The sequence below is a fragment of the Plasmodium cynomolgi genome, chromosome 13, assembly GCF_000321355.1.
Source record: "Plasmodium cynomolgi strain B DNA, chromosome 13, whole genome shotgun sequence".
Taxonomy (NCBI): domain Eukaryota; phylum Apicomplexa; class Aconoidasida; order Haemosporida; family Plasmodiidae; genus Plasmodium; species Plasmodium cynomolgi.
This window is the reverse complement of record NC_020406.1, coordinates 696236-765824: the sequence shown is the minus strand read 5'-3', so window position 1 is coordinate 765824 and position 69589 is coordinate 696236. Positions and strand designations below refer to the sequence as shown.

Here is a 69589-nt window from a genome sequence, read left to right as displayed (position 1 = left end):
GTCGGAGGACCTCTTTTTCCTTCTCTTTTTGATGTACGTTTGAATGAAATTTTCCACTTGCGGGAAAATTTCATCTTCTGGGAAGAAGGGCATTTTGGAGGGGTCTTCTCCTCCTTCCTTCAAAGTGTGCATTCCGCAAGGGGGGGCCAATGAATCGGTGCTTCTAAAAGAGTGGCTACCGTGGAAGCTGTCACCTAAATGGTTGTTACTTCCCCCACCGCTTGCGTTTTCGCGAAATGTTGAATACCCATCAGTGCTTATGGCCGTGGTGCCGTCCATACCCTCCAGTGTCCATCCTATATCATACTCTGTGGTAAATTGGTCATAACCCTGCAGTGGGAAAAGAAAAAGGTCCCAAAAGACCTGCTTCTTCGCACCGCCATTCAGCATTTCAAGGAGCTTATTGTAATAATTTTTTTTCCTCGGCTTAATATTTTTAACAATGGAGTGCACCAAAATGGAGAGTTTTTTTCTATAATTTTTTTTTTATATTTTTTTCGTAATGTATACATATAATGAGTGCGCTTTTTTTCTTTCCTATTTTTTTCTTCTTCTAATTCGTCTTCATTTATTTTCTTCTTACTCCTAATTGCCTCATCCACCGATGTTTTTTTCAAACTGTACTGTTTGTTCCCTCCGTCCGTTGATAGACTCCTTTTAAGGGGTGGCACTCTTTTTGCAATTCTGTTTGGAATTCCTTTTTTTGGAATTTCCCCGTCACTTCTGCAGGTGCATTCGTGTGCGTCCTTTTTGCGCTGTGGGTAAATCTGTTGGTAGGCCCGTCTATGTAGCGGTTTGCCGCCTCCCCCTGGAGCAGGTGCGTCTTCGTAGGGCTTCGCCGAGGTAGGCGAGGAGGCCTGCCCAACCGCGCCATCCGCAGCCACCGCAGCCACCGCAGCCACCGCAGTCACCGCAGTCACCGTGTCCACCGTGTCCACCGCATCCACCGCGTCCGTCGCTTCCCCCTCCATGTCGGTGGACAACTCGTCCGAAATGAAAACTTCCTCTTGCAGCCCATCCATCTTTATGTTGATTCCCCAGAGGAGAATCAGCAGGTGGAGAAGCAGGTTTCTTTTTACGCATCCCTCGGGGTGCAACTCTCGTGGTTTATTCTCACTGTGTGGGGGTCCCAACTGCTCGTCTTCGTTGGGGGCCAACGAGGGAAGTGTTTTCTTGGATGCGTCCTTCTCAGGGAGGACATCCCCCCCGTGTGTTACTTGGGTGCCGCTATCGCGCTGCATGGAGGGGGGCGCACAAATTGAGCGGAACGTCCCCATGGGGGAAAACTCCCCAGTGGAGGACCCCTCGGAGGAGGAGAAGAAGGGCGAAAGGGAGTTCATATGGAGGTAAAAATTGCGCGATAGGGAAATTCCCCCAACAGTTTCGCCCCCACTTCGGCTTCCACTCCCGCTTCCGCCCCCACTCCCGCTTCCACCCCCACTCCCGCTTCCATTCCTGACGAGAGCCCCGACGGGGTGGTGACTTAACTCCCGCTTGACAAAACGGGAAAGGAATAAAAACATGTCTATCAAAAGAAAGAGAAGGAAGTTCCTCACAAAAGTAATGGTGAACTGAAAATTTCGGACCATTTTTTTTTTCTGTAAAATTTCTCCAGTCCAATTAAAATATCCTCCTTATACAAATGGAAATTTAGAGGTAAATTAGAAACGAGAAAATTCCAGACTTCTTCAAACGTGATGCTATTCGTATCGGAACAATAAAAAGAAGAATGCAAATAAAATATGTAATGGAAACTGTTAAAATTGTATTGATGTACAAGGGTATAATTTAAGAATAATTTTTTGTCTATGAAGAATAGCAACGGAATGATATCCTTATCTGTGATGGTGTAATTTTTCTTCTTGAATTCATCGAATATGATTCTTATTTTATCCTTTTGCTTGATTATGAGTCTGCGTCCATCTTCTTCTCGCACCCATTTGTCTAACACAAAGTGGATCCTCTTTTCGAAGTAGGAGCTTTCTCTTCGTTCCAGTTGTTTGATTAGCTCATCCAGATTTTCGTTTACTCCATTTGGGTGGTCATCGCAAGGGGGATCCACGTTGGGGTGCCCCTGCTGCTTAACCTGGAGTTCTTCTCCACCCCCATTTGCATCGCCACTTCCCCCCCCACGCGACTCCTCCAAATCGAGTGTTATGTTAAACGCATTAGGAGCCACAGCGACATTTCCAAACGAGTTGGTCGCAGCCAAGTTCAGGCTAAGTGATGAATCGCGCCTACCAGCTAACACCTTCTTACCCCTCACTTTTATACGCTCCTCATAGTACGAATTATATAAGGCTATCTCATCGGCTGACAAAACGTTTTTCTTGCTATAAATAGATTTCAAAATATCCCTTCTTTTTTGCGTCCTTTTCAGTTTATTTTCTTCCTGGACTAGGTCATAGTTGTTGTAAAAATCGTTAATTTCTTTTTCAGCTTGTGTCAGTTCTGCGTCTTTTTTTTTCCCATCAGTAGTACGACCCAGGTCAGTTCCACTGGTCGACATCTCACCATTGATAACGAAGCATTCGTTTTGGATAAGTCTGTCCAATTCAAGAGTCCCCTTCTTATGGAAATCTCCCCCTGGAGAGAAACATCCACTGAGTTCTTCTTCAAACAAGCTGTTCTCCTGATCACTTTGGGAAAAGTCTTCATCCGTCAAGCGTATAATATATTGAGAGAACAATAAAATTGGGTCGAAATTTTTTATCACCTGTTTGTAACTTTCATCATTTTTATGTTCATTTAATTTGGCTACATAAACAACAAACGCGTCAAAAGTTTTCTTTAACATCGGGAAGACGTTACAATACATGTATGTGTCTATGTTGTCCCTTTCTGTATGTTCGAAGGAATTATTTAAAACGATGTCGTAAAGATTGTCATACTTTTCCAGCTCTTTTTGTTCTGACTTGTTCATGTAATTTCTGTAAAAAGATATAACTTGTTTGGATTTTTCTACATACTTTTTCTTCAAATTGTTTTTTTCCTTTTTTTTCTTCTCTGTGTCATTATATACGTTGCGCTGGTCACCTCGCGGGTCGCACTGCAGTGGATTATTATCTCCTTCTGCTACTTCTCCCTCCTCCACATCATCGTCCTCTTTCCTTTCTTTCTCCGAGTCCCCCAGTAGGGTGTGCAGCATGCTCCGAATGATATCCAACTTTTTATTTTCGTTCATCCTGTTGGGTTGGGCAAATCCGCGGAAGGGGAAATTTCCCTGGGGTGTGTAGCTGTGTGCGTTTGAGACGATTCGTCGCGGCCACGCTGGGTCTTCCCAGGGAGGGCTCGATTAGCAGTCCGTCGGCAGTCCGTCGGCAATCCGTCAGCAGTCCGCCAGCAATCCGCCAGCAATCCGTCGGCAATCCGCCAGCACTACGTTAGGACTCCTTCACTATTAGCGCAGAGGCCCATTCGTTTCCCTATCCATCTTTGCCTCTACGCACGTGGACTCCTTTGGATGAGCGACATATTTTTCTCCCTACTTATCCGTTGCCTCGCTCCTTGGCTTGTTCATTTTTTTTTTTTTTTCTCGCTTTAACGTCACTACGCACCTCTGATCGAGGTGTGCACATGTGGAGGGGCACGGAAAGGAGAGAGAGGAGATGCTCGCTCCTAGACAGTGGCTCATCGTGTATCCCTGCGTTTAGGAGTACCCCACGGGGATTCATTCGCATCGGCGATGTTGTTTTTTGTTAAGCGAATTTTGAAGATAGGGTGAATGGGGATTTTTTTCCTTTTTTTTTTTTTTCGCTGGGAGAGGAAAAAAATACTTTGCGAGACCTACGCGTGCAGCGGTCTCCACGTTTGTCACTTCCTGCATAGTGAACTTGGGTAGAGACGAGTAGCTATTTATTTTTTTAAAATGCATAACATAGCTTTTGTGCTTTTGTGCTTTTCTGCTTTTCTGCGCAGTTTTTTTTTTGTTCTTGTGTGACCCTCTTTTGTGCATCATCCGCACACTCAAACGCATCGTGAAGGGACTCCCCTCTAGATTAACGGATCGGAGGGCGACGGGGAAAGGTCAAAATGGGCAAGCAGGTGAATGGCGACTCGCAGTGATAGGGCAGTGGAGGGCTTATTGGGCAATTTCCCAACCCACAAAGAACGCTGCACACATCTCCCCAAGGTACTTCACCCATTCCCGGGGAACCATTAACATAACATAAGATAACAGAACGGTGCCCCACGGCGGGATAACTCAACCCCATTTTGCGTGCGCCGACGCCCCAACCGTCGTCACTTTCAACAAACGGGTTGGAAATGGTTCCTCCCCGAAGTGTTCCACTTGGAGGGAGATATTAAATGATGAGTGGGTCATTTTAATCGCTTTTTTCTTTTTCTTTTGTTTTTGTTATTATTTTTTTTTGTTTTTTTTAATTGTTCCTCCCGTGGGGTAAAATGGATAGCAGGCATGGGAATGACCACCTTGCAGAATTTGCTTCCTTGCTTCTTTCTATTTTTATTGTTTTTTTTATTTTATTTTTTTTTTTGGAGTGCTAACACGTGGAAGATAAAAATGTGGAGATGCGAAACAGCCAAATGGGGAGCTTTCAAGTGGCAGTTTCTTCGGTGAGGTTCCCTCGACCCATAACCGAAGTTACGCATTTGTTCTTCCAACGTGTGATCGATCGACAAGCTTAACCGAGCTGCTTTAGAATTGCTTCTCAAAGAGCAGAGAGTTCCCAGCTGCGTATGACTAACGACATATGCCTCGGTACCCTTGTGCCGGTTGGAAATCCCGTGGCGGAGAGGAGTTGCACGCCGTATGCAAAGGTGGGTTCCCTGCACACACCCCTACTGAGTAAGCTCCGTCGAACGAAGCGAAGCGTGGCTGAAGTTTCGCCAACTCGCCAGCTTTGCCAACTCGCCAACTGTGCCAACTCCGCCTGGGTGCGCACGCGCAATGGGAGTGCTGGCCGAGTTCGTCGCGCCCCCCTCTCGAAGGTGTGGCGAGCATACTCCTCATCAGCACACCCTTCGCGAGGCATACAAAATGGGTAGCTGACTCTTTTCCGTCACTTGGAGTGGTGGGGGACACCCAATGATTGTTTCACGTGCAAGGAGAAGCAGCAAGGGTGAAAGGCTTTCTCCTCTGCGAGGAGATTACCCACCGTGCGAACATTATCATCCATTAAAGGGTAACTCGAAGGGCTAAACACTGCACGGGTAAACGTCCCAGCCCCTAAACCTTAAGAAGGCGGTCGCCCCCGAAGGCTAAACACTGAACAACAAACCCAAAAGGCAAACACATTTTTCTCGCTTCCATTTTTTTTTTCTTCTGTGCAATTCCTCAAAATGCAAATTATTTGCACAAAGAAAAAACACACATGAAAATGACTAGATGGAGGAGGCATAATACATGCCATTATGTGCGTGTAAAAATGGGCACGGAAAAATTATGCCACTAACACAAACATTGTTCGCGTGCTGGTAACCCTTGTTTGCATTTCTCCCTGCGAAGGGAGAAAATAATATAAAATAAATGCGAAAAGGGGAAAAAAAAAAAAAAAAACAGATTAAGAGAGCGGAAAAAATACCGCGAGGAATGTACATATAAAAAATCTTCGTCATTCGTTTTCGTTCCTTTGCTTCTTTGTGCAAAAGATAAAATTTTTTGTTCTTCCTTCGTTCCTTCGCTCCTTCGTTCCTTCGCTCCTTCGTTCCTTTTTTTTTTTTTTTTTTTTCCAAGGGTGATAAGAGCAAAGAAAAAATTTGAAGTGAAGGGAGTAGTGTTTCAGGAAATGGAGAGTTCCCTTTTGCTAATTTTACACGCGTGCCTCAGTTACGTCGCAGGTGCATCGCTGCTGCATCATGGCTACATCGCAGTTACGCCACACTTGCGTAGCAGTTTAGCTTTTGTTATTCTCCTGCTTACTCCCTCTGCGTATTCCCATTGTTTAGTTTAGTTTAGCTTATCCTAGCTTAATTTAGTTTATCTTAGCTTATTTTTTTTTTTTCGATTTTCGCCTTTCATGCGTGATATAATGTGAACCTCTAGCCAATCGTATCCTTGTGGGAAATTCGTTGAGGCGTCAGTTCGTCCGATCGTCCGATCGTCCGTTAGTCCGTTTGTCCGTTTGTCCGTTCTTGTAGGCAAGTGTGCACGTCTAACAAATTATGTAAATGTAACAGTCTGCCTGCGCACACACTTTCCCACACTCTTATACTTTCCGACACTCTTTTACTTCCCCACGCTTACGCACTTCCCTACACTCACACACTTCCCCACGCTAACGCACTTCCCTACACTCACACACTTCCCCACGCTAACGCACATGTTCAAACCAGAACGTAAAAAAAATGAAAAAGCAGGGTACTCACCTGAACGCCCTAAATGACATTAACCACCAAAATGAGGAGACAAAGCACAACTACGTGAATTCCAGCGTGGACAATCACAAGTATTGGCAGTACAACACCCTCCTTCTTTACAATGTGATTATGATTTACACGTGTGAATGGCCCTCGCTCTTTATCGAGTGGGTGCCCAATGTGTGCAGGTAGGTCAGGGGTAGCGCTATGTTATGATCGGAGGTCGCGTCGCGAGCAGATATCGCGCATCCCATCGATGTGTGGGCCTAACGAAGTGTGGTCCTAACGATGTGCGATCCTGTGGTTGTGCGATTCTATCGATGTGCATTTCTTTCTTTCCTTTTTCTTTTTTCTTTTTTCTTTCCTTTTTGCCCCTCGTCCATCGCGCCGCTTCTCCCCCCCTTGTCAACGTGTTAGGAGTGATGATGATGTTTACAACCAGGACCTCATCCTGGGTACCTACACCACGGAGAAAAACAACTACATATTGATTCTGGAGGTAAGCAGGGGAGAAAAAAAAAAAGGGGAAACACATCAACGGGACGAAGATAAAGCGTCGCAATTTTGGGAAATTGGGACATATGACCCCCCCATGATTTTCCCTCCTTTTACGATGCTCCCCCGTCCATGTCGCTCCCCCTTCCATGCCGCTTCCCCGTCCACGCTGCTCTGCTCCCCCTCCCCCCCGCAGGTGAGCCTGCCGAGTGAAGAGTTGTCGCACTCGAACTTCTACTACGAAAAGATAAACAATTACCGACACAACTCCTGTAACGATACGAGCAAAAATTTCAAAATGAAAAACAAAATATATCACGAATGTGAAATCAACAAAATTACATGTAGTCCAAAAAACAAAGATGTGATTGCCTGCTTCTCCGCCGATGGAAATATAAACATATTAAACTTAAGTAACTACAGATATGAAGAGAATGAGACGAAAAATAATTCCGTTGTTTCTTTTGATTACACACTGAAGGGTCACCTCTACCAGGGTTGGGGTATTCAATGGGGTGTGGATAATAATTTAATTTCTTCCTGTGCTGATGATTCGTATTTATGTATATGGGACATAAATGCAAGTGCTTCCTGCGCGACGAGCACCGCGAATGTGGCTGCTCCGTCGGTTAGTGGGAGCGTCAGCGGTGGCGTCACTGGTGGCGTCACTGGTGGTATCGCTGGTGGTATCGCTGGTGGTATCGCTGGTGGTATCGCTGGTGGTATCGCTGGTGGTATCGCTGGTGGTATCGCTGGTGGTATCGCTGGTGCCATCACTAGTGGTGTCAGTACCCTCGGAGGGGGCCTCTCCGGTACAGCTGCAGGGATCGCCACAGCGGGGATCACCACAGCAGGAGTCACCACAGCGGGGATCACCTCAACAGGGATCACCACAACAGGAGTCACCACAGCAGGCGGAGGAGGAATTTCCACCACGAGTGGTGCAGGCGGTGGTGATTTTACCTGCACCAGCTCGAACAACACAAGCGCAAACTGCAAAGGAGTGGTACACCCATTGATCAAATTTTTTAATGACAATGTCCCTCTGCAAGATTGCTGCTGGAAAGACAATAATGTACTGACCGTATCGGATAATGGACATATACATATTTACGACATTAGAAATAAAAGTGTAGTGAATTCGATCAAAGCTACCAACTGCACTTTAAACTCCATCGATGTGAATCCACATAATAAAAATATATTCGCGACAGGGGGTACGAATAAAGAAATTGATTTATGGGACATTCGATTCACTAATAAATCGCTTCATAGAATCATATCACACAAGGAAACGATTATAAAGCTACAGTGGGATAAATATCAACCCGGTATTTTATCTTCCTCCTCTAGTGATAAATACATTTATTTTTTTGATACGAACAAAATTGGCATTGAGCAGACATATGAGGACTCGCAGGACGGCCCCCCTGAACTTATTTTCATTCACGGTGGCCACGCCTCTAACATCTTGGACTTCTCCCTCAACTCGTCCTACTCCATGGTGCGTTCTCACAGTTAGCAGCGTTTGCAGTGTTAGCGGCGTTTGAAGGGTTGTCACTCTTAGCAACGTTGGCAGCGCGAGGAGCGGTAGCTTGCCTGGCCTGCTGTCGCGCCATCCATTTGGCCCAACCGCGGGAAATGCGCCCTTACTATGACTCCTTCATCACACCCACATCGTTTACCCTCTCTTTTGCCTCGCCCCTCCCCTCCCGCAGATGATCTCCTCCATCAGCGAAGACAACACGTTGCATATATGGCAGCCCTCTAGACAGGCCTACGAGGATGCCTCGGACACATACGACGATACCGAAGTGGAATAGCCAAGGGGTGCTGGCATCATATCCCCCCTATATACAAACACCAAGGCGCATGCGAGATGCACCCCCTACAGGGCATCACACACTCATACGAGCACAACGTCAACGCCGTTCATTTGTTTTTTTTAATTTTTTTTTTAGTTAATGATCAGCGTTTCACAAGGGTGAAATTATCTTTTTTTTTTTTTTTTTATTTTTATTATTTTTTTTTTATTTTTTTTTATTTTATTTTTTTTTTATCATCTCCCCAACCTATTTTTACATTATTGTTTTGTTCACCCCGTTTCTATGACTGTCGCCCTCGACATTTCTCCAGTGCCTCACGGTGCTTGCACAACATCTGCGCAGTCCACTTTGTGCGCCTCGTCTACCGCGTCCACTTCTCTCCTTTTAAAGGCCCATATTGTTAATCAATTTTTTTAATCCATTTTTTTTTTTAACGTGGTGTGTAGCCAGTTGCCACATGTACGTACACATGCATCGCATTGCATTGCACTGCATTATTTTTTAATATTACGTAATTTTATGTAGTAATACGCTATTTTATGTTATTTATCTTTTTTTTTTTGTTAAAATTTATGTCGGGAAAATCCAAGTTGAATTACCTCACCTTCGCGGTTATTCGCCCGGGTGTTAAAAATGAGATAAAAAAACGTCACGATTAAAATGAACACGTGGCATGAAGAGCGAACGGCGCAAACATAAAAAGGGAGTGCGGAGACGTGGTGCATCCCATATGTATGCACACAAAAGGGTGTGATGAGGGGCGCTTCACAACTGGGTTCTATTGGCGAACCGTTAGCAGACTCGCACTTGCACTTTGTTACACTCGCGTGAGCGACGTCTTCGTCTCCTCCCCTGTGCGCACGCAGGGAACTAATCAGTAAAGTGGCATACCCGTGCGCACATGTAAATAACCCCCTTTTGTGGGGAGCCACGTCAGCTATGGTGTTTCCCTCCTGACTTGGGAGAGGTTCGGCCTTTCCCCACTTCTTCCACGTGGCTAAGTGTCCTCGGCTTCGTCCTCCGGCACGTAATCCTCGTCCATATCACTGCCCACTTTGTCCACTACGTCTTCCCACAGATCTTGCATTTCCTCCGCCATGGACTCATTCCTCTGCGCGCCTCAGGTCTGTTTCACCCCTCTCCCCATTTGGTACTTCTGCAGACTCACTTCGCACACTTTATGGTGATCGTCATGGGTATCTCCTTCTGATCAGCGACGCCCTTCATTTGGAGTTGTTCCTCCATGGTTGGTGTGTCTTCTTTCCCCGCGTGCGGGTGCTAGGGTGTGGGGGGTTTCTCGTCTCCTCTCTTAGTGTTCTTGCTTCGACGGCTTGGACCGCTTGTACTACTACTGCCTCCGCCGCTTCTTTCCCCCCCCACGACTGTTACTGCCACGCCGGCCAACGTTATTGTCACTGCTGTAGGGGGCACTGCCATTCATCATCCCGAAGGCATCACTGGGCTGGCTGCTTCGACGATCGCCCCCAGTACCACCATCATCAAACTGGTTGCTGTGCATTCGAAGGGAAGTCGCGTCTCCCTCTCACTCTCCCTGTCTCTGTCTCTCTCCATCGCACCCTCCCTGTCTCTCTCCCTCTGCCTCGCACTCCCCTCCTTCCGCCTGCTTCTCACATAACGAATTCCTTTTCAACACGCTCTTCCTCACCCCCTTGACGCTTCCACTCTGCATGCTGGACTCTTCTTCCTCATCGGAGAGGTAATCATCATCCGAATCCTCACCATCCTCGGAATTGGAATCGGACATGGATAGTACAGAAGCGGAATTGTCCACGTCGTCTCCACCTTCGGGGCTGTCTCCACCTTCCGGGTTGTCTCCACCTTCCGGATCGTCTTCATCTCCGGGATTATCCACCTCCTCCTGCTCCTCCACTTCTTCTTCTTCCACCTCCTGATGCTGCCGCTCCTCCTGCTGCTGCTCCTCCTCCACTTCTTCCTCCCCGTGCTCATCCCGCGTTATGTCCCTCTTGTGCTTTTCCTTTATCCAGGCATTTTTTATGTCCTCCCTTTTCTTCATTTGTCCTACAATTATCCGTGCCAGTTCTAAAAAGGATCTCAGTTTGGAAAATAATTTCATAGATGGCTTGACCTTCCTTCTCATCCTGGAATGTACCTCACAAAAAATTATGGTCCCCACAGAACAGTTAGATAACTTAGACATCTCCATATTCGTCACATTTGGATAAAATTTAAAAAAAGTGTAATCAAATTCAAAATAAAGTTTATGTATTTTAGCACAGGATATATGAAAATATTGATTGCAATTATTTTCTATACATTTTTGTGTATAGCCATATGTGAGGTTACAAATATAGCATACATTTTTATTTAAATGTTTTTTAATTTATCTTTAATAATAATTTTGTAATTATTTTTTTTTCTGTTGAAGTTGTAATAGTACAGATTGGTTGTTTTTTTATTTGAATATCCTACGTGTGTGGATGATGTTACTATTAGCCTCTTGTTGGTATCTCCCATCATGCTACTCGATTTACTGTAGGATAAAATTTCTTTTCCTTTTTTAAGTCTCCTTCCATATTTGTCTATTTTGTTTAGAATTATATTACTGTTTGTGGTAGCGTTGGGGCAGTGGAGAGTGTCCCCACATTGTGCGACGCCCATCAGGTTGCACGCCTCCGTTGGGTGTTCCTCCCGCTCCTGCTTAACCAAGTGGGCGCCACAGTGTTCTGCGTTTTGGAGCCCGTTTTGGAGCCCGTTTTGTAGCCCATTTTGTAGCCCATTTTGTAGCCCACTTTGCAACCCACTTTGCAGCCCACTTTGCAGCCCACTCTGCGATAGCGTCCTCACTCCATCCGTTCCCTTCTTCGCCACGTCAAAACTCAGCTGCTTTTTCACCTTCGCGTCGCCTTCTCCCCCACCGGGGTTGCCAATCCCGTTAGACTGCCTCACACTGCAGCTAAGGGGTGGCACAACCTCCCGTACCAAACAACTTGCTGCGTTCGTTTCCTCCTTCATTTGGATGGTTCCCCCGGCAGGCGCGCCCACTTCTACAGCTATTCCCTGTGGGGAGGTAAGCGGCGCGGAGTCGGGGGCGCTTGCGGATGCCCTAAGTGGGGCGACACTCCTCGGAACGGCAACAGCTGCGCTGGTCGCTACACTTGCCGCCGCATTGGTCGCCGCATTGGTCGCCACATTGGCCGCCGCGGCCACCGCACTCGCCGCCGCACTCGCCGCACCCGTCGCTGCGCACGCAGAACTAGCGATGTTCTTCCTAGCGGGGACCCTGCGGCCGTTCCTACCCTTGTTCACAGCGGGCCCGGCTGCATGGCGGTAAAGAAACTCTCCCAACAAACTCTGCTTCTCATCATAATCACACTCGTTATTCAAAACACAAATTTCGGTGTCTGATTTGAAGTCCTTCTCTTTCATCTCGGACACCTCGTCATAGTCGTGCATGGAAAAATTATCATAATTAAAAATCTGGTAGTATTCCTCCCCAATGTCTTGTATAATAATTTGAGGAGCATACAAAGCACACTGCATGTGCACAAATACAAAATCTTTTTCTGATTTCAAGAAGGCGTTTTTTTATTTTTATTTTTCTCTCCCTTATTGTAATCATTAACTCTGATTAATTTGATCGCACCTCCCCTTCGACTGCACAGTATGCAGTTCACATTTTCATAACTATAATTATTGGCACACAAATCACATACAAATAATTTCCTTTCTTCTATATCGTCCAAATCGGTTAGGCACTTCTCCTCCTCGCATCGGTACTTCCCATCTTCACTTAGTTGCAGAAACCTTTGGTTCTTTTTAAACTCCTTGAGTTTGTTCATAATTTCTGCGCTTTGAAAATATTCAGGGGTGTATAAACAATTCAGTACTTCATTTTTCATTAACTCCTTGAATACTGTGGACTTTTCTATTTCTTTGTCCCTGCTATTTTTTTTTTCAAACTGTGCATGTTCTTCCTTCGAGTGCTCCGCTGGCCCCTCACCTGGGGGGGCTTCGTCCCTTTGTGCTACACAATTTGGTGCGCCTCCTTCAGGCATGATGATACGATTGCTCACAGGGGGGAGGAGGTCCTGATTTACATTTTTGGAATTTTCTCCAGGGGGGTTAAGATGCCCTTCCAGAAGTTGCTCCTCCACGTGCTCACATTTTACTCCGCTGGGGTGATCCCTCCCTGTTTCTGTTAGTGCAGGAAGATCTGTCATCTCGTGGTGGGGGGCAATCATCCCATGGTGGGGAGCAACCATCCCATGGTGGGAGGCAATCATCCCATGGTGGGGGGCAATCACCCCATCGGTTAGGTCCTCCTTTTTCACAACTGAGGTAGCTACTCCTCCCAGCGACACATCACCATACGCGTAGTGTCCATTCTCCTCGTGAAGTATGTTCAACAGAGCCTCCTTCTTCTCCTTTACTTTCCCCAGCAAATTCTTCACCTTCTGCTGCTTTGTGTGCATTAAAAAGGTATGCGTCCTTTTATTCTTTCGATAAAAGTGATACTCCAAGAAGGTCGAGTCGACAAGGTAGCAGCTCTTATGCACACACATGTTGCAATACTTACAATACAGCAGCTTCTTCTTCTTATAGGATGTAAAGCAAACCAAGCAAATATCATTCTTTATATAATCAATCGATGGAAGGAGGAAAAAATTATACTGATAAGAATCTAAATAGTTAAAATTAAAAGCTAATACATCATACACATCTCCAGTCCCTCCTACAGCCCCTCCTCCTGCTGCAACCGCTGCAATCGCTGCAATCGCTGCTGGTCCACTGCCTACTCCTCCTGGGACACTACCCCCTTTTTTAATATTACTACAGTTATTTCTAATTTTGTACTTGACAGAATTCTTTTGCTTCCTCTCCTTTTTATTGCTTTCGTATATACTTGGATATAAATCCCGATTAAGGTACTTGGTCCTTCGCTTTATCATCTCATCGTAGATTCTAATGGCACCACATTTTCTTATGGAGTGGAAGATGCACTTTATGAAAAAGAATATGCGAGGGAAACAATAATCAACTTTGTTTTGAAATTTTAAAAATTTTTTATTTGAATTTTTGCATTTGATGTATAATCCACACATGTATGCACACAGCGGGTGAACATACTTGTCACATTTGATATGTTCACATTTGATGAATAATCCTTTGCTCTTCAAACAAATGTCGCACCGTACCTTCTCCTGTGCGTATCCGTTCAGTAGGTACGGGCTGCATGATAACAGTTTCGAGGGGAGGTTCTTCATATTCTTCTCTTTTTGCCTTCTCACCGATCCGTTTAATGTGGCCTCCTCATCGTGGTGACGACCCCTCTCTACATTCGTGGCATCATCCTGGCGGTGAAACAACGTCGAGTCGGATCGAGTGGAAGACGCCGTCAGGGTGGAGCACGAAGACTCGGAGGAGGAGTATCCATCCTGTGGGTAGCTCTCCCCATATTGTATTCGCACACTGTCCTTTTTTCCTTGCGATTGGTTCGCGTCTTTCCTATTGTCAAAGCCGCTTCTCGTGGACTCACCCCCCTCAAGGAGAAGCGCACGGCTATTGCTCTCCCCCTTGTCCTCACCGAGGGCACCTTTGGCCCCGTCTCCACCAGTCTCCAACCCGCCGTTCGCCACGCCGCTCATACCGCCGCTCATACCGCCGCTCATACCGCCCTGCTCCGAAAGCAAAGTAGCATTCACCTCGTTATTCATATCCCCCGTTGTAATTTTTTTTCTTTTTTTTCAAATTTTCAATCTGGCTAAAATTTTCACTTCCCCTCTTCTTCTTATCCTCCTTCTGCTCCAACGGGAACAAGTCACCAGCCTTAGCACCACCATTCATCGTATCCACATTTTTTTTACCACTATGGTTAGTACTGGAGATGTAACTTTTCGAAAAAATAGACCTTATCGATTTGTTTTTGTACCGATGTTCGATATCCACCTGTGGGTTAGGACCTCCACAATCAGCTGCTCCGCTAATCGTGTGTCCCTTAGAGGGGTCTGATAGAGAATTCCTTCCTCCCTCCCCCGTGTCTTCATTCTTTCCCAAATTTACAAAATCTGTTGACTTCTCTTCTCCGCAGTTTACTACTACATGTGGGGAGTTATTCACAGGTAAATTTATCACACTGGGATGAGATAGCGATTCGTTACATGGGTTCAGATCTATTAAGTTACTATTCCCAGTCACGCAGGGGAGGAGTCCATCCTCCTTTGTACCCTCCGCCAATCTCCTCTCCTTCGTGAGGTTGCTGCTCATCAAAAGCTTTCGCCTCTTCCTCTCCAAAGAAGACAAAATTTCCTGCGTCAAGGATAAATTATTTAGTTTCAGGAATTCTTCCATATTTTCTAAATTTACATTTGCATTGACGAGCAAGTCTGGGACACAGAACATGGCGCAGAAGGTGTGGACAAAAATGTCACTCCTAAGTTGGATGAACGCTCCTCCTCTTTCTATGCATATGTAACACTTGACATGATTATCAAATAGGTAGAGGTAATTGTTTCCTAAGGCCTTCTTTTCAAACTCGCATCTCTGACAGAGCCACTCGTTGGAACCGATGGGAGTGGTTGCCTGTGCGTACGTGGAACTACTTTCCTCCGTTTTTTTGGTCGAAATGTAGCAAAACTTGTGCACGTGCATGTAGCACCTTCCACAGCGCATCATCAGGTTACGGTTGCTCTTGATGTTTTTCTCGATAATGGCAATGTCCGTGCCGCTGCAGATGCTGTTGATTTTTTTCTCGCACCCACCGAGGGGGCCGTTAATCTGGGTCACGCCCATGCTGCCCAAACCGCTTCCCAAACCGCTTCCCAAACCGCTCCCTACAGCACCCTCCCGTGCGGGGGTCGCCTCCGGGGCGCCCTTCTCACCCCCGTTCTGTTCCGATGTCCCAGGGGTCACCTCCTCTCTCTTCGAGTTGGACCTACTTCTGCCCTGTCCCTGCTGCGTCTTATCCATGTTCTTGCTCTCACTCTTCACATCCACAGCCGAGTTCGAAATGGAGTTGTTCCTAGACACGTTCTGAACAGGCTCTCCCTGTTCACTAATCTGCGTGCTATTATAGTCATCATTAAAGCACACACAGCAGTAGGACAACACAGGGGTAATATTCAAATCGGCGTTATTTGAAAAGCCGCAAAAATTCTCCTCATTATTTATGAATAGGGCCTCTTCATCTTCAGTCTCTTCCACCCCTTCTGTGCGTCTACCACCTAGGGAGCACTCCCCATCCTCTCCATTTGCACATGACTTACTTTGCTTGTGAATTCTGTACTTAAGAAACATGCTGTACTCAAAGGGAGGTAATTTCTGCTTCTTATATTTTCCAGAAAATTTGTGTAAATCGAAAATGGTTTCAATTTTTACATTTTTGTACCCATCGGATTGTCCACCATCATGAAGCTTCATCCTACTATCACCACATCTAACATAATTCATGTTGTAAAAAAGGGAGTACCTTAATTGATTCCATCGTTCAAACATAAGATATCTATAAGTAATTTCGTCACTTCGATTAACATTTTCACTCATTTTTACAGGCATTTTATTTTCCTTGATGACCTTCCTAAGTAACATATTCGAGATGGAGCTCAGTCTCTTCTGAACGGTATTGAGATAAATCAGAAAACAAATTAAATTTTTGTCTACAAATTTGGAGTTTTTAATATAGCTTTCTATCAGTTTTTCCTCTTCGCATAGCAAATCGATTATGATGTCCTTATCGATTGGTATAACTTCGTTATCCAAGATTTCTTTATCCATTTCATCCAGCATTTCTTCATTGTTAATAAGATCTGTGAATTTTTTGCTATCTTCTAATTGCTCCTTTTTACATTCTCCGTTTTGTTTTCTCCAAATTGTTTTTTTACTTTCTCCATCTCTCATTTTATCTTCTTCTGATTTTATTTTATTTCTTCCTCCTTTTTTCCTGCCCCTCTTTTTTCCCTTCTTCCTTCCTCTCCTTTTCTTCCCCCTTCCGTCATCCAGGTCTAGCTCCGTGTCCAGTTCTGCCTCTCCGTCCGAGTCTCCGTCTGCATCTCTCTTTGCATCTATGCCTGCGTCTCTGTCTGCATCTCTGCCTGCGTCTCTACCTGCGTCCCTGTCCGCTTCCAACTCCTGGAAGCTCACCCCCCTCTTGGGCACACCCCTTTGGAGCGAGTTCCTCCTGTGCGCGCTTCTGACACTCCCGCTCCTGATGCTCCTGTTGCTCCCACTTCTGCCGCTTCGAATCACACCCACTTCGTTCGCCGTGCGCGCATCTTGCGCGATTGCCCCTCCACTTGGCACGTTCACCTCATCGGCCAAGGCGTTTCTCCCTTTTGCATTCGCCTCTTCCTCCACTTCGTTCTTCGTGGCAGGGTAAAACGAGCCAACCTGCTCGGGGGGCACTTCTACACTGCCGTTGGTTCCCTTCCCAATGGGTGCGCTATCTCTTTGGTGGGCCATCCCTTGTAGGTCACCCCCTTCATTCTGGATCGAGTCCACACACATCGGTGTCCCCTCCGGTTCTACCTTCACAAATGTGGTTGCTCCCAACTGCTCATTCTTTTCGCAGTTAACCAAGCCATACTCATTCGTACCATTCTTCGCGCACACCATGTGCGAGGCACCAGGAGGAGCGGTTAAATCTTTGCATGACTTACTGCTAGCCACTCCTGCCTTTCTCCTCCTCTTCACACCAATCGCACCCACGGGGGTCGTATCATTAGCGGATGTCGCCACCGCAGCCAACCCCCTCCTTCCACCTTTGTAAGAGAGTCTACGTCCTCCGCCCCTCTTTGCACCTTTACTCCCCTTCCCATACCTCTTTCTACCTCTAACGTTCCCAGTAGAGGAACCATTCACCGAATTCGAACTCGAATAAACATCGCAGTTGGATTCTGAACTTAGTTTCTTCTTAATGTTATTCTTTGAAAAGTGCCTATATTGCAAAATATATTTTTGCATTTTTAACAGCAAATAATATTTCTCGAAGATGCTGAAAAGGGAGGGGTTGTTGGACCATACGTAATTATCAATCAGGACCGAATTGGCAGCGTTGTATTTCTCACTATGCATATGGTTATTTCTTGCATGATCATAATTTTCTATCATTATTCCTGCGCCAGCTGCTGCTCCTGCTATTGAGCCAACTGCTGATCCTCCTACTGCTCCAACTGCTGCTCCCCCTCCAGCTGACCCAGTTATTCCTGACCCGACTTTTCCAAATTCCATTTTTTCAAGCTTCAAATTTGTACTCAAGAATTTGTTAAGGATGCTCATTTCTTTGTCTACTGAATGGTTGTTTATGGTTTCATTTGCGATAAGTTCTTCCTTCTTCGCAGCTGCATTTAAATCGAGACGGATGTACGTGTTTAACCGTTTCTTGTCGATTAGTGGGAATAGCGTTATGTCCTTCCTTAGCTTTTTTTTTTTGATCATATGGTCGTTGGGTTCGATACATAAATTCTTCACGTCATTTATAAGCTCATTAATGTCTCCATCATCTGTTCTTTTTGTTGTTTTGGCGAAGGGCAGGTAGGGGTATATCACTTCGCTCTTGGGGTGCTCCCTTTTGGCAAAGACGGAGGTACCATGCGGCGGGGGAAGAAGTTGCTCCCGCGCGAGGGGCCCCTGTCGTTGCTCCTGTTCCTGCTGCTGCTCCTGTTGGTGCGAGTGCTGGGCTGCCCCCCCTTCGCTCTTCAAAACAGGGGGGTCGCTTCCGCCGTTCACTTCTCCCCCTTTCACTTCTCCCTCTTCACTAAGGGCTACTACGCCTGCCTGCGGGTCATCCTTCGAGACGAACTCTGCACTAGAGTGGAGATCGCTCAGTAGGGCGTCCCCCCTACCGTGGTCCTTACCCTTAGTAGGTCCATCCTGAAGGAAGCTATCACTCCTGTCTCTGTTTTCTACCGCCTCACATTCGACATTCCCCACAGTTGGGTCACTTACGATGGCTCCACCGCCACTCTCATCGATAATCACTCCTACCGAGGTAGCCTCATCGACAGCCACCCCAACCGAGGTAGCCTCAGCTGGGAGATCCTCCCCCTTCCTGTCGGCCACCTTTGACAAGGAACAACCTGGGAAGAAGGTCATCCCTCTCGGAGTCTTAGTCACCCCATTCTTATACTTAATTTTGATGAAGTTCAATCGGTTCTTCAAAAAAACAAAATCGTAATAACTGAGCAATTTATAAAATTTAATTTTTACATTTTTATATTTTCTCATTTCATTCGTAATACATTTCTCCAAATTTATTTCCGATTCTTTCATTTTCTCAATTTCATTCAAATTGTACAAGTTGAAAAAATTATTTTTCATCTTCCTCAGAGTGTCTAGGTGATTAAATTCGAATGACACCCAGACAATTTTATCTCCAAAATCGATGATAGCATTAGTTTTGTATTTCAGATTCATCATTTTTTTTCTCTTGTTCAATTTGTTCTTTCTCCTTTCTTCTAATAATTTTTTTTTCACTCTGTTGATGGAAAGATTGGTACACTCCATTTTTGATGCTTGCATGAGATCTTCTCCACTCCTTCGCTGTGATTCCTTTTTCCTGACTTTCTTCTCTATGTAGAGGCTAATATCTCCGTGGTTCTCCATCGTACAATGGTCTACTGTACTATCGCTCTTATTTTTCATTTCTCCTTCACTCTTCTGTGGGGACTTCATCTTCGATTGGAAGAACCCAAAGGATAGCTTATTCACGAGTTGATTGATCCCACTATCTGGGTTCTCACTCGGATCTCTCAACCCGTTGGGCTTCTCTTCTCCACCATCATCTTTCCGTTTCTTCTGCTCGCATTTCTTCCCCGCTGCAGAATTTTCAACTTTCTTCTTCCCCCCCTCTGTACGAATGCTACTACCACCGCCTACATTAGCAGAATCGTCTTGATCGATTTTTTTTTTCTTTCTAAAATTTCCCGAGGAGAAAGAAAAAAGTGGTTTGTCTAGATTATCCCCCGATTCGTTCTTCGCTTCTATAACAGGGTGATCATCTCCCAATTGGGGAGCCAACCCTGCTTCTGCACTTTCCAACTCATCACTGTTGTTTATCTTTCCTACCATCTTCAACGTTGTACTGGGAAACCCTTTTCCCTTTCGTATTATCCTTCTCTTTTTTTTTTTCCTTCCCATGAGTAATTCTGTTCTCTTCCCTTTCCACGTCTTTCTACTGATCCGTTTCTTCTCCTTAACGCCATAATCCCAATCGAAGCGTCTCTTTTTCTGATGGCTCATTTTTTTCTTCAACATCTTCCTAATATTAAAACAAAGGTTCTGTTTGTACATGTCGATAAGTTCCAACAAATTTTCATTCAGCTGAACATTTACAAATTCGTTAATGGAATACGTCCTGTACCTTTTGGATAATATTTTTTCTATGAAATAGTTTTGGTACGCTGCATTTTTTATTTCACTCCCTCCCTTTTTGTTCGTCCCTGGGTTGTTCTCCTGTGTATGCCGGACGTTACCGATCCCGAAGTGGGCACCACCGTTTCTGTAGTCTGCCGCGCAGGCGCCTGTCTTATTTGGGGCAGGCGAGTCCTGCAAATTGGTGGAGGTGAAATTGTTGTCCGTGTGGGAAGATTTCTTGTCCGTGCAGGCAAAATTCAAGACCGTGTGGGCAAAGTTCCTCTCCGTGGTGGGAAACTTCCTATCGGTGAGCGCCGAGTCGAAGTTATGCAGCATGCAAATCTCGTCAAACTCTTTTTTTTTTTTTAATAACATTTCGAACAGGGAATTATTTCCCGCGCTGCGGGATACACTTTGAAAGAAGTTCGTCTTTGCCTTGCTCATAATTTCATCTTCACCGTTATCATCCCCCTTCTCGAGGTCCTTAGCTTTTGAGCTCCCCCCTCTGTTAAGCTTCGTCTTGCCGATCTGATGACCCACATTGGTCGCGGTCCCAGATGCTGCAGTAGGGGTTACTACTACTACCTCGGTGGAAGTCACTCCCCCTTCGTAGCAATCGCTTCCACTCCCATTAGCAAAAAGCATATCTCCTCCGCTAACACGATCAAGGGTGTTCTTGTAAAAATTTGAATGTGTAAAATTATTTTCATGCTTCAACTGGGAAATGTCAAAAAAACGTTCAATATTTAGAAAAATTTCCTCATACAATTGTGTATATGTATTATTTTTGAACGCGTTTTTATCATTCACTTTGATTGAGTTCAGCTTATTGAGTACGTCATTGTAATCATGAATGAAGGACCTAAAGTTAATGTTCAACAGGTCATTAAATCCTGGATCTGGGTTCTGATCCCAATCTGATTTGTCCTCAGTATCTGCATCTGACATGTTGTTCTTCTTCTCCTCATCTGTGTTGAGAAATTTTTCGTAATCTTTTTCTAATTTTATTTTTTTAAAAATGCTATCAAATTTACTCCAGTTAATTTTTACACTCCTTAAATTCTGGCTATTATTCAGTTCGTCATCTCTTCCATTCTTCAAATTGTTCTTGTTTTTTTTCTTGCTATTAAGGACTGTATTGTTTTTATTGCTACTCACACTTCCTACATCCTTCGTAGTTCCACATGCACTGCCATTCCCCACTCCGTTCATGTCCTCGTTCTGGTTGTGCACACTACCTCCACATGTACCGTTTCCTCCACTTCCATACGGATACAGCTGATTACTTTCTCCCTGAAGAAAATTCCCGCTCCTTAGCTTCTCATTCTCTAGCTGTACATTGCTCAGGTACATCTTGGCACTGTTCATGCTCCCATTCAGGTTCCCATTCACACTCCCATTCAGGTTCCCATTCATACTCCCATGCATCCCCCCATTCATCCCCCCATTCATGTGCATGTTACCCATGTTCGCCTGATGAACCTCCAAATGGTGCAGTTGGTCACTCCTCATGTTCGCCTGCTCAAAGGGGTAGCTACTCTCCATCTTCACACCTTTCATATTTTTATTTACAAAACTGTTGCCACTTAGATAGTTGATCATTCCGGGGTGGTTCCCCATTTCGTTCATCTCTCTGTTCATCATCATCATCATCATGCCGACGCTGCCATTGCCTCCTCCACCGTTGCTGTTGGGGGGCATCTTATTCATGGCGTATCTCTCTCCTGCAAATTTCATGGCGCTTCCATTGCTGCACATGGGGGGGCTATTCATAGGAGGGAAGCTACCGTGTGCTCCCAGTCCCATGTTCATACTGACCAAGTTGTCATTCATGATGCCGATCATATAACTGTTATTATTCCTCATCTCGTTTTTCATCATCTCGTTTTTCATCATCTCGTTTTTCATCATCTCGTTTTTCATCATCTCGTTCTTCATCATCTCGTTCTTCATCATCTCGTTCTTCATCATGTCGCTCTTCATCATGTCGCCCTTCATCATGTCGCCCTTCATCGCGCCACTTTGACCCGCCTTGTTGCTTCCCATCAGGGTGTCCCTCAAAAGACTGTTGCTCCTATACACACTGCTGTTCATGAGTGTGTCCTTCATTTTGCCATTGTTCATTCCATCGGGCGCATTTGCACTCATCATATTTTTTGTCACAGAATTTCGACCCATGTTGGGGCTCACGTAGATAGCCATTTGGTTCATCATATGGTTGTTCATGCTCAAACTTCCATTTCCGCTTTGGGCTTTCTTGCCGTTGCTCAACTTGTTCATGCTTACTGCAGTGGTGAGTGCTTTGTTCGAGTGACCGCTCGTCTGACTCATCAGTGGCCCGCCCGTCTGACTCATCAGCGATCCGCTCGTCTGACTCATCAATGACCCGTTCGTTTGACTCACCGCATGTCCGCCCATCTGGTTAGCCATGTGGCCATTCCCCGGACTATGCATATGCCCATTCATGTGCGCCCCCGGCTTTACACCCGGCAGACCCCCCAATTGGCTATTCAGCGAACTTTTGCTCATTTTGTTGCCTCCCTGGTGTAGATTCACGTGCGCCTTCTTATGATTGCTGCCACTTGCACTCGAGCCCTCCATATGCATGTTGGCGCTGCTGCTTACTGAACTAGTCAGGCTATTCGCCACGTTTCCGACGTGGTTGTTCGAGGGGTGCGCAAAGCTGTTGTTACCTCCGTTGTTCATTCCACTGTGCACCCCGCATCCTACTCCCATCTGACCATTCACGTGGAAACTCACCTTGTTCCCCACGTGCCCATTCGTTACGCTTCCCTTTTGCTGGTTAAAGTGCATCCCGTAGTTACCCATGTTATTACCTACGCCGCTGTTTAGGCCTCCGTTCACGCCGCTGCTCACGCCGCTGTTCGCCAGGTGTGGACTGAGGGGGGTGGTCATCATTCGGTTCACCTGACTGCAGCTGTTTTTCATCACGCTGTTTCGGAAGCCGCTGTTCATGTGGTTCATCTGACCCTGCACCGAGCTGCTAGCCTGGCCGCTGCTATTCGCGTGGTTACCCAGTGAGCCGTTCATCGACCCTCCCGCCCCGCTGTTCATACTCAGTCCAACGGGGCCGTTAGAGTTGCCATAAGGAGGCACGTACGGCATGCTCCCGCGGTTACTCAAGTACAGGTTAAAATTCCCGTTGTGCATCTGACCGACCGCATTGCAGCCTCCGTTCCCGCCTACGTTACCCCCTACGTGGCCGCCAACATGACCCCCAACATGACCCCCAACGTGACCCCCAACATGACCGCCCATCGGGGCGCCCATCGGGCCGCCCATCTGATAGTTCGCATCGCCACCCATCCTACTGGGGTACCCGCCCCCCGACTTCATATTTAGCTTACCCATACCGTCATGCATAATTTTATCTGACATGTGGCTATTATAAAGGAAGGACCCTGAGCCATTGTTGTGCATGCCTCCCATACTGTTCACACCACCAACGCTATTCATCCCTCCAAAAGTGGCAAACTGTTTCACGTTACGCACACTTCCGTAGTTCCCTCCAGCCATGTTACTCTCTTCCTGCGTATCGCTTAAGGTATCTATTTTTTTTCTCCCTTTCCTTCCACTAGCGGCTTTATTAATATTCCTACTTTTGTCATTTAATTTTTTTTTCCGTTTCTTTTTTGTCTTCCCATTTTGATTTTCCATCAAAGCATTCTCATCCTCTTCTTCTTCCTCCTCCTCTTCTGGGAAACCTCCTCTCTGCTCTTCATTGTTGTCATTTCCATCTCGATCATCCCTATCTCCTTTATCACCTCCTTGGTTACCATTGCCACTACAGTTATTATTAGCTTCTTGATGATTATTTCCACCTTCATTAGAGTTTCCTCTTCTAGGACGACCACCACCATCTGCATAATCGTTGTTATTACCACCCCATTCGCTATCTCCTACTTGATTGCTACACATGTGGGGGTCTCTTCTACTGAAGTTATACTTCCACTGATGGTCACCAGCCGTTCGAGGTTTACCTACGATCGACAGTAACATCGGGGGTACTGCTTTCTCGCCGCATTCATCCTCATCCGAGGAAACACAAAATATAGTGCTCATTGCTGCATTATAGAAAAAGGGGGCAATCATCATAGGTGTGTAATAATACAAACATTGCAATAAATTGGTGGCAGCATAATCAATGTCCGTTTTTCTGCCCCTTTTTCTGCCCATCTTTCTGCCCATCTTTCTTCCCATTTTTCTTCCCATCTTCCTGCCCATCTTTCTGCCCATCTTTCTGCCCATCTTTCTGCCCATCTTTCTGCCAAACTTACCTGCACCGTTCAGGTAGAAAATGCGTGGTCCACGAAAATCTGCTTTGAAATATTCTTCCAATAAATGGACAAAACGGGAAGAAACTACGCAGGTGGGCACTCTAGTTGATGCCCCCTTGTTCGAAAAAAACATGCTTAACATTGCATCGCCTTCCTCATTCAAAATCGCTATCATGGAGGCACATAAACGGACGGACATCACATGAATTACAAAAAAAAGGGAAATTATCGACTCGGCCAAGGTGCGATGGGTGGCCATCGTGAGGCGGGTCACTATCATGAGGCGGGTCGCTATCATGAGGCGGGTCGCTATCATGAGGCGAATCGCTAACTCGGGGCGGGTCACCAATACGCTGAATCCCACCTCTCTTGTAAAACCTAACACGCCTGTGCACAACTGAGCGACACGTAAAATTAACACACGCTGAAATTCATAACGGGAGCTAAACTCCCCAAGGGGGATGCACACACAGCATAAACGATAAGTAAAACAATTGCACGTTTCACTTATTCCTTCATTACTGCATGGAGAAAAATAACCATTCGAGCTACTCATCAATGGGCAAAATGGAAAAGCGGCGTGGCCACTTGGGCGGTGTCTGCTCCTGCGGTCTTCGCTTCTACCCCCGACATGAACCATCGGGAGACACGCCGCAAACATCAAGCAGTCGTCCCTCTCCCAGGGCACATTCGATGCGTTACAAAGCGGAAAAAAGATACACGCGGGCTGTTTAATTCCTTCCTCTTTAATTCCTTGCTGCTTAATTCTTTCTCTCGGCATATCAACTAGGGTAACCTTCTCTCCGCCAGAACGCTCCCCCCCAACATGCACTCCTAGCAGTGACTTGTTTTCTTCCGCTTTCAAATTATCAGATGGTGAATTCTCCACTAAAGGGCAACCAACCTTGCATATGCCACTTTCCTTTTTCGACAAGGTACGACTTGAGAGTGATCTAAGGGAGCTTCTACTATGGGCAGAAATTACCTGACCCGTTGTGCAATCCTTAAGCGATATATTTAATACGTTACATTTGTGGGTAGACATGCATCTCTGCGCTGGGTTCGTCTCTTCACTGCACTTCCTTTGTCTGATGATTAGAGGTGCCCGCTTCGCCAATAGGGATGCCACCAACTGGGTGCAAAATTGGGCATACATGAGAACCTCCCTGATAGCAATTGCTACAGAGCCTACAATGACACCCATTAGGACTGCCATTCGTGCCACCTTCGTGATGGCAACTTGGAACACCAATTTGACTACATCATAGATTGTTCCTTCGATTATCAACCCCATGATGGCTACTACTCTGCTGGCTGCAAACCGATTAATAACATGGAAACACAAAAGGGGGGTCCTTTCCAAGTGGCTCTTACCACTGCAGCAGTTGGCTTGGCCTTTCCCGCCGATGTTACTCATTTTACCGTTCCCTATAGTTACAAATAATTTTTTATTACCTCCTACCTTTCCGAAGCTCGAAAAAGGAAAAACAAAAGGTACATTCCGATACTCCTTTGCTGTGAAAATTAGTGCTTCACTTTTGAGTGTAATTTGTGGAGCTTTCCCCTTGACGTGGAAAAGTCGTGAACGTAAAAGGGTCACTCCATCATTTGTGTTAGCTCTAGCTGCACTTATATCGTTGCTATCCACGTGGGAATATAACACCTTCTTCCCATTTTTCTCACAAAAATTTAAATCATTAATAGGGGCGACGGAACCAATTGTCTGCTTGTTCCCTTGGCTGGCATCTCCTGCGCACCCTAAGCCACATGGCCTGCACAGAAGATTGACTGTAAATTTGCTGCTCATTTTTGTGTGGTTAACACTCGTGTTGGGAATTGGCCTGCGCGTTGCGAGGTGCGCCTTGGCAAGGGATATCTTCACGATAGTGGTTCTTCGCATGGAGCTATTCTTCCATTCGGCAAGTGGGTGCACCTCTCCCGAGTGTACCAACTGCTCACTTCCAGCCAGGTCAGCACCCTTCGGCGAACAGCAAGACCATTTGGAGCTGCTCGCCATATGAAACTTCGCATGAACGTTTCCCCTTCTTTTGGTTCTCTTATGGTATCCTATTTTTTTTGTCACCTTTACGCAGTTGACATTTTTACAAAATGGAAGAACGGTACTACTATCATTCCCGCTTCTTTTTAAAAAGAGCACATTTTTTTTTTTTTGGATGAGAAAGTGGTCCTTCCTCTGGAATGTCCATCGAGGTAGATACCCTTACCCTTCTCGTCATCGCCGTGATCTCCCCTCTCGGCTGTCTGCTCCGCCCCATCATCGCCGTCGACATCACCACTCTCGTATGTCTCTTCCCCGTGAGACAGGACACCTCCTGGGGCACTCGGATTCACGGCAAGGTCCGCCACAAGGCTAGCCTTCTTCCTATTCTTATACAACACAAGTAACAGCAAAACTCCGCACTTGATATTGCTCAAAAAATTAGTTTTCTTGGTCGCCCCATTAATGGCATTCTGATTATCATGCCTCTTATGTAGGTGGCGCATAACAAGGAGGAGCACTTTTGCATTTTCGCCAAAGTAACGTCCCTTTTTCACTGGCACGTGGTAAGCGTAGTTCTGTACGTCCCACTCTGCATTTTCCTTCTTCTCCATTTTTCTTGTACCTTTATTTATATCTCCACATGTCAAACCATGGTCAAAGGTAACTTTCACTTTATTCCTACTTAGCACTTTGTGTACACTCGAGCCTTGAACAGAACTCATTTTGGAGTGGCTCATTCGTTTTTTTATGTTTTCATGTCAAAATGGGGGGAAGACGGGTTATAGTTTATCAGGTATTTTTTTTTTTTTTTCCCTCCCCTTGGTTGTTTTTTTTTTTTTTTTTAAGCTACTATGGTGTGAATGAATCACAGTTGGGGTGTAGCCAGCTGGCTATTCCGCTGCTGTTAACTGGATGTTCCGCTGCCGTTAAGTGGATGTTCCACTACCGTTACTTGGCCGTTCCACAGCTGTTGCTTCTCTACTATGCCGCATCAGCTTGCTGTTTCTTTTTTTTTTCTTCCCTCCTTTAACATTTTAAAAAAAAATCCAGCCCAGTGATAAAATTCCCTCTTGAAAAAAAAAAAAAAAAAATCACGCCGGACAAAAAGGGGGAAAAAGATACAGAATGTTTTCACTTCAAAAAATGCGAATTGTATGAAATTACAATCACAAAATGTGGATTACATGAGAAAAGAAATTAACATGGCAACACATGGAGTGGAATGCTCCTATAAGGAATGACGCGGCAAGTACACTACGCCTGGCAGGTACACTACCCGTCGGAGGTACATGTTTGTACGTAACAAGCGCTGGATGTACAAAAATGGCGTACAGTCCCAATTTGGCTCGAAAAAAAAAAAAACAATTACGTGCTCGAACCGGGAGAGTGATCAGCACGTAAAAAAAAAAAGGAGAAAGCAAAATGGGGAAAAAAAAATATGTAATATCGTATGCAATTCGAGGGGTGAAGGAAAAATAAGGAAAGTGTAAAAGTGTGAGAAAACGAAAAAAATTTTGAAACGGGATAGAAATGGGCAGAAAATAGCAGAAAAAAAGGAGGGGGAAAATGGGAACACATGTGCACACATAAATGGGGAGAAGAAATATTCACATAAATGGGGACACAAAAACGCACAGACGTAGGAACAGAATGTGAACAAAGTGGAAACGGAGTCGGAGAGAAATGCCGGTCGGGTCCGAGCAGAAATGCTAGCAGGATCAGAGCTGTAGTGATAGCAGGTCCGACGAGGAAATGCGAACAAAACGGGGGAAAAACACACAAAGGTGAGCAAAATGGTCGCAATTGGTCTCAGCTGATTTCAGCTGATTTCAGCTGATCTCAGTTGATCTCAGTTGGTCGCAAGCTCGTCGCACAGTGGCGCGAAGTGCGAGCGAAAGGGGACACGCAATAAATAGGGGACACGTAAACGCCTTCGCGGGCGAGAAAAAATTGCGAGTTTGTTGCATGTGCAAGTGATAATTTCTTCTCTGCTCATGTTCTTCCTTCCAGAATTGTAAGCTCATTTTTGATTGAAAAACAAATCAACATTTTTTTAAACTCCACTGAGGCATGTACGGTGTTCTGCGCACAGTGAGATTGATTAATATGTACTGACTGACTGAGTTTTTTTTTTTTTTTTTTTTCTGCGTACCTTTTTGAATATGCAAAATTGCGTTAATAAAATGGTATGCTATTTTGGCATAATAGTGCGCGCGATGGGGATGATGAAGTGCCGATAACGCGCGAGGTGGACTGGGGGGTGGAGGGTGTGAAAAGATAAAATAAAACTGAAAAAGTAAGAAAATCGCAAAACGTAGGAATATGAAAAATGCCCATTTTTATTACATACCATACGTGTATGCATGCGTATACGCGTGCGGGGAATTACGCAATTTTCTTCGGCGTATACCCAAGCGAAGGGTATGCATACTTTTGCGTACGTCCAAGCGAAGGGTACGCATACTTTTGCGTACGTCCAAGCGAAGGGTATGCATACTTTTGCGTACATCCAAGCGAATGGCATGCATACTTTTGCGTACACCTTGCATAGGCGTGCTACATTTACGTACGTATGCGCGTGACGTGCACGATGACACGGGCACGGCTCACTCCCCCCGCGCATAGTGGGAAGATTTAGCGGCCCCAAATTTCGCAAACGCAGCAATTGTACGCACATTGATCAAAGCAGATAAAAATTGTTCAACTAGGCCAAAAAAAAATAAAGTACACAAATAGGCATTCTTTTTTTATCTCCCTTTTGCGGGTTAGGCTCCACGTAAGCAAATATAGCACGTGCACACACACACAAAGAAAAAAAAAAAAAAAAAAAAAAAATAGCTACTTGTGAAGAGGCACATATGACGCATGAAAAAACTTTTATTTTTTTTTTTTTTCCCCTTTTAAAGTTTTTTTTTTTTGTGATTCCCGTATATGGTATTTCTTCAAGGTGACAAAATATAAGGGCTCTGTTTGGGGGAGAGCCTCCCCCGCCACGAAGTGAGCCCCTCTCCTCCTTCCACCTCTCTGTATATCCCTTCGCAGCACACCCCTTTCAGTGTTTGCACCAATTGTATGCTTAAAAAAAAAAAATGCGAGCAGCACAGCGCGAACAAAAAAAGGAAATAAAAATGTAACAAATTAACTACGGAGGGGGATACGCACCATGTAACTATTAAAAGGATTTCACACCCTTGCCATTTCTGCTCACGGAATGGAATATATATTTTTTTTTTTTCTATGCCTCCTAGTACTTCGCTCACCCCTCCGCATGGTTATGTACAGGTGTACATGTGCATACACGGTTAAAGCTGAGGGGTACGTAAAAGGCTTACCAATTTTTTGGGGGGGGGCAACTCAGAAGGGGCGTCTCCAAAAGGGGCACCCAGTTCGACTGGAATTTTCAACCACTTAAGTATTTTCCATTCTATGCGCAAGTACGTGATTAACTCAGTGCAGCGCGCCGTTCTGCTTGTATTTAAGCGATTCCCGTTTTTAATGATCTGCGAGGGGATAACCTTTCCTGCTCCCTTCTCGTCCTTTCTCCTCCCTTCTCTTCCCCTTTGCTGCTTTCTTTTCGCCAGACCGAAATGGATGACAACCACGCTCCCCTCGATCAGTTCGACGGGGTGACCACCTTCTACGCAAAATCATTTCGAAAAATTAAAAAATCCTACCTCGTTTGCTCAAATGGAGGAGAAAGTGTCACTACAAATTTGTAAAATTTGTGGACAGAAAAAATAGTGCCCATATGTGCCCCTCCCAATGATCGTAATATTGGCTAGCTCTTCATCCATCTTCCCAGAGGAGGTGGGTAAATATATATTTTTTTTTTTCTTTTTTTGCCAAATCTCAAAATCTTCGCAACGTTGTTCCATGTCTGTTTATTGGCATCTTATCAGAAAGGGGGACACCGACTCATAGGGTGAATAATGTGAAGCCTAAATCTGCCCTGTATAGAAAAGAAAGGGCCGTGTTTTATGTTGTACGTACAGGAAGAGGGGAGGAAGTACACGAAAGGGGAAAAATAAAAAAAATAAAAAAATAAAATGTTATGTTCCCCCAATAAGTTCATCACTAATTAAACAGCACATGGAGGTGTTTTCACTCGTAGCACCATGCTGAAGGAGTCCTCCCTTTATACATAATGCTTGATAATCACCCTCGAGGAAACCTCCCAACTCTTTTCTGGTTTGCTCTCGAGGGAGCGCGTCGTTCCTCCCACTTAGCAGCAACTTTGAAGATCACTGTGATGACCATGTGAACAACTCCACTGTCTGCAAACAGCTAGCGCACACGGCTGTCACTCTCTCCTATTTCCCCTTCTTCGTTTGACATCGCCAGTGTATTCTGCCACAACTTCCAGCACAATGCCGTCCACGTGTTAACATAATTCTGCATGCAAAAAAACATTTCTGCACATACCTTTCCATTCGGGTGATTTTACATCGGCGATGGGATGGAGCTACACGTATTATAACACATGGTTAGTAGACCGAATGCAAAGTGGGGATACTCTTCTCCTGATAAGCGTCAAACAAACTGATCGATCATATATGTCTACACCTGTTGACATTTTACTTTCACATTTTGTTTGAGACATAGAAGGAAGGGGGAAAAGCGGTTAATACCCTTTCGATGGCCTCTTAATTTTAATCAGTTCGTAATTTTCAGTGGATTAACGAAACCGCACACGTGCAGGAAAATATAAAGAGGTACTTCACCTCATCCAGGAAAGAAAAAAAAAAAATAATCAGTTCCAGTTTATCTCAACATAGTAGAATTTATTGTAGCTAATAAATACAGCACAATACAAATGCATACACTTCAGCGTGGTTTTTTTTTTTTTTTTTTTTTCGCTAGTTCAATTGATAAGGTTTGCAATTTGATGCACACAAAAGTTAGCATCGCTTGGGAAAAAAATATATAGACCCCACAGTTATCGGCACAGAGCAGCTCGGAAAAGCCTCCCTTTTTATTAATCCCCAGAGAACCATTTAGAGAACGTCCATTTTGATGATGACCCGGAGGGGGGGACATAGCGCCACCGTGGGGAGGCTGTTCCCACTCCTCGACGGTTTGCACAGCTCCGAAGCGAAGGAGCGTTCGAAGAGCGGCCTCGTTCACCCGGTTAGAAACGTAGCAGTGTGGTTGCTACGCGGCTGTTACGCGACCTACGCGACCTACGCGGCCACCTCTTGAACCACCTCTTGAACCACCTCTTGAACCACCTCTCGAACCACCTCTGTCTCTGTGACCACGTCTGGTCCCCACTTTTTACTTAATAAAAGCACCGCCAGTCGGCGGGAGTCCGTTCGAGTTTGCAAATGCAAAGGTGCATGTTCCACTGCAGAGGGCACACTTCTGTGCAACTGATAGGGGAAGACCCCGCACGCACACACGCATCATAAAAGGGAAGGAAAGGGGGAAAAAGGGGGAAGCAAAATGACGCACGCACGCACACACATATATATATATACATATATATACAAAAAAAAATTGCGTAAATTCGGTCCACCTAACTGGTCTCCTTTTTTGGTGCAACGAAAAGGCTACTTCATGATATGAGTAGCCACCCCGTGGTCAGCACTGGGAAGTCCTTCTTATATGTTGTATGAGCTGTCACTGTCATCTGATGAGGCAAACTGTAAAAAGGGGGGAAAAGGCACGGCACGCCGACATGAGAGAGCAGGGCGGTCCAAGTAGCAAAAGGGAAGTAACACAGGCATGGCAAAGTAGACAGTGTAGAGTAATAATTAACTCTTGGCGACACGCCAAACATCGTTGTCATAACGTGACTTACATCTTTGCTCGAATCATCGCTATCAAATTTGGATCCCTTTTTCGACTTTGAACCATCCAGTAAGTTGCTCTGCGTGGTGAAGGAGAAGGAAAATTAACCAAATGGGAATAATAATAGGCAGTGGAAGAAAAGGAGAAAAAATTTAGGGGGAACTCCACTTTTGCTCCATTGTACATGGCGTGAACATACTAAGGGCAACTTTTTCATGCCGACTTTTGTTTTACCTTCTTCCTCTTGGGTGTGGACTTTCCTCCGGAGCTTTCCTTCGCGGGGCTGCTTTTCCTCTCCGTGGCTTTCATCTTAACCTTCTCGGCCAAGGTCAGTCGTGGCTTCTTCTTATTTTCTGCAGGGGGAAGCGGCACGGGGGTGTATAGACGCGGGGGCGTATAGGCAGGGGGGCACATAAGAACGGGGATACATGGGAGGGTACACACCCCGCGCAGGGAGGTACGCCACTCGAAAAAAGATGCATAAAGGGCTCCATACGTAGATGCATAAACCGCTTCTACACAGATGCATAAACCGCTTCTACACAGATGCATAAACCGCTTCTACACAGATGCATAAACCGCTTCTACACAAATGCATAAATCGCTCCTACACAGTTGCATAAACCACTCACTACGCTGATGCATATGGCGCCGCATAAACCGCTCACTACGCTGATGCATATGGCGCCGCATAAACCGCGCACTACGCTGATGCATATGGCGCCGCATAAACCGCTCACTACGCTGATGCATATGGCGCCGCATAAACCGCGCACTACGCTGATGCATATGGCGCCGCATAAACCGCTCACTACGCTGATGCATATAGCGCCGCGTAAACGACTCGCGCGGAGACAGTACCGAGCTCGAGCAACTTGCTCCGGATGCCGGAGAAGTCGTTGACGTTGATGGTGCTGTTGGGCGAAATGGTGATGTTCTCGGGGATGCCTAGCGGTTTGGAGGGAGTCTGGTCAAGCGCGTTGACCGCGACCCCGTTGGGCTCAGTACTATCGAGGGACTGCTCCGGAGAGGGCAGCTTTTTCTTCCTAGAGTTTTTACTACTACTAGGTTTGTTACTACTGCGGTTATTTTGGCTAGCTACAACGCTGACATCTGCATCGGCGTCGGCTAGGATTTTACTAAGAAGCGGCGTGGAGTCTGAAACGTTGGTGGCACCATCGTCCGCTGCCTTGGAGTGAGATACACTATTGTCTAACTCTCCATTGACTAAAATGGGGGTGTCATTATTATTATCTCCCCCCTCATCCGTTCTCCGTAATTTTTTTCGTGTACTACTACTGGGGCCATTACTATTTGGCGGCTTTTTATTCTTCCTAATGTTTAAACTGTGCACTAGGAATTCACTACTGTCTGAAGAGTCACCTGATGATTCCTCATCACTGGATAATTTCTTTTTCTTTTTCTTCTTCCTGAAGTTGCTAGCCGTTTGTTTTTTGGCTACCTTAAATCTGTTGCTTTCCTCCCTATTGGCTAATTCTACATTCCGTTGGAATTCAATAGCTTCTTCCACCTTTTCGATATCCTTCAGCCACATGGTCTCCACAGTTATATTTTTTAAAATTTCTAACTCTCTTTCTTTTTCTTTAAGTTGTGCTAGAAGTTCCTCTACCTTCTCCAGGGTAAGACTAAAAATGGGCATACTCAATAAGTAGTCATAATCCTTAACAGAAATGCCTGCAATTATTTCTTCATTGTCTTCTGGATTTTCTGCAGACTCGAGTAGTTCCTGCTCGAAAATTTCTTCCTTTTTAATTTTGTTAATATCTTTATACGGGTCATATCCTTTTCTGTACAATTCTTCTACAAGCACTTTTTTCTTTTTCTTGCTAACAATGAGTTCATCGTTTACAATGGCAAGAATAAATTTGCTTTTATTTGAAATGATTTTTTTTTCTTTCTCTAGTTTGGAAATTAAGTAATTCTTCCTATTTTCGTATGCCTTCAGTCGATGGAAGCAGAATTCTTTCAGTATATCTAATTCGGTGGAGTACCTTTGCAATTTCAAATTAGGATCAAAAAGAGTCATATTGGTAGTAGTTAACGTACTTTTCAATTTAAATACTTTTTCAAGTCCCTCCTCTTCTGCCTTCTTCAACTTAGCAGGATCCATTTTTATGGTAAAGCAAATATCTTCGTGAGAGCTGTTATCTATGTAGTCTACAATAAGTTGGCTCTTTTCATCGGTGAGTAATTCTTCCAAAAATTCTTTATAATCCTGTGTCCATTTTTTAATTGGCAACTCGTTAATTTCTAACGTCTCATCATCTATCTTGTGAATTATCCCGATGGTCTCATATCCCGTTTTTCCATTCGATTCTATTCTTCCCTTGAAATCTTTATACCATGGGATCATAGGGATAAGTTCTTCTTTATTAATGTACCTTTTGATATTTTCAATAATATCTTTGTAATTATAATTAGGGATAAAGGAGGAGTAACCTGTTCCGATTCCTTCACAACCGTTTACCAGGATGGTAGGGATGACTGGGATATAGTATTGTGGTTCTATTTTCTGTCCTTCCTCATTTAGGTATTTCAAAATGGGATCATCGTATTCATTAAATAAGCTTCTTGTCGAGCTAGCCAATTTGGTAAAAATATACCTAGCAGCAGAAGCGTCTTTTCCTCCCTCTTTTCTACTTCCAAATTGACCACATGGTTCTAAGAAATTTATATTATTTGATCCAACAAAAGTTTGGGCCATGTTAATAATAGTCTGTTGTAGAGAAGACTCTCCATGGTGATATGCACTGTGTTCTGCTATGTAACCAACGAGTTGAGCTACTTTACATTCGTTTTTTAAATTTCTCTTAAAGCAACCGTAGAGTACCTTCCTCTGTCCTGGCTTCCACCCATCCATGATATTTGGTATGCTCCTTTCTGTGTCATATCTGGAGTAATATATGAGCTCCTTATTGACAAAATCGTAATATGAGAGATCCTTCTCCTTGTGATCTACATAAGAACCGATAATAAAATTTTGAAGCCATAATTTTCTGTCTTCAATTCTCTTTTTGCTGAATGCCATATCGATGGAATCTCCATCTCGATCTCCTGTCCAAAGGAACATAATTTTATGATTTTTAATATCTGAGAAATACTCTTTGAACTCTTTATCGGTGGATGTACCCAACCCTTTGTAATATTTGATTTTCCATCCGACTAGGTTTGTACTCTCCTTCCACTGTTCATACTCTGCAATGGTGAAGAAGGAATACTCCTGATTCCCTTTCTGTACCTTAACAATTGGAGTTACGAATTCACTTAGGAACCCCTTATGCTTTAGCAAACTTGGCCAAAATTTATGAATCATGTTGATTAGTAACCCCTTAATATGAGAACCGTCGTAATCCTGATCGGTCATTATCATAAGTGATCCGTATCGTAACCCTTTAATGTCCTCCTTATTCTTATCAGTAATATCCAATCCCATAATTTTGAAAATATTTTGTATTTCCTTATTATCCATTAACTGTTTAAACGATGCATCTCTCACGTTTAGTAATTTTCCCTTAAGGGGAAACACTCCATATCTATCTCTACCCACAATGGATAGTCCAGCCAAGCAGGACGTCTTAGCACTATCTCCCTCCGTAAGGATGAGAGTGCATTCCTGACTGTACTTACTTCCTGCATCGTTAGCGTCTTCCAATTTGGGTATACCAATAATTCTCTCCCTCGCTTTGGAAGATCCTGCTTTCATTTTTTTCCTCAGCTCTACTTGTGCCTTTGCTTGAGCCCACAGGAGAATATTACTAAGAATGGGACTTTTCAAAACGCTATTAATAGTTTTATCCGACAGGATGCATTTGCTACCAAATTTGACAGGCTTCGTCGTCAACGTTTCCTTCGTCTGCGAGTCGAACGTCGGGTTAACGATTAAGCAATTGACGAACACCCACAAGTGATTCTTTATATGTCCTGATTTTATTTCCATTCCTCCTTTATTCTTTGCGTTTGCCTTTTTACTAAGGGAATTCAATAGCTGCTCAACTATGTAGTTCACGTGGGACCCTCCTTTGGTTGTGCATATGCTGTTGACGAAGGAGACTTGCTGGAACTGTGAGCCGTCTGTCTTCGACACGACTATTTCCCACCTGTGTTGCTTCTCGTGTATCTTTACAATTTCTTCTTCATCGTTGTTGTGCGTTCCATTCGCAGCGTTGCTCTTGCTGGGAGTTGCTTCTCCTGGGTCCTGCGACATGCTCACGTCTAGGTTCTGCGCCGTTTGGTTTGCACTCGCGTCTCCATTGCCGGCGGTAGCGGCGGCGGTCCCGCTTCCACTGCCGCTACCATTCGCGTTGCCATTCGCGTTACTGTTTGCGCCGCCCTTTCCGGGACTCACCCCGGCGTTGTCCTTCAAGTACAAATCGACGTAGCTTTTAAAATCCTTAATGGCTAGCCGATTCCCATTGAGATAAACCCTAACGCTACAAGTACCAGCCAAATCATACACCCGCTTGCATAACAAACTCTCAATATCATCATCAATTTCTGTCATCCCAAATTTTGCTAAGTCAGGTTTAAAAGTAACCTTCACATAATCCTTCCCATTATAATTTTTAATATGTGGATCTGAAAATTTGGACATATTATCTGTCCATACCATTTTGAATTCTTTTTTTCTTGAGCTATCTCCACATTGCACAATAAATTCTTTACTAAATATATTTGTTAGCTTTGCTCCAAATCCATTCCTCCCACCTGTGATTCTATCCTCTGCATCATCATAGTTATCAGAAGTTAGCAATTCTCCAAAAATCATATGCGGTACGTAGATATTTAATTCTTTATGTATATCAACTGGTATTCCTTCTCCATCATTATAGACACTTATTTTTTTTTGTTCTTTGTTGATTTCTATTTTGATACAGGTCATAGGATTTTCACTTTTTTCTTTTTCTCTCGCTTTGACATCTGCTGCATTGACAATTATTTCATCAAAAATTTTATACAATCCTGGTACGTAGGTTATATTTTTTTGGATCATTCGATTTCTTTCCTTGTTCCATATCCACAGGAGCTGTGTGTGCATTTCTACACTCCCTATGTACGTGTCTGGCCTCAGCAGGATGTGCTCGATCTGCGACTTCTTCTGGTACCTCTCCTCGATGGACTTGTTTTTCGACATTGTTGGGGGGAGGCAGGTTGGGGGGAAGTGGGTTTGGGAGAAGCAAGTTGGGGAGAAGTGGTTTAGGTTCAGGCGGAAAAAAGGAACGTGCCACCACTAGGGGGGTGCAAAAAGATGCAGCAAACTGCAAAACTACTCAGCAAACTGCAACACTATTCAGCAAACTGCAAATTTATTCAGCAAACTGCAAACAGACGCCAACGGGGCCACTAGCGAGCCGCCAAACGGACTTGCACCTTCCGGGGCTCGCCTACGCCGCGCGCAACGGTCTACCCGAACTCGGCGCAGCTGCATGCAGGGTGTGCATGGCGGCACGCGCGGCTGGCAGCGCAACTGGGCAGAAAAAGGTTAGAAGTATTAGATAGGGCGGTAAGGTGCGCGCCAATTTGAGCGGCGATGTGTGCGCCAATTTGAGCGGCAATGTGTGCGCTAATTCGTGAGGGAACTCACTAAACGAGTAGATAATAGCAGGAGAATAGCTACAAAATAGCTATAAAACAGCTACAAAATAGCTACAAAATGGCTATATAATAACTAGATGATAAATAGATAAAGGACTAGCCAAAAGATTCATGCATAAAACGTCGAAAAAGCTGTGAAAAATTAGGAAGACTCTGCCAAAGGGTAGGGAGGGACTGAGAAAAGCCATCACAGGGAGGCTCTCCGAAGTCCGCTCCACGGAGGAAGCCGCGCGGGGGCACACCTAAACAAGTGAGGGGCTACCTACACATGTGGAGGCATCCGTCCTCCTCCGCGAGGAACACACACACTTCTAAACGAGTGCGACGTGCCTTCGCGAACTCCGCTTGGACATCCCCTGTGCATCTACCTGAACACACGCGCTGCAAAGTCGCACCGCTGGGGCGCGGAGTAATTTCCCTGCGCCCAGAGGGGGCAGCCAGGGGCTAAAGCATCAAAAAAAAAAATAATAATAAAAATTAAAATGAAAGTAAAAATAATTGGAGAATAAATAATACGTCATCAGAAACAGGGGAAGGGAAAAAAATGGAGTGAAAGAATTAGGCAAACGGGGGGCAAAGGAGGAACAAAAAATGGACCAAAATTGCGCAAAAAGTTGGCAATTTTTCGAAAAAATATAGTGTAAAAAATGAAACGACGAAATGTGAGCAAAACGCAAATGGGTCCACGCAGGATAGTTCGAGTAAGAAAGCGTGAAAGCAAAACAGCGTGTACATCTAAAATGGAAACGCCGCTCCTCCCCCTTTTTTTCTACGTGTTCAGGGTTCTTTTCGCTTAATTCGTGTCATTGTGGGCTGATTGACAGTGGAAGAATGGGGCGAATCATTAAATTGGGTCGAGGGAAAAAAAGGGGGGACCCCGCTGGGAAAAAAAAAGAAAAAAAAAAAAAACGGGAAGAAGGAGATGCGAATCGGGAAGAAGAAGATGCGAATCGGGAACGAATCAGGAACGCATCAGAAGCGAAGCAGCAAGCGGAAACAAACACATGACACCTGCTTCGGCATCTATCTCTGCGAAATGAGCGAATTCCCAATAAAGTGGCCACACCGCACAAGTCACAGGTGCGTCCGTGCGTACACGTACCAGTGCTCGCGCGTACTTCCCAATGGCGGTGGGACGTACGTTCCCGCACATCTCCAGCGGCAAACGCAGAAATTTCGTACACAATGAAAAGTGCACAGAGTGCGGAAAAAAGGGGGAAGCGATCTTTACTGTTTATTATATTTTTTTCTTCTATTTTTTTTTCCTCTTTTTTTTTTTCCTCTATTTTTTTTTCTTCTATTTTTTTTTCTTCTATTTTTTTCTAATATCTTTTCTAATCATTTTTCTTTTTTTTTTTTTTCTTTTTTTCCCTTTTTTTTCTAACTTTTTGCTGTTACACTATGCATATTAACGCAAGTCAACTGCCCCCACGATGTGCAACGATATGCATGTGTACAGCTAACTGATCGAAGGGGAAACACTCGTTAATGTACATTCACATACCATTCTGGGGCATGTTCTAATGTGTGTCCATATACACTGGGAAGGTTCACTTGCTAATTTTTGAATGGGAAAAAAAAAATTATTTTTTTTTTTCCTAATCAGTGCTTGTGGGGGGAATGAGGAAGCACTCACTGTTCAATGGTTTATCATGTGTACCCGCTACGCTGATGAAATGAAAAAAATGAAAACGCCTCACCGCACGGGTAGTGTTGTAGGGGGGGGAGGGGATGTATTGTATACTCGAACGTATGCACATAAAATTACATTACGCATGTGTGTATTGTGCATGTACGCGTGTATACCCCCTTGGGGGGGCTGCCAATTGGGGACAAAGGCCTGCACATCAAACAGAGAAAAGGCTTGCCTAGCGGTGCAAACGGACGTAAAGGCAATCGCCCCCTCTGACTGGGTTGGGTACAGCAAGGCAATTTTATTTAACGATCACAGTTTGCGAATCTCACGGCCCAGGCGAACCCAATGAGCGAATCTCTCCCACACAGGGACGGCCTCACATGCTAATTCTATGTCGCTCCGAATGAAATGGTAAAGGTCATAAAATGGTAAGGGTCATAAGAAGGTAAAGGTCATAAAATGGTAAGGGTCACAAAATGGTAAATTGGCAAAGACTCCGAGATGAAGCTTAAGCGATTCTCCCCGAAATTCATACTCTCGAGGGCGAAAAAAAAAAAAGGCCTATAGCTGAGCTACGCGCTGAACACGTGGGCGCAAAACCTCTGCTGTGAAAACAATGGCAGATAAATTAGTGAAGCGGAAAAAAGAGCATTACAAAAATTTGCAAACTTCCTTAATGGGACGTTCACGCAAGTACTCCATTTTGGAAAGCTCGCAAATGTGTTAACAAACGGTGTGCAAGTGAGAGTATCAACGCGGGGGTAGCATCGAGAAAAAAAAAAAAAAAAAAAAAAAAAAAAATCTTCACATTTGCAGAGTAAGCATTTCCCCATTTTCGCAAAACCTCACGTGATGCATATACCCTCTGGCGAAATAGGGCACCCCCGCAAGGGAACGCAAAGACAAAGTTATTCGGCCTTACACTACAAAATGAAGCAACGCACATGTCTTTTTTTTTTCTTTTCACGCGGCACGAATGTATACTAGAGGTATACACATACACATCGACATATATGTGTATGCGAACCCGTGTGTGGGGGGTATACTACTCCCCTCTCCCCCAACGCTCCTAACCCGTTAGTCCCTCCCCTCAATTTGTCTTACCCAGTTTCCTCCTTGGATGGTACCTCCGTTCTGTTCATTTTTTTTTTATCCATTGTGGAATTTTGATTTCGTACTTGTAACTCTTCTCTCGTTTTAACTGGGCTAATACGCCTGGGTCTCACTTTGGAGGGGCATTTACTTCTCTCCCTCGGTTACTGGCTGGTTCGCACTCCTCACTGCTTACCATTTCGCTACGACGGGGAGTAACTCGCAAACGGTACAAGATTTGGCTCCTTCATCCTTCGCTCAACATGCTCACCCGTTTAGGGAATTTCAAATGTAGTTGCTCTTTTTTGCCGTTTTTTGATCTTTTTGCTTTTTTTTGCTTTTTTTTTTTCTCCTGGTCACTATTTTCCCCAACCGCAGAAGGGGTGTAAGAGAGCAAATCAACGGGAGGGGGGGTCCCACGCCGGTGGCAAAATTGTATAGCGACATTTCCCCTCGTGCGGGTGAAACTCTCTACATGATTTGCGTGACGTGTAGGAGACACCTTCGCACATCGTCCCGTTATGCCCCCCTTCGTTATGCCCCCTTTCGTTATGCCCCCTCCCATTTTGCATCTCTGCAAAAGAGGACTCTTCCTCCTCCCATGAAGGGCAATCTTCTTCAGAGCAGTGGAGAATATTCCCCCCGAACCCCAGGCAACAAATATTGTGACATCCCATTTTTAAGTTTCCACTCACGGTTTATTTTTTCCCCATGTTGGTTTACCCCTTGGGAACTCTCCCCCCCTCCCCATCTCCCCATTTCCCTATCTCCCTATCTCCCCAATTTGTAACGCCTCCTCAGGTGCACCTAAATTCACAATCTTTTTGCACCCCCTGTGCGCAAAATGCAGGTTTCCCATTTTTACGGCGAAATGACCACATCCATCCCATCGTATCTCTTGCCACATTAACCTGGGTCGACAAATAATCTCCTCTCTTTACTGGCACATCAAAAATTACGGGTCACAATATAATCTTCTCTTTCACCTTCGCGCAGTGTAACTGCAATGTTTTACTCCTCCATTTCCGCAATTTTTTTTCTCCCTTCCCCATGCGAACAAGCCAACCGGCAAGCTAACAAAAAAAAAAAAAAAGGTAATTATTCACAGTAGGAGGGTCATAAAAATTACTGGAAGCCAATTTGTACTGCCTGATTTTGATCTTTAGTCTCCCCTTTTATGTCACTTCCATCTATGGAATGAAACATGCTCTTTCATAGTTACTCGCATGCGCACGTACAACTACGAGGAAAGGTGGACCGACGCACAGCAGGTACGACGCACAGCAGGTACGAAGCACAGCCGGAACGAAGCACAGCCGGAAAGAAGCACAGCCGGAACGAAGCACAGCCGGAACGACGCACAGCAGGTACGAAGCACAGCAGGTACGAAGCACAGCAGGTACGAAGCACAGCAGGTACGACACACAGCAGGAACAGCGCTCAGAAGGAACAACGCTCAGGAGGAAGATCCCCCCCCTTCAGCATTATTAAAAGAGTTCATCCTAGTGAGATAGTATAACCCCCCATTCGCACCGCTCTAACGGGGATTATATTATACAGTCCTGCTTGCTCCCTCGCGACGCTGCGAGTGCATAACGAAGAAGAAAGGAAACCTCCTCAAAAGTTCTACCCCCCACCCCCATTCGAACCATAACCCCATGGGTCTAATTAGCGCTATTAAAAACAGCATAGAGCGCACCTACGTGTGTGTCCGGAGGAATCACATGGTGAGTCATCCACTCGTGTGGGTAGCGAGTAGCGCTGTATAGCAGCGTGGGGAACGCCAACGCGCTGGCGAATGAGCACCCCTCACCAATCTACGCCTCACCTCAAACGAGCGCCGCTTTACCAACCCACGCCTCACCCCAAACGAGCGCCGCCTCACCAACCCACGTCTCACCCAACCAACCGCAGGATTTCCACGGTCAGAAGCTCGCATTTTTAATCAAAAATATCGTATTCACCATCAGCACAATTGTCTCCATTGCAGTCGGTTATTACAAGCAGGACTTAGCCTTGAGTGCCTACATCATTTTGGCCGGTACCGCCTTGTCTGCATTGGTAAGGAAATGGGAGAGCGTCCACGGCTACGGTTGTCACACAAGACGCACGCACGACGCATGTGTGTGTACAGCCCCGGGGGGGGGTTACTCAAATTAGCCCCCCGCAAAGGGGAGTGGATATGAATGTCCCGTTGAACAACCCCTGAACTCCCTACTTTACTACCCCCCTTGCAGCTAATCATGCCCACGTGGCCCATGTACAACAAGCACAACATTCAGTGGCAAAGTGCAGATGAGTCCATGGAGGATAAGAAGAAAAGATAAAAAAGGGAAAAAAAAAAAAAATTCGCAATGAAAATATAGAGTATATAGAGAGGGGCTAATGATAATTGTACCCCCTTGCATGAGCACACCTCGTTATACAACTCGGCATTTTTTTTTTTTTCACCCCATGTGATGATGTCACTGTTATGTTAGCTTCTAACCCCGCGGGGCTACATCACCTTGGTGATTTTCCTCATGTCTTCCACATAACGAACAAACTTACACAGAATTTGATTTACTCCTTCGTTAAAATTGCTGGATATACTTGCGTGAAGGATGATGCTCAGCTCGTGTAGTTTGGCCTCCACCTGTTGGTCTATTTCTGTGAACTTTTTTTCCCTTAATTTAATTAGCCCGTCGTACACGTTTTGCACGCCCTCTAGGTTGAACGGGATATCCACGTTGATTTGGAACCTGCGAAAAGGGGTGGGTTAGCAACGGTGAACTGGGGGGGGGCGCCGATTTGGGAGTGCGCTCGGGAAGTGGGGACCGGACGCAAAGGCACGAACTGGCGCGGTTCCCACTGTGTGTTCCCGCTGTGCGTGCCCGCAGTGTGCCCCCATCCGCGAGCGGCCTCACCTGTCCTGCACACAGGACAACAACTGCTTGTACGCAAACACATCCACGACAACGTCCCGCAAGTCGTCGCTCTCGATTTGAAAAGAGGCCATATAGTTCCCCAAGTAATCCCCCTCTCCTTTGCAAAAACATATGTAAAAAATTGTTATTAGCAGTTCCGGCTGGACAAGGAACTTTTCTGGGTCCATCTCATACTGTTGGTTAATGTACAAACTTATGACGTAAAACCACAGGCTATTTCGTACGTATGGATTTAAAAATTTGCTCAGCGTGTCGATAAGATCGAGGTGTTGTAGAAAAGAAAATATGTTCATATATTCATCCAGCATGGTCTTTTTTTTGTTTCCAAATATTCGATCCACTTTGTTCAGCTCTTTTGTGTAATTATTTCTATTTCCACTGTTTTTTTTTTTTTGTATTTCTTGAGGGTGCCCATAATTTTCGCGCTCATAATTTTGTTTCCAGCTGATTGGCAGGGTCCCTTCTGTGTGACATAGCTTGTCTTGGCACCTTCGCTGAAACTGTTCACTTCGTACGTCATACGTTTTTTTTTCCCCTCCAAGGGATCCCATCCCGCTTGGTTATAGTGGTCCCCTTCTACACATCCACTGTGCGCATTTTTTCCCATGTCTTTGTTCAACCTCCTCTCGCACTTCTGAAGCATTTCTCTCTTTAAGTTCTCCAGCTTTTGCCAGTAAAGAGAAAGCTTCCTTCTCCGACTGTACAAATCTTCGCTGTACCAATTTTGAAATAAGTCCTCCAGGTTCACCATTTTTGTTTCCTCTCCATTTGCTTGTGAAATTTGTTCCTCTCTCTCATTACGATAGTTTTTCTGGCTGCCCAACTTTTCGTTCACCCTGATTTTGTTGACTACAAATTGGTGGAAAATTTTTTTTTCACCTCGGTGGGAGGACAGTTATTTTCCATCTCCCCCCCGTTGCCCATGCAATCTCCCCGATAAATGTCAAACGGGAAGTGGCGCTCCTTGAAGAACAGCTCGTAATTAACCACATCCCTTTGGCCAAACAAATAATCAACGTAATTAATGCCTTTGTTTCTTTCCCTAATAGAGTCGCACATTTTTTTATCCTTTAAGACCCTATCAAAGAAGAATATGTTGCATATGAACAGCTCACCCCTGCTGTTTGCACAAACGTACAGGTCACTTTTCTGTTTTTTTTTTTTCTCCCCCACGGATGACTTCATTTTATACATGTCCAGAATAATGCAGCGCTCCGAGTCGACAGTGGTCAGGACCACATCACTCTGATCCCCTTCACAAATGCTTTCACTCAGCATGCTATACTTTTGCCTGTACATCCTCCTCAATTTATTTCTCACTTCCTTCATAATGCTGTTATATTTTTCAAACGTATCGTAATACACATATGCGTTATTTTCTGGGAAATATTTTTTTATTTTTTGGACCCTCTGATGATAATCATTAATTTTGTCTTCCCTATCGGAGGTGATAAATTCCTTTTCATATTCTTTCCTCTTAACAGCGTAAAATTCGAACACGTTATTTATGAGGTGTCTTTTTATTGTTCCAATATTTTTGTTCGTCAAAAAATGAAAGTACAAAAAGTCGAAGTAGTTAATCGAGTAGGCCGTCTCATTCGACATGCCCAAGAAACGGTGCAGCAGAATTGTTTCATTCGTCTCTTTATATTTGTAAATTTTGTGAACGTTTTGTGCTGTTTTCATGGTCATATAAATGATATTATGCGTGGAGAGATCTTCCAGTTGATCGTTGCTCCACCTCCGCTGCGTACAGAAAAAGTTATAGGTTTTTTTTCCCCCAGGAGGACTGCTCACCCGGTCATCAAACAGGGGTGATACATTTATTCGCAATTCCCCTGCACCGTTCAGGTGAAAAGAGATTCCCCTGCTGATGCTCCCGTTGTACAGATTAAAATAAAAATCGCGCAGCACTGCTTTGTGCAAATGGGATATATTTAAGTAACTCCCGCTCTGCAAATTTAACAAAATGGAAATGTCTTCATACCTCCTTGGAATTAAAAAACAATTTTTGCAATTTGCAAATAAATTTAACAGGTCATTATTTGACAGGGTGTACTTCCTGAATATCTTCGCCCAATTTAAGTACAAAAAGTATTTTACAAAGTGGAGTCTGTATGCATCATCCACTGGGGGGGCTTCTTCTCCCCAGTAGGAGCTGTTCCCCAGAAGGCGGTTCCCCAGAAGGCTGCTCCCACCGGAGGGGTGGAAAACCTCCCCGTGCAGGCGATTTATCAGGGTAAGAAGCCGATTGTACTGAGGGAGTTTATCCTTTACGTACACTTGCACATCCTCCACAAACACGGTGTTCACCCCAATAACGTCCGAAGAAATGTTCACACGAGACAAAATAATTTTAATAATGCCATTCTTTAGTAACTCTCCAATAAACTGTTTTTCCACTTTGCTTAACTTTTCCCTTACCAGGAAGAGCCCCTTTAGGAGATACTTTTTACGGGAAAAACTTGGGCGTATTGCTTCTTCATATTTTTTTAACACAATTCTCCATTTTCGCCTGAACCGTTCAGGCAAAACCGGAAGCGCTGCGTACACATCTTTGGAAAACTTTTCGAACGCGTCCTTATCGAATGTGTAGTAAATGCACGGGTGGAGTGGAGCCGCGGCGCGCGTAGTAGATTGAGACAACCCTTCCTGTGCGTCTCCACTTTTGTAACAAAAATGTTTTGCTCCATTTGGGAGATACGTGTCCGTATCGAAGCGAAGCCGCGTCGTTCCTCTACTTTGCAAAAAAAAAGGGACATTCATTTCTTTATCGCACTCTTCATGTTCCTCCCATCTCTCACAATGTCCGTTCTCCCTGCCCACTTTTCGCGAACTATCCATTTGTCTCACATTGTTACGCGGTTCACCTCCTGGAGAGGATCCATCAGCAGGAGTTCTTCCTGGAGAGGATCCATCAGTACGAGTTTTTCCTGGAGAGGATCCATCAGCACGAGTTCTTCCTGGAGAGGATCCATCAGCACGAGTTCTTCCTGCCAAGGATGCCTCCCCACAGTGCTGAGGGAGGAGCCCTTCCCTTCCCCCGCGATGCCAACCGGACAACCCTTCTGTCAATATCTGCATCTTATCCCTCTCCTGTAGAAACTCCCTTTCTGTCACATAACTATAATCAATAACATTTTTTCTGAAGAATATTCTTCCTTTTTTTTTTCTGTTCATGAAGAAATTTATGTAGTGCAAAATTTCCAAGTCTGTCAAATTTTTTTTTTTTTTTTAAAAACCGTCTAGCGATATTAAATTTTCTTTTTATTTTTTTGTCTTTCCTTTTTAACTTATTTATGTTGTACAAGTTGTGCCTCTTCAAATACTCGACAATAATTTCTTTTCTGTGTTTGTTAAAAATGGACATATATTGTTCCACCTGTGGGTTTTGGAAATTTCTTTTTTTATTTGTCGCCAGATCGAAGAGGGGATACAAGCTTGAGGTTATCATCTCCTTGTCCCTTTTCGCGATTTGTTTTGGGCTTCCTCTTTCCGAACTGCTGGAGTTCCACTGCGCGGTTGCCTGGTCATCCAACAGAGGCAGAATAAACCTTTTGTGTAAAATAAAAACGTTTTTCCTTTTTTGCAGATTGACAGAATAGCACTCCTTGTGGACATGTTCCAGCCAAATATTAAACCACAGCGTGGGGAAAGCGGTCCTCGAAAGGAAGTAAAATGTGACGTGCTCCCTCCGCAGGTCAATCGCAGGGAAAAGGTGCTCGTAAAGATTTTTCTCTATCACGCTTTGGCCATAATTGTACGCCACGTTAAAATCGTCCAGAAATATTTTAAACGTTTGCTGCGCTTCGCCACATTTCTTTTCACCGCATTTCTCTTTGCCGCCTTTCTCTTCGCCGCCTTTCTCTTCTCCGCACTTCGCTGCCTCACAGCGGGGAGCCCTTCCAAGCAGCTGCGAAAAAAGGGAAAACAGGTTGGGACATCCAGAGCCACAACTGGCCTTTCCGTTCAGGTACCTCTCCAAATCGGCAGGTGTTTTGTTAGCAACGTGTAGGGTTAAGTTGAAGAATTCATCATACGATAATAAAATTATAAACGCTGCCTTGTCATTATGTATGCAATGCTTGTAATTAAAAAAGCTGACCGACTCTTCCGCATACATGTCCTTCAAATGGCTGTAGAGATTTTCTGCCTCCTCTTCGTCCTCTCTGTAGAGATATAGAATCACATCCCTTCGGCGTCCTCCCCTCCACGTCGCAATCCGTGTGTAAAAACATACCAAATGAAAGAACAACCTTTTCTGGATAACATTTTCGCACTTAACAAAGATGTTGCTGTCTTTGGAGATTTCCCTCTCAGCATGATCATCTACACATACCGATTTTACAATTTTATCAACCCACGATTTGATAAGCATCAAATTGAGTGGAAACACCCACGTTTTAAATATCCTTCCTGTGAGTATATCAGGAGGGGAGGAAGACGCAGAAGTGTGTTTACCACTCCCATGATGTTTATCCGTTGTAGAAAAAAAATCGCCTGACTCGTTCAGGGAGTTATTATACTTAGAAAGGGTATCTCTCTTCACGTTGTGCACATCAATAATTTGTTCTTCTGCACTTTTTGCATTTCTGTCATCTGTAGACACTGAGTGGATATCTAGTACCCCCCCTCCCTCGTCTTCTTTTCCGTAATGGTGCACATTTAATTTGCTAAGCAGAGCGTTTATTCCCTTTAACAGCCTGAACAGGTCCTCATTTTGTGTGTAATTATGTATGTAGCTTCTCTGTAGAATATTTCCTAGAATCGTTTTAGTGCACTCCTCGGAGGGGTGACTATCTCGGGGCATTTCCAAACCGCTACGTGATTCTCCCACTGTGGGAATATCCTCTGGAAGGTTTTCATCATTTGTGATTTGTTCGAGACTGTCCTGAAGTCTCTCCTTTTCTCCCCCCCCGGATGAGAGTAGCTTCCCCTTCCTATGAACCCCTAATCGTGTGCCGATCTTCCAGCTGATTCTTCCGCTTGAGGCACTGTCACTCTTGGCACATCTTTTTCGCCTAGAAAAATTGAAGCCTGTCTTGCACGAAATGAACATCGTTTGAGCCTTTTCCATGTTGTATTTTTTTTCCCACTGCATCGTATTGTTCTCCCCCCCTTTGTGAAAACCTTTGCACATGGAGACACCATCCCGCGGGAAAGGTCTAACACAATGTAGGGCATTTAACCTGGGTTGCTTCCATACACGGTCATTCGGTCTTTCACTTCGTGAACAGACGTTACGCCTTCTTAAGGGGCATACTGACATACTTTGTTCTTCTCCCCATGGGTGAGCATCTCTACTACCCCTTCTACGTAGCCGAAAAAAAACTCTCGAGCCCTTCCTCACTTTGACAACTGGGGGGGATAAATACTTCCCTTGGTTTTTCTCAAAATTGCGAAAATGGCATCTCCATTGGGGAGGAAACAAAGACAAGAGAATTAAAAAAAAAGGGGAGAATATCATTTCATGTTACGAAAAAAGTTGTATGCTTTCCGTTAATGCATTCCGTGGGGGCTGCTTAGTTGCCGTCTCCCCCAGGTGCGTTGCGATTCGTTGGCGGTTTGTTGGTCATTCGTTTGTTGGCGACCCGTTGGCGACTCGTTTGTGCCTCCTCTTCCGGAGGGTCTCCTACATATCAAAGTGCCCCCCCCGTTGACATCCGTGGTGAACTCATTTTAGCGCACAATCAGGGGTAGATAAGGAGAAAAACGTCGCCCCGTTTTTTGCAAAAATGGGTGAAACTGAGGGGATCTGCCCTTCACGCGTTTGCGGGCTTCTTACGGTGTGAAGTTCCCTCCCACCCCCTATGTGGTGTTAACCCTTTTTATGCAAGCTGCAACGCTCGGTGTTGTTTCGTTTCAATTGGGTGTTGCTTAGGTTGGGAGTCACGATTTTGCTCCGGCGCGCTGGCGTACTCGCTCTTACGGAAAAGTAGCAACGATAAATTCCCGCGCTGCCATTTTGCGCAACTTCTTTGCTCTTTTTCATTTCTCCCCACTTTGTTGTGGCGCCAAAGAAGGGATAAACAAATTGTAGGCCTCGCTGGTGATATTTTCCGCACTGCACTTCGGTAAAAGTGGAGAGGAATTTTGATTGACTGTTCAGATCTACATTTTTATAAAAAAAACATCACAGAGGGATCATCCCGCCTGGTGCTTAAATATGCACAACAGGAACAGCTACATGTGTGTAATTTTTTTTTTTTTTTTTTTTTTTGCGCGCCAGGTTAGCCCTTTAAACTGCTGTAGTGGGGCTCTCCTGTCGTGCCAACTGGGAGATGTGCCTTTTCCTTTCCATAGAAAAAAGGGGAAGGCAACGCACGATTTATTCAACACAAAAGAAAGTGTAACGCAAGGCACATTTTGAACACCTACGATGCTGCTCTTTTGCCGTCATTTGAACTTTTTTTTTTTTTTACCGCTTAGCTGTGGGCCGCGCAGCAAATGTCCCGTTTTTTGTCTTGAACAAACGAATGAGTCAGCCGAATTAGGGCAACTGGAAAAAGACGTTGTTTTACGTATTGGGGTCCTCACCTCTTCGCGTTTTTCCCAAATGGAGGAAGAGGAGAGGATAAAAAAAAAAAAAAAAACACACACACCAGGAGTCCTATCGCACATGGGCGCTGGCATATGAACAACAACAAAAAAAATTAGCAAATTGACGAGTGGGTGGACGGACGAATGGCCGCACAATGAAGTCAACCCGGCGAGGTGAACGTCACATTCGCGTTGCAGCACCGGAGAAAGGCCCCCTTGTAGAAGGCGTAAAACGTCTTATACGCCCCGAACAGCTGGAAGTCAAAAAGTGGAAATTTAAAACTCCCAATCTGTTCATGCTTTGACAGAAAAAGGGATGATTTGTAAAAAAATTTATAAGACGACATGAGGAAGAAGAGAGCATCCTTTACCCTTTTCTTTTGTTGAATTCCGTTGGAAATTCCCACCGCATCTCCGTCATTCTCCCAGTGATAGAGAGCTCGTTTCATGTAGAAGCAAATTAAAAGTAAAAAAATTGCTTTTTATTTATCTGTTCAAGTGAGTCGTATATCTGTTCTTTCCTCTCTTCGAAATTTGTCTCCGTGGGGGGCCTCTCCCTCTGCTCAACTACGTGATCGGTTAATCCATCATTTTTTTTTCTTTTCTTTACGCACTTTTTTCCTGAACTGATCAGGTGAATATCACTGTCAGATATGGCTGAGTCGGCGTCTGAAAGTGCCTCTTGCACCTTTTCGTTCTTCACATTGGAAAAGTAGTCGGTGATTTTAATTTGGTTCTTCACTAGCGGGATTAGTTTCCTGGCACACTTCACAGAGCCTCCCTTGGAGAGGCTCCCCTTCCTGCAGCTACTTCTTCCCCTCTCCACGCTTCTGGCGAACCCTTCCGGTGCGGTCTTTTCCTTGACTCGCGGGCTGGGCGTATAATTACTGCTTCGGTGGCTACGCTCAGATAGTGCGCGGTCCAGGTTCGCTCTTTCACGGGTGGAAACCGAGCCAATCGCGCGTTCCCCCCCGTTGGTGCTGTCGGAGTCGGAAGCCCGTTCATCCCCGCCCTCCTCCTCCTTGTTACAAACGTGGGACCCCCTTCTTCCAATCGGAGAAATATCAGGAGTGTTGAAACTCTTCACAAATGTGGACCTGCCCAGTTTACACCCCTGAGAAGAGCCCCAATTTTCCCTCTTTACATTTGCATAGTGGTGGTATTCCCTTATCAGTTCCCTTTTCCTTCCTTCCCTTTGCATGCGCTCCGACTGTAAGTTAAGCTGGTGTAGTAGCGAGTACCCGCAAAGGTAAAAAATAATTCCCAGCACATTTCTGTAACTTGTGATCTGCTCAAAATGACTTAAAATTTCGAGGAGAATGCAGACAGACGTATGAGTATTATCCATACGTAGTTCGAATAGACATAGTCGTATGAGGGCGTGTATATACACCACAGAAAGCTGTTTGGAGTAGCTAACACTTAAGCAGGTAATAATTACGCTTTTTACAAAATACAGCGGCCTGTTGCATGTACTGGTTCTACATTCCATGTATAAATCGATCATCCTCAATAAATTTAAGCATTCAAAAAGGTAGTTATTTTTTTCGAGATTAAATCCGATTCTCATTTGATGTTTCTCCTCTGCTAGGATGAAGCAGTTTGTTTCAAATAGTTCATCAGGAAGGTAATATTCTTTCTCCAAATTATATGCCTCGTAATGATCAGGCTTCACATTTGCATAGTAATGGTAACGATCTCTCCACGTCTTCAATCGTATCAGCCATTCGTTTTGTCTGTTCAAATTACTTTCTATATGATCCTCTTTGCTAACTTTGAAATGGTGCAGCATTTTTTTGTATTTTTCTTCTTCACTTTTTTCTCCTTCACTGTTTTCTTCTTCACTATTTTGTCCTTCACTTTTTTCTTCTTCACCTTTTTCTTCTTCACTATTTTGTCCCTTGTGCGTTTTCTCCCTCATCGAGGTGTGTCTTCCGCTTGTACTATTATGAAGTTCAGTATGGGTATCATTGTTTTGTCTCTCTTCTACTTCATCCCATGTGGAGGCTTTCTTCACTAGGCTTTTCCTCCCATTCGTATTTTTTTTATCTAAGTGGAGGAGTACGTTATCCAGAAAGGGGCTTCCTCCTCTTCCTCCACTTCTACTTCCTCTTCCCCCCCCTTGTTTCGTTTTTTCCTCTCTTCCCTCCTTCTCCCTTTTTTTAAAAAAAACAAAGTCGTTTTTCTCAAAGGATGCCTCACTTTTGAAATTATCAAAGTGGTACTTTGGGTGACCTCCATTTTGCTCATCCTCTCCGTGCTTCTCAAAGTGGTCAACCCATGCACCCACAGCAGAGTCATCTCTAATTGTTTCGTTGTGTGGCCACTCACTGGGGGGCGTGTCCTCCCACAGGGCAGTCTCGTTGAGGGGGTCCCCACTGGGCAACTCTGCCACGTTTGGCCTCTCCCCATTGGGCACCTCTGCCACGTTTGGCCCCTTCCCAGTGAGCGCCTCTGCCACGTTTGGCCCCTTCCCATTGGGCACCTCTGCCACGTTTGGGCTCTCCCCCTTTCGCGCCGCCGCTTCCCTCCCCAGAAGGAAGTCCAAAAGGTCCTTGACGAAAAGGTCGTCCCCGAGGAGGTCCCCCGCGCAGCCAAGGCGACACAGCGAAAAGGCGTCCCTCCTCCTGGATAAGTGAAAGACATAAGCAAATTCCCTCACCGAGCCGAAGCTACCCCGGATAGCATCCCTAATCTCATCACAAATGGAGAAACAAGAAAACAATGTCTCATTAGACAGACTCATATATATGTACTGAAACATCTGCAGATCGTTGTAATCCAAATGGTTGTAAAATTTATTCAAAATTATTTTTAAAATCTGTAAAAAAAAGCTGTTCAAATTTATGACGTTAATCTCGTGAAGAAGGAGATGTATCAGCGAGAGTAAAATCTTCACCCTTATCTGCTGGTTGCTTGGCCAAATGTTATTGAAGTTAAACAATTTGAAGCAGTCCTTGTAGCTTCTACACACATGGTCGGAGAAATAGTTGGAACAAATGTATGCCAAAAATAAAAACTCCAAACAGCAGAAGAACGAATCATCGTGTGCTTCTCTCAACGATCTCATTGCCTTGGAGTCGTATAAAAAATGGGTGTACTTTTTTCTTCCCAATTTTTCAATGTGCTTTTTCATATCCTTTCGGCTAAAATGTTCGCTAAAATACGATTCCAGCTTGTTCACCACTTCCTTTATGAAGTTGGTCATATTGCCTACGTTTTCTTGGTAGCTGTTTTTCGCGAGGACGTACGGCGCGTCGCACGGGGGGGGCTCCACGGGGGGGCGGCCCATCCGCAGGTCCCCAGTTTGTAGTCCCACAGTTTGTAGTCCTCCAGTATGCAGTCCAACAGTTGGCCGCTCCCCCATTGACCGCCCCATAGTTGATCGCTCTCCAGTTTGCCGCCCCCCCAATGACGGCTGCGGGCCCCGCCCCGCCGCTTCCTTACAATTGAGCAGGGACATCTCGCAGCTGGTCACCGTTTTCTCCAATATATTAAAAATAAAGTTGAAACTTCGGACAATTTTCCGCATGTACAAATGATCGTGCTGACTGAGAAAGCGGCGGTGTCTTCCACTTCTCCCCGCGTGAAACGAGTCCTCGCTGGAGTGGCTGCACGTGCGATGGTCCCCCTTGGGGTTGCTTCTTCGACATGGACTTATGCGGGACGCACTTCTGTGAGACGTACTCCTGTGAGACGTACTTCTGTGAGACGTACTCCTGTGAGACGTACTCCTGTGGGACGTACTCCTGTGAGACGTACTCCTGTGGGACGCACTCCTGTGGGACGCACTCCTGTGGGACGCACTCCTGTGGGACGCACTCCTGTGGAAGTCTCCCCCCCTGCTGGAGGTGGCTTCTCGCGCCACACTGCTGCAGAGGTCTATGGGCGCATTTCTGCAAAAGGCTTCTTCGTCATACGGGAAAGGCACTCTGGCGGAGGGGGCTACCGAGTCACTTCGCAAACCGCGCTTATCCCGCACACCTGCTTCGAAGCAATGACCGTATTGTCCACGTTGACCGTATGAAGCGAATTCGGAGCCCCTCTCCCCTTCGTTTCCCTCCGGGTCCCTGGCACGCGGAGACACCTCCCCCCTGACGACGGAACGAGGAGCAAGCCTCCCAACAGAGTCAACATACTGATTCTGAGAATTGGACAACCCTTGAGGGCTATACATGGCACGTGAACTGTAGGCAAGGCGCACGGAGACCGCCTCTTCCCCCACACAGCTGGAAATTTCCTCCGGTAAAGCCTCTCTACGACTGCTCCCTGGTCCCTCCTCCCTCACAATTCCATAACGCCCCCTTCGATCCCATACATCATCACACAACAAATTTAATCCACCCACGTCATTCTTCTGACTAAAATAATTATTGTAATAACAATTGGCTGTCACATTTTCATGCAAAATTATATTACTCCTCAAAAATTTAATTCTGTCATTCGGACAGAAGGAAAGATAAGACCTTAAAAAAGGATAATTAAAAATGAGGTTACTAAAATCAAGGCAAACCAAAGATAATAATTTGAATGACGTAGGATTGCAAAGATATTTTTTCAAAAGAATAAAACATTTATAAAAGGTCATGTTCAAAATCAAATGCGAATAAAATATTTTTCCTTTTTAACTCAATGAGATATATTTTGTATAGGAAAATAATTTCCGAAGTGAGGGAGAAGGAAAAATTAAAATCGATCATTAACAATTTGAACGCCTTGTTCAGCAAGCTACACTCCAAGTAAATATTAAAGAGGTTGTGTTGGACGGTCAGCTTTTTGGACGAAAATTTATATAAGGATACGTTTCTGAAAATGTCTGTTTTTTCGTTTTGAATTAAGTTAGAAATTTTCGTTTTGTTGTACTTGCGCTTTTCTCCTCTTTCGTGTGTCCCCCTTTCTTCCTCTCTCCCGTATGTCTTCTTTTCTTTCCCCCTCTCGCCGCGCATGTCAAAGTATAGACTCTCCGCCAACACGAGGTAGTCATTTTTTAAATTGTGATAGATGTAATTAAACCCTTGTAAGTCGTTCAGGAATTTCACATTAGGTTGTTCGCCACTTCGCAGAGTTTTTTTTGTTCCTTTTTTTTTTTTCCTCTTCAAATTGTATAATCCTTTTAGGCTCTCCACAAAATCGTGTACTTCGATGAATTCGTACTTGGAGAATATAGAAAGGACGTACGGCTCCAGGGTGTTATTCACGTTACTACGCAGGGTGCTTGATGGTAGCGCGTCGAAGAGGAAGGAAAAAATATTGCTTTGCTTGGTTAGCTGATCTGACTGAATGTACTTATTCAGGAAGTTATGAGATCGTTTGAAGAATATTTTCAGGTTTCTCGCGAGGCGCATCGCGGTGGGGGGCAGGTGGATCTTCTCATTCGGAGTCAGTGGGGCAATCTTATTGTTGTCTATCGGGGCCATCCCACTCTGAGTCAGCGGGGCCATCCCACTCTGAGTCAGCGGGGCCATCCCACTCTGAGTCAGCGGGGCCATCCCACTCTGAGTCAGCGGGGCCATCCCATTCTGAGTCAGCGGGGCCATCCCACTCCTGTCTATCGGGGCCATCCCACTCCTGCCTATCGGGGCCTGTTCCCCCATCTGACGGGCCACGCATCGACTGATGCTGCCCTGTCGTGTGCCCCGCACCCCACGCACATAGTTCTGGTAACTCAGGTTGGCCCTACAAGGCCGCTTCGCACCCACGTTGTAGTACTTTCCAATGAAGCTACCCCCCGTGTCTCTTCTCCCACGCGGAGAGGAAACCTCCTCACTGCAAGTGAATTCACTCATGGGGCCAATCTGCTCTCCCTCAGCATATACTCCACCTTTGTGGAGACATCCCCCTCCCTCAGCACACACTCCACCTTTGTGGAGACAACCCCCTCCCCCAGTCACCCTCCTGAACTTTGCCCCAACTGTGGATTCCTTTTTGTGTCCCTTTTTCACACTGCACAGGTTAGGAGCGGGATTGACAGCTTCCCCATCTTTCTTCTTGAGGCGACTGAAGGGGGCGATTTTCCCCTTCACGTCCTCACCAAGTTGTGTCTGTTTTGGAAGCCGTATGGTGTAGCTGCTTCCCGGCTTAGAAGTAGGTATGACCAGTTTGCTTGTGCCCCCCCGATTAGCAGCCTCCCATTGGAAAAACTTCGAACACAAACCGATGTAGTAATAGTGAAAAAAATTTACCTGCACAAGATAAATAAAATTAATCATCTGAACATTCAAAAAAAAATTGTCATAAAATTTCAAACTCCTCGTTGAACATATCATAAAAAAATAATCGAATAAATTTTGCAAAAGTTTGTAGTTATTATTCAAGACGATACTGTTGAACGTTTCATATTTGTATTTCTTTAGCATCTCTGTGAGGAAAGGATTTTTTTCCTGTCCTTTTGTCGAGAAGGTTTTCCCTGCGGTGAATTCATCACTGCTCATCATCTGTTCTGTGTTAAAGTAGGAAGTTATAAGTAAATTTTTCACGCAAAAGAAAAAAAAATTTGAATCATCAGCTGCTTATTAATTGTCACCTTTAAAAGGACATTCAAAAATTCGAACCAAAAGAAAAGCAAATTTTTGTTGTTCTCTTTATTTATGTAGCTGAATAATCTTTCGATGGTGATCGAGTGGACAAAGCTATCATCAAACGTTTTTATATTTATGATACATTTGTTTACAAGCTGGAGATTCTTCTCTCCGTATACTCTCCGTGTGCATGCGTGTATGAACTTCTGTCTCCTCACTCTTTTAACTCCCTTGTCTTTGCCCCGCGTCAGCTCGCAGAAGGGGCACTTCGCGGGCCATGTGCAAGTGGGGTTCATCCAATCCGCCGCGCACAGCTTTGGAGCGTCCCCCACGCACAGCTTCGAACCGTCCCCCACACACAACTTCGAACCACCTGACGAGCACACCTTTTGGGCCCCCTTGTGGGTCCCCCTCCTCTGCGAAGAACCCCCCCTCCACCTCTTCTCACCCACTGCGCTCCTCCCTCCCATGCTGTTCCCATCTGCACTGCTCATCCCTTCCCCCCCCTGCGACGCGCACCCCTCATCGCTTTTAAAAAAAACGCGGTGCAAATAAACCTCCTCGTCCTTTTTCTCCTCCCTTATGTGGTCATAAAAAGAATATAAATCGTGAAAAATGTGAAAATTTTTGTCATTCAAGCAAAAGTTCAGTTTAACAAAATGGAGCAATTGTTCGTTGAGGTCGTTAATGTTTATTTTATATCTCTTTTGAAATTCTTCACTTAAGTTGCTACGAATATGGCTAGCTGATGACGCGTGTGGCAAGGTGCCTTCATTATCTCCGCAGCTTTTTCTGCTGGCGTCCTTCTCCCAAGTCGGCACCTCCAAAACGTTCGTGCTTTTAACTGCACACGTCTTATTGGTCGCAGCCACCAGGTTCGACTTTCTCTTAGCAGTGTTTGTTGTCTTCCCGACACTGACACTTTGGACGCTTCTTCCCCCTCCTCCTCTGCTGCTACTCACCCTGCAGCTGCGCTTATTTACTCCGCTAGTGCTCCTTTTGTTTCCCTTTTTCTTCTGCTTCACATGCTCGGTGAAGATTTGATTCCACGTGTATAAGAAGCACCCAAAGATGAAGGCCTCCAATTCTATGTCTATGCAGTTCACTTTGCATTTTCGTTTCCCCTTCCTGCGATAGTTCATTTTGGATGGTGTTTGTTTCCCCGTTGTGAACTCCTCGCAAAGGGCTTCCTCTTGGGCTCCTTTTTTTTTTCTTTCGCTTTTTTTTTCTTGTTCCTCTTCTTTTCCCTCGCTGCCTACTCCCTGAAGGGTGGGCCCGTGCATACACAGGCAACAGGGACTGCGCGGTGGGAAACAGAGAGAGAGCGCTTTGTAGCTACTGTCAATTTTGCACAAAACGGGAGAGCATTTGCTTGGAGGTACAAAGACAGATTTTCTCCCCTCATGTGATCCCCCCTTCTTGCGCTTCTCACACGTGTGCAATTGCTACGACGGATGAAGGCATCTTAAACACGCAACAATTACGAATGGAGAGAAGAAAACGCCCACTTGGACATGCTCACAAATTTTAAATCGCGATAAGGGAGGAGGAGCGAAAATATATACATACTAATAAAAAAATGGGGAGAGACAAAAATGGGGAAGGAAGCGGAGGGAGGGGGACGTGCAAAAAGGATAAACGGCGGGAACAAAACTGAGCGGAAAATCGCATAGGAAAATTACCTCGTGAAACTAACTTGCAAAAGCGCGCAGGAAAATATACTAAAAGGAGGAATTGACAAAATAAAAAAAAAAATAAAAATAAACACAAATGTGAAGGAAAAAAAAAAAAATGAGAATGAAGCAGTTAATTGCTGAGCGAGGCCACCCATTTGGAAACACACAAATGAACATAAAAGGAGCGACACGAAGGCTTTTCAAAATGAGATGGCGAGTTTATTTTGTGTAAAAAGAATGGCGAAGTAACCGTGTGAGCGTGAGCGTGAGCGATCCAATTCGGGCAGTTTTTTTTTTCCTTTTTTTCCTTTTTTTCCTTTTTTTGTTTCACCTTCTCTGTGCATCTCCAAAGAAGCGGTGTGAAAGGGAAAAACTCGTTTTATGATCCACCCCGTGGGGCAGTGCTCCCATGCCATCGGGCTGTGCTACCCCCCCTCGGGGCGATACTCAATTTTGTGTTGCTCCCAGTTACAACCACTCGTGAGGGGCGTCCCTGTTTTAACCGAAGAAGGAGAAGACATCCGAGCAGGGAGCATAGAAAAAAGGAAAAAATAACTCCCAAGGCGTAAGAAAGAAACGCACACAATTGTTTAGCAAAATACAAACACGTTCGTGTATATTCCCGGTGTATGATTAATTTTTTTTCTCGTCCATCTTCTCCCCCTTTCGGTAATCCATTTTTTTTGGGGGGGGACTCAACAAAGTGGACATGAAATGCTTCGTCGTGTAAATTACGCCTTTTCCTTTTTTATAAAACAGTGACAGGGTGGTGGAACAACGCTTCGGAAATGTACACTCTTTTTTTTTTTTTTAACTCCCTCAAAATGGAAGAATTAATTTGAAAAAAAGTTGAATCAACATTTTTTTAGCACAATGGGTGTAAGTTGAAATAACAGTTTTTCCTTTTTTGGGTACTTTTTCCCTTTTTGGTATTTCCCCCTTTTTGGTACTTTTCCCTTTTCTTTATGCTTTCAAAAATTCGTCACTTTGGGGGGATTGCCCCTTCGCAATAAGTACCCTGCGGGTTGTGTTTAACTCCTCCCCCCCTCCTCAGCTCTGCTGCGCTGAAGATTTCTTGCCCATCACTTGAAAACGAGTCGTCGGTATTTCTTTGAGGAGGTCACTTTTCCGCAGTCGCGGGAGACACAAAAGAAAGCGCCCCCACTCCCATGCCCATGTGCACATGTTTGATACAGCCCGCGAACGAGACGCATCCGAGCAAATGGCGCAGTTTATCAAGTGGGAGGAGCCCCGCCAAGAAGGCAAAATTTGCACAAAAAACAGTAAAAACGAGGGATTATCCAACTGTTGGTATTTCTCCCCTCTCCCCCCCCCCCCCTTTTTTTTTTTTTTAATGCGAAACTTCGAACAGAAATATATACATACACAGGGGTACGAAGTGTAGCGCACGAGATAGATCATTTGCGGGGAGACGTTTTGCCTGCTTGTCTCTGTTAACCTTGCGGTCGACAGTTGGCAGGACAGTCCCTTCCCGTCCCGTCCCACTTGCAAGGAAAAACGTCACCCGTTGGAAAAAAAAGATGAAGCAAATATATGTAAGTAAAAAGATGCAGCACATTTATGTGAGCAAAAAAATAAAGCAAAATGACATTCCGCAGCTCCTCAAAATTGTAACTTTTTTTATAAAAAGGTATCCCCTCAAAAAGGGGGGAAAAATACACCACCTGAATAAACATGTGTATATAACTCTCGTCGTATACATCGTTATTCACCGGAATGGAAGAAACTTAGCCAACGTTTTGACTCGCTTCTTAAATGGCTTCATTCTTAAGTACCTCTGTGCGCTTTTCCACGTTGTGAGCAACAAACTGTGCATGCGGGGAAAGGGCACAGAAGGGGAGACGCACAACGGCGTGTACTACACCCACTTGTGGCGTTCGCTCCACCGTAGGGAGGTACCCCCAAGAAGCGCCCTAAGGTATGTCTTCATAAGGGCCCATTTGATAAGTACGTATAGTATTGTTTACACGTATGTGAGTGGCACTGTCGGGAGGGGGCTATCCTTTCCCCGTGGTAAGCGCAAGAGATGTGACTGCCACCACGGCGGGGACTACCCCGTAGAGGGTCACCTGTGGGGGGATAACCTGTGGGGAGATAACCTGAGGGATGGTAACCTGCGGGATGGCAACCTGCGGGATGGCAACCTGCGGGATGGCAACCCGTGGGGGTATTTTCCCCAGCGTGTAGATGCGCCCCTCCTTTTCAACCTCGCCAAGTATAACCCCGCCCCCCAGCTGCAGAAAGAGCTGCTTGAAAAAAGGGGAAAACACGCACACTTAAAAGGGGTGGTAACCCGTTTTGGTGACCCGAGAAGGAATTTCTCCCCCCCCGGAAAGGCAGCGACAATACGAAGTAGCCATACCTACACCCTCATCGGTCCATCTCGAAAAAGGCATTTCGTTCTGTGCAAATCTTTTCATTCGCGTGTTACACAGTTTATAAATCGAACGAATGACATGACTCTCAAGTATAGGACTGGCGGGAAGGTCATGGCCCACTTCTTCAGTTTCCTCCAAAGAGAGACATTCAAAAGAGAGGCATCTAAAAAGTTCGCAAAAATAGCTACCTACCACTTTATGAAGCATCATCAAAGGGTGGCACATGCACGTGGAGCTGAGAAAATGGTTAAGCAGTGGAATGGGAGAACAGGTGAAGATAGTGAATCCACTCCATTGAGCAGCATCAGGGGGGGAGGGAACACAACCCATCGAAGGGGACACATCGACAAATTTTCCAGCGTGATGATCAGAGCTATCCTAGGCAAACATATGGGAGGACAACCACCCAAGTTGGTTTGTACAAACCAGAAAGTATATCACTGCAATAAGTGGGACAAACGTATCAAAATTCGATACGCTCATATTCGCAATATTGTGCGAAGGTTTGGCTGTCTCCACAGTATCTGCACAACTCACTCAGTCAGCTCAAAGGACAAAGAAACAAATGAGGAGGACTTCCACCCCGAAATGGAGCTTCTTAAAAAGTGCTGCCACTACCAAAGGGTGGTACGCCAAATGCTAAAGAGGTATAAACAAGTCATGCAGAGTAGGCAACACAATGAAGAGGAGAAAAATCACCTTAGCTATTTTTTTTTCCCACCAAGGGGGAATCTCCATCTGATACGCAGTTGGAAGGAAAACGGTCCAACATTCATGTGGAGAAAAATGACACACAAAGGATTAAACGATTGTCACATCAACCGGTGGGGTGTCCCCCACAAAGGAGTACTAAAAGTTGTTAGTGGGACTACAGTTCGTGCACCGCTTGTGTTCCATTTTAAGAGGTCAAAGGGAGGGAAGCTCAGCACCAACGAACAGATAACCCACCTGATAAGGGAAAAGACGTCCCTTTTAACCCTCTGCGAGAGGGCTAAACATATTGTGCTTCTCATCGAAAGCGAACCTTTTGAAGTAATCACAAAATGCATGCAGACTATGAAATGTTTCTTGCATACATATGGGGAGACCTTTCTAGGAGCCCTGCACTTCCTGCAACGGCAGGATGTGGGATCCAAGACAAGTGCTGCTATAACAGTTCAGCGTAGAAGGGAAAACGCTACGGGAAAGCAGCACAAACGAGGTAGGAACAGATTAGGCAAGAAGTACCCATCACAGATTGGGAGTCGCTTTCCCCCCGAGAAGCTTCACTCCTTTGTATATCTCTTCACGCGAGTGTTCACCTCGTATGTCTATTTGCTTTTTCACGCCCTGCGCAAGTACAAGAAGGACATCCAAAAGAGGTGTGTTCTGCTAAAAATTGCAATTATCAACAAGGGGGGTACATCCTACAAAAGGGTAAAGCAGGATGGAGTGCCAATCGAGACAGGGATGAAACTCCCACCCGCAACTAACGGGATGATTACCAAAAAAGGTGAAGGAAAGTACTACCAAAGCTTCTTTATCTCGCTCATATGTAAACTATCAAGCAGTGCCAACTCTTCATTTGTGCCACTTTGGAAGAATGGAGCCCACGTGAAGGACGTAAAACCTGTCCTTGTCTACCTCCTTCAAACCCTCTTAAGAATCATAAACAGGAGTCATCAGAAGAGGGACAATCCCCATTTGGGAAAAAAAAAGGAAAATTGCACAAATTGTGAGGTAAAGTTGGAGAGAGTAGCACACCTGGTTGAGGAGCAAATTTTGTGCATGCTTTTAAAAAAGAAACTTTTTTCCCACTTTGAAGAACTCCTCATACATGGTGATGAGACTGGGGAGGGGAAGCCCCCTAGTGGATATCCCCTCAAGTGGGCAGAGCATACTGCTCACCAAATTTTGCACCAGCGGAGGAGCAAACGGATTTGGCTTCGAAAATATTATAAAATATATTTGCACTTCCTGAGGTATATCGAAAGGGGTCACATTTTCAAAGGTGAAAAAATGGTGCCCCTCCAGAAGAGACGTTGTTTCTCATTTCCCAATGGGGAGGAATCATTTCGAGAAAAAGGGAAAGCAACATGGTTATCTCATTTTAAAGAAAAATTTGGAAAAGTAAAAAACGAGTTTTACATGCACATGGGTAGGAAGTACTTTCTGCTCTTCACCATTATGTCTTGTGCAAAAAGGTCCCAAGTGGCGACCCCCTTTTTGACGATATTTTTAAAAATTTTGTTTTCCCTATCGGAGCAGAAGAATTTCCTTTTGCAGTTTTACTTTTACAAGGCGAGAATTTTGGAATTCATGCTGCACTGCGTTGGAGAAAGTAGCGTTGGCGACCACTCGGACGCTGTTTCACGTAAAGCACTTGACATGCGCAAGCAAGGGGAGGAACAATCTCTTCGTATACGAGGAAAAAGTCACACCAGTGGGAGGGAGACAAACGAAGAAGATAACCACCTCTGCATTTTCAGACCCCCCTCAGGTAACCCCAATAGTGCACAAAGTACAAAATTGGAGAAACAAATTTTTGTTCGCCCCCTTGCATTAAATCGTCTTCAGAAACGCTCCCCAAGATACTTCGTCCAGAAGAACTCCCCTATTTTGGAGGAGCGGACAAACGAATTATGCACCTCACTGTCCCCAGAGATACATCATCAGCAATATCGTCGTGGAAAACTGGCGCGCAGAATGAATGGAAAGGCACACCCGTCGGAGGAAGGAACCAATTCGGTAGCGAGAAATGGGCCAGATTGTCGGGGGGAAGACAAATGGGCGAAGATTGCACCGAGTGGGAATGCCCTCAAAAATATCGATGTCGCCACGTGGACAGTCCTCCTGATCTTTTCCCTCTGCACGTCGTACAGTAGGAAGGACCTGAACTGCTTCTACTTCAATGAGAATTACTACGGCCAGCATGAACAGATACTAGACAGATTTGACGAGCTCATCGGCGTCGCGAAGGGGAAGACGTTCAGTTTTCCCAAAATTCTTCGCAAGTATGCCCCCCTTGACGAACTTATAAACGTGGAGGACATACCGATCATGAAGGTCTTGCAGCTTCATTTGAATCAACAGAATGCACAAAAGCTTCTACGACGCGTAAAAAAATGCATACAGGGGAATGACCCACTGCAGATGCTGTACAGCCTTGCCGTGGTTAGCAACATGAAGCATTTGCATTTTCTGAAAAAAATAAATGAAGATGGGAATGGAACGATACACTTATGTTCTCATTCAATTTTCCGACATAAACCATTCATTATAAAATTGATAAAGATACAGAAGCATATCAATGAAAATTACGCTTTTAAAAATATTTTCGATGAAATAAAATGCCTTCGAATATTTCAACATGTGCATGGAAGCATATGCCAAATGTACCAATACGGTGTTATAAAAAATGGCAATTGTAGGACCTTTACTTATTACCTACTAATGCAGCATTATGATGACAATTTAAAAAATTATATAAATTATTTACACGAAGATTACTTGCTAAGAAGAGAAAAAATTGTGTGTGCAAATTTGTTGCCCTTTTGGGGCCTCCAGGGAATGGACAAAAATGGACATTTACTGTTCAGAAAAAAAAAAATTTTTAAAAAAATAACAAATGAAATGCCCCAATGGAGGGGACAATACAAAGAAGGAAAATCCACAAAAATTAATTTATCATTATATTATGCCATGTTGAGAAAGAGCATCCGTATGAGGATAACCCAGTTACAACACGTGACGTCTGTTTTGAGGTTGTTCGGACGAATTGTACAAACCGTTATGCGCATACATAGAAGACGGATAACCCATTTTGACATTAACTCAAGTAACATTTTGGTAAATTACAACGGATCCGCTTTGTCAACATTAAATGGGAAAGCTCCTTTCCATGGGGCCCCACGTCTTCGGAATGGATACCACAAGAAGGGAGAAAATGCTCCCCAAGTGGGAAACAATTCGTCTTCCTCCTTTTTTGCACCCCGGACGAGTTACCTGACCCGTTCAGGCAAAAAAGTAAAAACCACAAAAATGGAAGGGACGACGAAAAGTGGAAGAAGCACACAGGAAAATTTAAACCCAATGAAGAATAACACAACAGGGGGGATCAATCTGGACAGAATGTGCCTCGTGCCCACTCCGCAGTGTTATGCTACACCTTCCCAAAGGAGACATGTCCCCAGTATGGGTAAAGTTCCTAACCCCCCATCCATCATCATTAACGACTTTGGAGAAAGTAAAGCCTTTTTCAGCAATAAGGATTTCCTATTTTTTCGAACAAGCAGGGGAAACGAAATGATGGCTGCGCCCGAGCTGATGAAAATGGATGCGGAGAAGGAGAAGCGGGGAAGGGACACAGCCCCTGATAACCACAAGTTCCGCAGCAGAACTGCAGGTTTAGCAACAAAGTGGTTGCGCAGAGAAGGAGCCCACAATCGAATTACAGCCAATTCAGCGAACTTTAAAATTGTCGTCCGAATGGGAAGCAGCGAAAGCATTATCGGCCTGAAGAAAAAAAAAAGTCATAGCAGTGTGGGAAGAAGCGATCCTCACAGATTGACCATTCGGAAGGCATCCCCATTTCGATATTGCAAACAGATTGATGAAATGAAGAGAGTGCTAAAAAAGAAGCTGTTGAAGAGGCGAACTTTTCACAGGAGAAGAAGAGACATCCAAAAAAGCGACGTGTGGTTACTTGGCTTTCTACTTTTCGAGATGATTACAAATGAAGCATTAACAAATGAGTGCAATATATTTTTGTACATAAAGATAGATCAGAGGAGAAACCTACTCCATAAAATGATTAACAAAAAAATTGACAATAATTTGAAGAAAGTTAAAAAATTTTTCCATTTTTTTTTCCAGTTTGACGTGAGGAAGAGGAAATCCATCGACGAAATATATGCACACTGTGGTCAGCTCTATCATTATTATGACGCAAAGTTAAAGAGGCATAGCGAATTGCTAAAACGGGTGGAGGGGACAGGCGTGAATAGTGTCTTTCCAGGGGAAAAACCTCATATGCACAATGAGGAGGGTGTCTTCCCCGCGCGAGGGACGAATACTCGACCGTTTTCCCCGCAACAGGTGGTAGTAAAAAGGAACGGGAATTACTCACTCCACACTTTGGAGTCGCATGCCAATCGCGTTACAAATTCTCAGAAAGGAAATGAAATTCGAGCCAGTGACAAGCATAAGTTCGTCTCTTATATCGTTGTGAAGAACGGACAGTACGCAGAGCTGCCTCTCAACGTGCGTTGCCCATCATGTGTTAGTCGGCGCCCCTTCGAAAGGGTGCAATCTGTTCGAAGTGTGCAGTCTGTTCGAAGTGTGCAGTCTGTTCGAAGTGTGCAGTCTGTTCGAAGTGTGCAATCTGTGCGAAATGCCAAAATGCTCCTCCACGGGCTGGCTACACATAACATACTGAAGGTGGGCAATGTTTACCTCATTGCTCACATGGACAGGGAAGCAAAAGAGTTTATCGATTTGCCCTACTTCGGAGAAGGCCCAGTTTTTGTTTTTCCCCCCAAGATGAATCAACAGCTAATTTCTCTTTATAACCAGAGGAAGAGACACGTCACGCGTATTCCCATTTTGTATTTAAAAAAAAAACTCTTTTATAAGAAAAACAAACACACAAAAAATGAATTTTATAGGCATCTTAACAAACTTACGGGGAGAAGTAGCCCCACATGGAGCCACTTCTGTGAACATAGCAAAATGAAGATCTACAAAAATAAGATGAAAAATTTTGCTCATTTTTTTTTTTTTTTTTATGAACATTCAGGTAAAAATTCACCAGCTAGCCAATTCGACAGATAATTTTTTTTATTTTGGGAAATGAAAAAAGTGAGCACGACGTTGGCTCCGTTGACAAAATACACGCATTAGAGCCCTACAATTTCGCAAACCTTTTTTTGTTTTTTTTTGTGTGTGTCACGTTGAAGACAGATCCAGTGGATTTGTTTTTCCTTTTGCAAACGAGCGAGTCCTTTTCTTTGTCAGAAATGGACATGGATTTGCTGCGACTGCTCATGCGCACCTTTTTTTTAAGTTAACCCGGGGTGCTTCGCCCGTTCAACGTTGTGGACACGAAGAAGGGGCAAGCCTAGGGAGAAAACAGGAGGACGAATATGCAGTGGTAGTTACACGCAGCAACGCTGAGTGACAATTCTCAAAACTTTGTTGTTATCTTCCAAGGGGAAGGGGGGGGCATCCCAATTTGACCTCCCCTTTCTGTACGTCTCCATTTATCCACCCAAAATTGATGAATTAGTTTTCCTTTTTTTGTGCAATGTACTCAGTTAAGCTAACCTTTCTCGTGGTACACTTCATCAAGGGGGGCATTTTTGTGTCGCGCTGCTCCGTCTCATTTGGTCCTTCTAAAACGATTTTCTTTTTTCTAAAGAAAATCCCGCATTTATTCCGAATCTGCTAGGAACAAATCTGAGATAGCAAAAGCGATATTTTTAAATTAATATTTTTGCGCAAATTTTTAACACTTTAAAAAAAAGGGTCACAGCGCATGACACATACACGTTGTGAACACATGCACAAAAGAAGCGCAGCTCAAAGGGGCGTACTACCTTCCATGGTTTTCATTTGCTGCTCTTCACTCGTCTCATCCATCATATGATCGAAAATATAATCCGCTAGGGAGGTGTAGTCCTTGGCGCTGCAGGAGGGGGAAGGGGACAACCGATCAGTCAATGGGCACACAAATTGGCAAGCAAAAATGCAACGCGCAGTAATTGGCAAATGTGCACAACACTGTCATGGTAGACGGTACATGCAGAGTGTCAACAAAAGAGGATCTCCATTGCGACGGAGTGTGGAAAGGGGCACACCTTTCTTTCCCTCCTTCTTTCCCCCTTTTGCTCTTTTTCCCACGGACATTACCTCGTTACAGTGCCTATGTCGGAAAAAAAAGCCACTGACCCTTTGGACAGGTATAAAATATGGCTACACCATTTCTCCATATAATCAAAAATATGGGTCGAATAAATGATGATGCAGTTGTGCTTTATGCATTCCCTCTTTAGAAATCTGCATAATTGGTATGGCGGTTGGCATGGGTTAGTGGGGGTGAGTTCACCGTAAGTTTGGTACATGTTTCCGTTGGAATGTGCGTTTTGCCCCCCTTTAGGGGAAGCACCCAGGAGAAAGTGGGGGATAACTCCTCATATAGCGAAATGCACGGGCGCACACGCCCGACTGTTCCGTTCCTACTCCAACAAGAGCTTCCGAGATATCAGGTCCAGTGACTCAGTTGCCTCATCGAAAATGTACACGTCCTTTCTCGTTACCAAGTTAACCAAAATTTGAATTTTTTTCTTTTCCCCCTTTGAGACGGATGATATAAGCTTGTCTTCGTTGATTTCAAACAGTTTTATCAGCTTCCTGTACCTCTTGGAGTCTTTGTACTTTGCGAAGAAGTCCTTCACCTTGATGTTCATTGCGTAGTCTGTGAAGGTGGTGGCAAAAATGGAGCGCAAGGTGAAGTCGTTCTGGAAATAACCTTGAACTGATTTAACAAACGCGGGGAGTGCCCATTTGGGGGGAGGATCCCTTTTGGAATCTTTCGTTCCCGAGAAGTAGGAACAGGCGCTTCTTTCCTCATACCGTCGCTCCACCACTCCCCGACGAACCCGATTCTGCTTGACAGCGTGGTGTCATGGAACGCGGGCTTGTTGAACACCAAAACGGATTCCTCCTTTACGAGCTGTGAAAGGGGGGGGTCGTGCGTGCGCACACATATATGCATACGTAAATACGTGCATACGTATATATACATATATATATCCTTGTATGCACCTGTGTAGACCTGCACGTGCGCAGCAAGACCGTTGTGGCAGCCCCGCTTCGCGCTCCAGCAAAACGGTCCTACCTTCTTGCCTGCTATGATGCTCAACAGAGTGCTCTTCCCCGCTCCGTTTTTTCCGCAAACGACAACTCGCATGCCTCGGCCGAATGACAAATTTACATTTTCCAGTGCCGCCGTGCTCGTGTTTCCTACTCGATTGTAGTAATTATAACTCAAATCGTTGATTATTATTTCGTTCATTTGGGGCAAAGGGGTCTACAGAAACGAGTGCTCTTGCCAGTTCTTTGGTCAAGGCGACTAGCCATATGCGTCAATCGTAGTTACGTGCCAGGTTAGGTTTTCACTAAGGTGGGAGTTGTCGAGCTTGTTTTACTTTACCACCCATGTCAAATCTGTACAGAAAAAAGTGACGGAAAAAAGGGGGCAAAGAGAAGGTTAACAAAATGGTGCGTTGTGCTTATCTACTTGTCACCAGTTCGCCTTACATGGAGGTGCTTTCCCTTTTTTTTTCTGGGGAGAGGTGGGCAACTCAAAACGCTCTCGTTCTGTAGGGCCCGCTTGGTGGTGCAGCGATAGTGCCATAGAAGCCCGATGCAAAGCGAAATCATTTTTTCCATTTTAACAATTTTGCTTATGGAAAAACTGGTGTTATCGTGCCGGGGGGAGGTGCAATCGACATGCTATCCCTCCATATTGTGCCATTTCCTTTTGCCATATTTTATTTTTTTTTGCTTTTAAAATTTCTTCACTCAGGGCAGCCAGCCAGAACGATAAACCTCCGCATTTGTAGTTTCCCAAAATTGTGAGGAGGAGGCATTCCCCCTCTTGAGAGCCCCAACCCAGCAAGCATAAGGATACAGCTGTGGGTAGATTCGCCTGTTCTTTTTGAGTCGGTCAATCTGGTCGGCGCGCACGAAGAGTTGAGGGCGACTCCTTGGGGTATTATGCGCATGTATTATTATATAACACCGTCACCCCCAATTTAGCAACCCCTTTGAAATTGCCAAAATGAAGGAGCCTCCCAAATACCGAGTGAACAAAATAAAGGACATCGAAACGCCAGCCACGACCATCCTGACCAATGACATACAACCAGAATATATCAACTTGGAGTTACTGAGAAAGATAGAGAGGAAAAAGTTTATCCTGAACTGCCCACTACAGGAAGTATACAAAAACTTGGATATATATGCAAAGGCGAAAGAATATTTTTCAAGACATGGAGAAAAAATGAGCAAGTCGTACCTGCACAGCTTCTCCGACTTTGAAAACAGTTACAGATATATGAACGTGAGAAATATATTAACAAATAATTTTT

At 44.8% G+C, this 69589-nt stretch overlaps 10 protein-coding genes across 10 annotated transcripts in view; 4 read left to right on the top strand and 6 right to left on the bottom strand.

Annotated features, from left to right (window-relative positions):
• Nucleotides 1-1552: 1552 nt before the first annotated feature.
• On the bottom strand, nt 1553-3520 carry PCYB_132570 (hypothetical protein; the record flags this gene model as incomplete). The annotated part of the gene is made up of 2 exons (XM_004224281.1): nt 1553-3185; nt 3489-3520. 2 exons carry the CDS (start codon nt 3518-3520, stop codon nt 1553-1555), a joined length of 1665 nt encoding a protein of 554 aa, XP_004224329.1.
• A 2786-nt stretch (nt 3521-6306) lies between these two features.
• PCYB_132560 (chromatin assembly factor 1 P55 subunit) lies at nt 6307-8636 on the top strand (the record flags this gene model as incomplete). The annotated part of the gene is made up of 5 exons (XM_004224280.1): nt 6307-6506; nt 6736-6817; nt 7010-7445; nt 7866-8317; nt 8532-8636. The coding sequence occupies 5 exons, from the start codon at nt 6307-6309 to the stop codon at nt 8634-8636; spliced, it is 1275 nt and encodes a 424-aa protein (XP_004224328.1).
• Nucleotides 8637-10985: 2349 nt separating this feature from the next.
• Nucleotides 10986-25682, bottom strand: PCYB_132550 (hypothetical protein; the record flags this gene model as incomplete). Its single annotated transcript, XM_004224279.1, has 7 exons — nt 10986-11568; nt 11869-12161; nt 12191-13302; nt 13453-14290; nt 14328-24052; nt 24266-24319; nt 24890-25682. The coding sequence occupies 3 exons, from the start codon at nt 25680-25682 to the stop codon at nt 14328-14330; spliced, it is 10572 nt and encodes a 3523-aa protein (XP_004224327.1). The 3' UTR covers nt 10986-11568; nt 11869-12161; nt 12191-13302; nt 13453-14290.
• Nucleotides 25683-31867: 6185 nt separating this feature from the next.
• Nucleotides 31868-37209, bottom strand: PCYB_132540 (DNA topoisomerase II; the record flags this gene model as incomplete). Its single annotated transcript, XM_004224278.1, has 4 exons — nt 31868-31909; nt 32068-32136; nt 32292-32410; nt 32919-37209. 4 exons carry the CDS (start codon nt 37207-37209, stop codon nt 31868-31870), a joined length of 4521 nt encoding a protein of 1506 aa, XP_004224326.1.
• Nucleotides 37210-42056: 4847 nt separating this feature from the next.
• PCYB_132530 (microsomal signal peptidase 12 kDa subunit) lies at nt 42057-42725 on the top strand (the record flags this gene model as incomplete). Its single annotated transcript, XM_004224277.1, has 3 exons — nt 42057-42125; nt 42313-42459; nt 42636-42725. 3 exons carry the CDS (start codon nt 42057-42059, stop codon nt 42723-42725), a joined length of 306 nt encoding a protein of 101 aa, XP_004224325.1.
• Nucleotides 42726-43731: 1006 nt separating this feature from the next.
• PCYB_132520 (hypothetical protein) lies at nt 43732-48792 on the bottom strand (the record flags this gene model as incomplete). The annotated part of the gene is made up of 3 exons (XM_004224276.1): nt 43732-46198; nt 46289-47143; nt 47204-48792. 2 exons carry the CDS (start codon nt 48790-48792, stop codon nt 46456-46458), a joined length of 2277 nt encoding a protein of 758 aa, XP_004224324.1. The 3' UTR covers nt 43732-46198; nt 46289-46455.
• A 1243-nt stretch (nt 48793-50035) lies between these two features.
• On the bottom strand, nt 50036-57525 carry PCYB_132510 (hypothetical protein). Its single transcript, XM_004224275.1, has 9 exons — nt 56800-57525; nt 55726-56721; nt 55438-55686; nt 53690-55269; nt 53242-53554; nt 52323-53166; nt 51966-52286; nt 51783-51935; nt 50036-51704 (listed from the first exon to the last, which is right to left on the bottom strand). Exons 4-9 carry the CDS (start codon nt 54451-54453, stop codon nt 50326-50328), a joined length of 3774 nt encoding a protein of 1257 aa, XP_004224323.1. The 5' UTR covers nt 54454-55269; nt 55438-55686; nt 55726-56721; nt 56800-57525; the 3' UTR covers nt 50036-50325.
• A 3011-nt stretch (nt 57526-60536) lies between these two features.
• On the top strand, nt 60537-66269 carry PCYB_132500 (kinase; the record flags this gene model as incomplete). The annotated part of the gene is made up of 2 exons (XM_004224274.1): nt 60537-63091; nt 63389-66269. The coding sequence occupies 2 exons, from the start codon at nt 60537-60539 to the stop codon at nt 66267-66269; spliced, it is 5436 nt and encodes a 1811-aa protein (XP_004224322.1).
• Nucleotides 66270-67016: 747 nt separating this feature from the next.
• On the bottom strand, nt 67017-68511 carry PCYB_132490 (ABC transporter puatative; the record flags this gene model as incomplete). Its single annotated transcript, XM_004224273.1, has 5 exons — nt 67017-67122; nt 67347-67558; nt 67673-67911; nt 68070-68169; nt 68335-68511. 3 exons carry the CDS (start codon nt 68509-68511, stop codon nt 67673-67675), a joined length of 516 nt encoding a protein of 171 aa, XP_004224321.1. The 3' UTR covers nt 67017-67122; nt 67347-67558.
• Nucleotides 68512-69257: 746 nt separating this feature from the next.
• The window catches only part of PCYB_132480 (tRNA-guanine transglycosylases), a gene marked incomplete at its 3' end in the record, with an annotated part of 1212 nt that continues 880 nt past the window's right edge, over nt 69258-69589 (top strand). Inside the window, exon 1 of the mRNA XM_004224272.1 lies at nt 69258-69589. This exon is cut by the window's right edge and continues 880 nt beyond it. Within this exon, the coding sequence (XP_004224320.1) occupies nt 69280-69589 (310 nt within the window).

Excerpts from the sequence above, each read along its gene's own strand:
- PCYB_132510 (XM_004224275.1), bottom strand. The coding sequence starts at position 54,453 with ATGACCTTTTATAAATGTTTTATTCTTTTGAAAAAATATCTTTGCAAT. Across the intron at positions 51,936-51,965 it reads GGGGGGAAGAGGAAGTAGAA|ATAACGTACTCCTCCACTTA; the intron begins GTGGAGGAAGAG and ends GCCCCTTTCTGG. Across the intron at positions 51,705-51,782 it reads CGGAAGACACACCTCGATGA|AAGAAAACAGTGAAGGAGAA; the intron begins GGGAGAAAACGC and ends AAAATAGTGAAG.